The 72089-nt window shown below is 38.2% G+C and overlaps 1 pseudogene; it reads right to left on the reverse strand.

Moving 5' to 3' along the window:
• Positions 1-16477: 16477 nt before the first annotated feature.
• On the reverse strand, positions 16478-52450 carry LOC118572618 (annotated as a pseudogene).
• Between the last annotated feature and the right edge of the window lie 19639 nt (positions 52451-72089).

Raw genomic sequence — 72089 nt, forward strand, 5'->3', positions numbered from 1 at the left:
CTGACTGAGTTCAGGTATGCACTGCTCTAAGTTATTCCACAGTGTGCCTTGACCTGAGAGACTCCATTTTATAGATAGCTTTTCATTCCAGTTTGAGTGTAGAGGATGATTAGACCCAAAGGTGAAACTTCAGATAACAACCATCCATTGGGTACCACCCATGTGGCACACACCAATAAATGACTTATTCCTAGGAGTAGAAAGGGTGTCACCTATAAACTTATCATAAGGAATTGATACTACAGGGGTCCGTGGACATCTTGAAATCTAATCAGAGAAACCAAGCCCAAGAACTTGCCAGACATGCCAGACCAGGGAAAAAGTGTAACTCTTCACCTGAGCTTTTAAAGTGGTGGATGCCTATGACTGTGATAGCAATGACCCCACACTAGTCTATTACATAATACTTAGTGTATATCAAAGACCAACTAGCAGAGAAATCTCAAGGACTGACTTCATCTCCGTTCAGTGTTCTGCCATTGTTCAACTTACTCATCTGCCATCTCTTTATTCTCTTGCTTGTCTGTTTAGATGACAACTATAATATTCTTAATCCAAACCAGTTTTGATGGCTTCTAGACTTAATTCTGCAGCTTGGCTATCAATCCTGACTCTTCCATGGCTTCAATAGCAGCTCCTTCCTTGATTCTAGTTCTGGGTTTATTATCTTTTCAATACAGAATCTACATGCATTAACCTCAGACAACATCTGAAAGCCCTTGAACTCTGTCATATCTACTTTTATTCATTCTGTAAACTGCATTTAGACATACACAGAGATACATAGATTGTTGAATATATGCTGTGTCAATGAATAGACTACATTACCTTAGCTAAATTACCAAAATATATGAGATTATCTAATAAAATTCTTGCCATGAAAACCACTGCAACTAGTGAATTTATTGTTGCAGTGAAAACTGGCCTTGTAGAAAGACACAGATATGCACCTTGATAGTGGCAGTGCAGACTTCTTGAGGACACAACAGAACAAATCCTTGGAGATGAATGGACTGAGGAGAAGGTAAATCCTACAGTGGTTTATCAAGTGGTCTTGGAGAGAGAAAGAGAGAGAGAGAGAGAGAGAGAGAGAGAGAGAGAGAGAAACAGAAAGACAGAAAAAGAGAAAAAGAAGAGACATAGAGAGAGACAGAAACACGGAGACAGAGAAATGGAGACAGAGAGAAAACTCCAGAAACATAAGGTAAGGTTTATTGTTCTAAGTATTTTGACACAATGATTGGCGTAATTCAACAGAGAGCCTTACAAAATAGATCATCTTTAAAAATAATTAAAAAATAAGCTTTCAAAATTTTGTTAAACATTGGTCTAAGAAAGATTAGTTTAGCCTAGACCTTCTATATACATAGTGTCCCAAACTTGCCCTTCTTCAAAGAGACAAGGTGGTAATTCCTAGAACGCTCATTGATGAGGGTGATGATGATAAAAAGGGACATTCATTCTGTTCTCCAGGCTGCAAATGATAAAAATCTTCTGTCAATTTTGTAGCAACGGAGAGAATGTAAATTATATTATGAATGCTCACTCACCCCTGCTTCCCAGAGTCTCTTTCCAGGTCAAGCATCCACCAACATGTTTCTAGCATTTCACAGATCATCCTGAGTTATTTTTCCAGCTCTTTAAAGAGTTCCTGATGAAAACAGACTCTTTTCTACAGCAGCCTTCAATTGCAAAGGTTCTATAGGTAAAGGTGGGACTGCATGTGCACTTTTCTCATCCATGTTGTGATGTTGGCATGCGTGATCTTATGTCACAGTCCCGAAGAGCTCATATGTGTAACTGCACTATCATGTCTGTTTCTCTGAAAATGACTGCTTTCTTTGGCTCTATAATCATTCTATCTCCTGTTCCTTGATGATCTTTGAGCCTTAGGGGTTTCTGGTAATATAAAAATGTAGAGTCCTATAGTACTACCCATGTTCCAATACACGGTCTCATACCCATGGGCACACAGTCAGGTCTATATGGAATCAGTGGATATTGAACAACAACAACAAAACACATAAAATGAGGATGGAAATATTATGGAGGAGATAGTAGAAGAAATGGATGTGAGGGAATGGGGTGGGGGTTTGATCAACATAATTATATAGTATGTATGAACATTAAACAAAAACAAGTACAGGGGCTAGACAGATAGTCATTGGTTAAAAGACTGTTCTGCTCTTGCAAAGGGCACAGTGTTTGGTTCCTAAAATACACATTAGGTGGCTTATGACTACCTATAACTCCAGTTTCAGGGAAATTCATCACCTCTGGTTTCTGTGGGCACCTGCATACATGTGCATGCATATACATATAGACACATGAGCACTATTTAAAAAATAATAAAGACATCTTTTTATAAATTAAAAAGTTAAGTAAAAGTTTTCCATACTTCATGTCTGTGGGATAAGTAGATCTGGTATTATTTTTCATTCATACTTTAAAGACATGAAAACAGACACATTGGAAGAAGCTTTTGTAAATGATCAATCCATAAAGCCAAGAAATGAGGAGCTTGCTTAAAAATCTGAATTCTACCAGGAGAAAACTTGCATAATTTCAGGGGACAGAAAATAACTCTCTGAAGTGTCAGAGTTTTTGAGGACATGTTTACTTGCACTCTGCCCATGTACTCCTAAGGTCATTAAAAGTTATTACAAACAGATTGTGTTCACAGACCCAACACTTTCACCATGTAACCTTAAAAGGGTATACCTTTTAACAACAACTGTTATTATTATTCCCAATTGCCCAATCCAGGACAGACTAGGGGCTGCAAAGATGCCTCAATGGTTAAGAACACTGGCTCCTTTTCTAGAGAACCCAGGTTCTACTCCCAGGATGCATAAAGTAGCTCACCACCATCTGTAACTCCATTTCCAGGGGTTCCAATACACTTCTTGCACTACATGGGCAACAGAACTGCAAATGGTATACAGGTGTACATGCAGATAAAACACCCATTCACATAAAATCAAAGCAAATCAAATAAAAGATTAAACACACATACTTGTAAAATGGATGAAAAGGCAGGAACAAAGTTAGAGAGATGGATCCATAAAGTACTTTTCAGGTGTTCAGATGTTGAAAACCCAGAATGTTGGGTGTACTTGACAGCCCATCAAAAATTCAGCCACTTAGAAAGTGGAAACTGGGCATTTTCAGAGCAAATTAGCTAGTTAGATTTCCCTGTACAAACAAGCTCTGAGTTCAACTGATAGACTCTACCTCAATGAATGACGTGAAGAATGATACCAGGAAATTCCTGATGCCAATCTTGGGCATCCAAATGCACGCCAGCTTGTATGTACATGCACCTCTCCCCAAACACAACACAAACACAACTGTACAACACACACACACACAACACACACACACACACACACACACACACACACACACACACATGCTCACAAAACCACAACCCTTGCAAATAATGGATATAGAAACAATACTGCACCAAAGAAAATTGTCTTGTCATAAAAGACACGCCCTGCCTTAGAATGAAAGGACTGAAAAACATTTTTCTCTCTGAGGAAATAGATCTAAAAATAAGTGGGCATCACTGGTTCAATTCATAACAGTTTTGGACCTTGAGGAATGTAGACATGGCTTGGGGATAAAAGCAAGCATTTGCTGTTTGCTTACAGGGGACCTGGGTTGAGTTTTTAGAACATTTGTGCTGATAAATCTTTAGTATAAATAACATGTATACTAAGGGACTAAGAGTACTAGCTGCTCTTGCAGAAAACCTGGGTTCTATTACCAGCACCCACATGGAGGCTCACACTCATCTGTAACTCCAAGTTCTGTGGCCAATGCATGCATGTGGTACACAGACATAAATGCAGATGAAACATCCATACACATGAAATATAAATACATACATACATACATACATACATACATAAATGTAAAAAGTATGAAAACTTGTGGTATGCCGTGAAAGCAGTCTAAGAAGGATGTTTATACTTCTAAATGCCTAAATTTAGAAATCGCAGAGGCTTCAAATAAATGACTTAGTGATATACCCCAGGGCCTTGGAAAAACCATAACAAACACTAAATCAAGTAGGAAAGACAGAATTAAGAGGAAGGCAAAAATTAAGGAAATATAATTGAGGACAAACAAAACAACAAATCAATGAAGCAATCAGTTCTTTGAATGGAAAAACATTATAAATAAACCCTTAGACAAGGCCACCAAAGGAAAGTGAAAATGCCCAAGTTGATAAACTAGAGATGGCAATGACATCATGAAGATCTAGGAACATAAAATCCAGAGAATTATGAAGAAAAATCTGAAAACTATTACTTCTCTCAATTCAAAATTTAAGAAAAGTATGAATTTCTAGACACAGTTTTATACCACAATGAAACAGTAGTTAGAGCAGATCTGAAACAAGTAGAAGTAAGATTGAAAGAGTTAATTTTAAAAATCTCCTTATTTAAAAAGTGAGGGCATAAATGAACTGGTGAATTTTACAAGATCATCTTGCATATCTTGCATTTGCTTTATTATTCACAACAATAGCAAAATTATAGTTAAGAAGTAGCAAAGAAAATAATTTTATGGTTGGTGGTCCTTACAACATGAGGAACTGAATTGAAGGATGGCAGTGTTAGGAGGATTGAGAACCTTTGTCTTGGAGACAGTGTTTCAAATAGCACTTCCTGTTTCTTCCTCCAGAAACAGATGTATCAACTCATAGGAAATTGTTATACAGCATACCTTTAGTTGCAGAGGTTCAACAAAGATACTGGCTCTGTGTTTCTTGAGAATCAGGAGGACATGGTGAGGCTGATGTTTAGCTCTTTCTCCCTAGAACATGGATTATTCCAGGAAAAGAGAGGCAGCTAGAAGAGGATTCTGGCAGTGCATTTATGATGAAGGAGGAATTGAATGAACAGTAGGGCAATTCCTGAACGTTTTTGAAAATTGAGATAAAAAATCCATGTTCTTCCAGACACTGAAATGCTAGCACATTGGGGAGACTCTGGATAGACATTGCAAGAGAGCATGGTTCAAAGAGTCCTCCAAATGTCATCAACTTGACCTTGCACAATATATGGGCACACTAGATCTGGTTGTTTTCCAGTTAATGGACATTCTGTGGTCCCTTCTCTTCCTTTGTTGGTGACAGCTGCATATAAGGTAGGATTCAGAATCAAGGAAAATATGGGACATGGGAAGAAACAGGAGCCTTTCATCCAGGAATCTGCTAGAATCCAGTTATAAATCTAGTTATAAATTACAGTTTTCTAAGAATATCACTAGAAACCTCACTTACAATAAAAGACATGCTGTGAACACCTTGCTTATCCTTCTACTTTATCAATCCAACCTTATAATCTCATCCAAGGCACTTGCAGAGCTACCTTACAGTCAAACTTACAGGCAAGAGAAAGGAGGCTGAAAAGATTGCTCAGTGGGTAATAAGAAAAATAAATTAGAGATACATTTTGCAACTGCAAATTGCTGACTTTGCTTCTGTAAACTTGCTTGCGTTAGACACTGACCCATCCCCTCCCTGGAAATAAGTAAAAAGTTTCAGAGTCCAGATGCTGGCCTTGGGACAAGGTCTGTAATTATAGCTATAAATAAATAAATAAATAAACAAACATAAGTCTCTGTTTAAAAATTCCCCAAATGGGACCCAGTATAAGAACCATCTGGTAAGCCCAGCAAACTAGGTCAAATGACAACCAATCACAAGCCTGTAACTATGTGAACTCCCCTCCAGAGTAACCGCTCCCCCTAGATCTCCCCTGAGCCAACCAGTTTATGACTAGTGTTACAAAATTTCCGTGTAGCAAAATGATTGCTGAAATATATGATGATTTTTAAATTGGGCCAAACCCAGGGCACCTAGTATCTTATGCTATTTTTGTAGTTTCTGCCTTTAAAAATGCTTGTAACCGCTGCTCGGGGCTGTCTGACTGACTAGGGCAGAGAGTCCATTCATGTCAGTACTGAATAAATTCCTCTTGCTTGTTGCATCTGCTGGTTTGGAATCTTGGTTTCTGGGGTGCCCTCCCGCAGACGAAAGTATCCCAGGGGTCTGGGGTCTTTCAGATAAGGCACTTGCTATGCTTGAAGCACAATGGGGGTGATAGACATAAAACCTGGGGACTTGTTGGTCATCTAGTCCTGCTGAAATGATGAACTCCAGGTTCACTAAGAGACCTTGTCTTAAAAAACATAAGAGAAATAGTGGGAGATACTGGACACTAACAGTTTGGCTTCTATGAATGCACATGCAAGTAGGTATACCAAAAAATATGTACCTGCACCCACATCCCTCACCCTCCAGTTGAGGCAGGGAGAATAACTCCATCTCAATGGTGTTATTGAAAATTTAGTCACATGGAACCCAAGACAAGATAAATATATGTCTAAAAGCTGACTTGAAGTGTCATTGAAGTTAACAAAAGGCCTGGAATGTTAATGAAGTGCTAAGAAGAGGCAAAGCAGCTGGGCTTTTTTGTCACAGGTCAGCTGTAATCCCAGCATGTGGGATACAAGACCCACCGTCTTTATTAAATTAAAGATACTAGTAAAAGTGAAGCAAATTTTAATAGGCTGTTTGGAGAAAGGGACACCAGCATAGAGACAAAGCAAAAATGGGTGACAAAATGATGTGGTACAAGACAGTGGAGTTATTTATTTAAATATTAACTCCTTTTTTGTATTGTTTTGTTTTTGAGACAGAGCTTCTCCATGTAACAGCTCCAGCTGTCCGGAAACTTGCTTTGTAGACCTGGCCTTGAACTCACAGAGAAGTGCCTCTTTTTGGTTCCCATGTGCTGGCATTAAAGGCACAGGCCACCATCATCTGGCAAGTTAATTGACTTCAAATTCCTTAATCATGAGACATTCCTGACCTCTTTTTCCCATGGGCTGACACTTGACAGAGTCACAATGTTTATGTTTTTCTTGCATAATCCAATAATCAAATTCCCTATCTTATTGGTTCAGAATATCAATTTTATTTGATATGTATTTGGGGACTTGACAATGCCCCATTTTTGCTCCTGGATCCAGTCATATAGCAGAATGCCTGAAAATTTTCACCACTCAGAATTCTTAAACCAGCATGTGTTAAACTCCCAGGTATGAACAAAAGAGACCAACTCCCCCTTTGATCTGTGAATCTTTGCCTTAAGTGCACCGCATACTGAAAACTCACCATAACAGTTTATTTCTCTGTTGATCAAGACATAACTAATATCTGATGTGCAGGATGTCTGTTATATGACCCCGGTAGGCTAAGACACACAGGTAAAGAGCTGCTGGTTTAGATGGACACATCAAAAATACCTTTAGATTTGTATTTATCATTTCAGTCCAAATCACCAAAGCATATGACAAAATAATTTTCTCTGCAGAAACTCATTGATATCACACTTAGTTAAATTCAGATAGAGCATTTAGTATTAGCTTAAGAAAAGATATGAAGATAATAATTTCCATTGATACTAAACTAGAGAAGTTTCTTGCTTGAAGGACTTCAATTCAGAATCTAAATCATACATATTTAAGACCTGGATTAAAAAGCAACAAACAAACAAACAAACAAACAAACAAACAGGAAGAAGGCTGATGGGATGGCTCAGCAGATGAAGGCACCTGCTGCCAAGCCTGACAACCTGAGTTTGATCCTGGGATTTACATGGTGGTGTTATTCCCAGTCTAGACCCCCAAAGACAACCAAGAGGTCAGATCCAATGCAAAAACAAAGAGTCTTTTATTGAGAGTTAACTTGGGCCTCTCACTCTGTCTGCTATAGCAGTGGAGCAAGAGAGACCCCAAGTAGCAATGGGGCAGAGTATTTATAGTGAGTAAAGCAAACAGGGTTTGGGGGGTCTCTGGGCTGCATAGGAACAAACTCAAGATTGGTGTACCTCCCACCTAGACTTGCTGTCATTGGCTTAATTGGTCAGTTGCAGCTGCAGGAAAATTATTATCTCTTAAAGTGGTTGCTGTGGTTACTACATTTTATCTTTATCATGAAAACTGCTAGTTGTAACTTTCAATTGGTTTCTTTTACCATGTGGGGATTTCTGGTGAGGTTTTCTTAGTAACTAGAGTTCGGCCCAAGGTCAGTGGCTCAAGGCCACATCTTGCTCAACCAGGGGCTTACATCTTTCTGGGTCTTTTCCACAATCTGTCATGGCTGCAGAATGGCCAAAGCTGGGTCTAGGCAAGGGGCTGGTTTCCTTATTTCCCCCTCTAGATGTTACTTAAGATCACTCAAACATGGGTTCTCTCTGAGGGTCCTAAGGGATTGTACTGAGACCTAAGCACCATCACCTGTACTGGATTTATCCATTCCTTAATAAAGGAAATGAATTTGTTCAGGATACAGGGACCTAAGGTGAGTGAGAGTAACTAGATCAGAATTGGACCTAACAAGGTGAAAATCAGAGTAGTCAGTCATGGGGATGAGTTCAACAGTGCCTCAAACTAGCTCTGTGATTGCTCTTTTGCATTTTGCATTTTGCCAACCCCTCTCTGACCTTTGATTCTTTTATCATCCTGGAATAATCAACATAGAAACAACATTCTTCTCGAAGAGCTGCACATAGCTGCTCTTGCTGTAAGAATATGAGGTCCAACCCACATTTGTTTTGTTACACCACTTCAGCATTGGAACACAGCAATGTTTATAGGTGGGTAATAAAGTTTCCAAGCATTTCTATGTTTATATTGATGGCAGCTTGTAGGTCATTGTACTATTTCCCTTGTACCATTAAAGATGATGTCCCAGACCCTGCGGCTGCCAGTCCAAGGCTTAGGAGGACACCTACCATGAAGGTTGCCATGGGTTGTTCTTTAGTCAAGCCTGGTTCCCCTCTAGCCTTTGGTAGATGTCTTTTTATGGATGATAGATTGTTTTGGAACCAAACATACCAATATGCAAAAGTCTTTGGTCTGACTCAATAACTGCCCATGATCACAGAGAGCAATCTCAGAGGAGCATGCCCAACAGCATATCCTCTGGGAGAAGGAGATATATGTGGGAAGCATCAGAATTGTCTGATTATATACTGGCTAGTTAGAGGCAGGCACGGTTCCTAGGCAGAGTCCTGTTTTCACAAGAGACAGTAGAATGAGCCTATCCTCTCCTTTCTTCTATCAATAGCACTGAGACGGTTGGACAGATTCAGCATAATTTCTCACAGTAAGGAGTCTTAGTGTCAAGGAATAACTACAGGAATGGGTGAGGTTTGAGTTAGAAGCATTAAGGACGTGGTAGGGGCCTCTAGCAGTTTTAAGAAAGGGTCTGGCTCTGGTATGGTCTGAGCAGACAGCACAGTGGGGATGTGAGGTGCACTGAGGGGTGTAACAAATTGATAGAGGAGCTGGGAAGGCATAGGACTAGTCAGTGTGTTCTCTCTGGGAGAAGGACCAGTTCAGGTGGGGCCAGCACTCAGTTGGGTCCTATCTTTTGGGAATCCTGCCTTCCTGGGGTGGGGTAGGGATTAAAGCTATCAACCAAAGAGTGATGAGAGCCCCTGTATCATATTCATATACAGATTCACATAGTCCAATGCCCCATATTTTACAAATATCCCAATATTTTGCTTTTTATATTGTATTGTGAAGGTTATTTATACATTCATCTTCTTACATAATCCTCCTAATCTACCCAGTGTCTCTCTATAACAATGTTACATTTCCCCTTCCTTGGGAGATTCTTTCTTCTATACTGCATAGTATGTACCTAACCTCTGAGGCTATTCAGATTATAGCACTCATTTCAAAGGCTTAACAGCAAACATCCTCATATAAAACAAAAATATTTGTCTTTTGTGGTCTGTGTTTCTTCATTCAGGATGATCTTTTTAAGCTCCATCTATTTACCTGTAAATTTCATTTTTCTTAACTGTTTTATGATATTTCACTGTGTAAAAATACCATATTTTTGTTACCCACTCATCATTTGATGAATATCTAGGGCATTTCCAATTTCTGATATTTTGAATAGGTTAGCAAAGCACATAGATGAGCAAGTATCTCTTTAGTATAATGTAGAATCCTTTTGTTGTAAGCTCTCTGGTGGTATAGCTATATCTTAGAGTATGTCAACTGGCAGCTTCCTCAGAGACCACCACACTAATTTCCATAGTCACACAAATTAGCACTGCCATTAGCAGTGAATAAATGTTCCGCTTTCCTCACATCCTCATCAGCATGGGCTGCATATTCGTTTTATTGATCTTTGTCATTGTGACTGATGTAACGTGAAATCTCAAAATAGTTGAATTTGTGTTTTCCTGATGTTTAAAGAGGTTGTACATTTCATCATGTGTTTCTTACCTATTTGTGTTTCATCTTTTGAGAACTTTCTGCTTACTTCTATACCAAATTTTAAAATTGGGTTGTTTGTTTTCTTAATTTTCATTTTTTAAGTTCTACATATAACCTTGATACTAACCTACTACCAGATATGTATTTGATAAAGATCTTATCTGAACATGTAGAGTGCATCCTTATATGGCTACTGGTGCGCTTTGCCATATAGAGTATTTTGAGCTCCCATGAGGTCCCATTTTTAAATCCCATTTTTTATCTTTTGTGCTATTAAAGTACTGATTAGAAAATACTTTCAGTGCCAATGAGTTCAAATCAATTCCCCATTTTCTTTGTTTTTTATTTTATTTATTTATTTGTTTGTTTGTTTATGTATTATCAGCTTGATACAATATAAATTCTTATCCTAATAGTGACAATGAAATATTTCATTGAGGCTTGGCCAGTAATTGAGTAAACCCAAAACTTATTATAAGCCACAGTCATCCAGGTGTCTCCCCTGCTATATAACCTCTCTGGTTCTGTGGGTTGTAGTCTGACTATTCTTTGCTTTATATCTAGCATATACTTATGAGCGAGTACATACCATGTTTGTCTTTCTGGGTTTGGGCTACCTCACTCGGGGTGATATTTTCTAGTTCCATCCATTTGCCTGCAAATTTCATGCTGTCATTGTTTTTGTCTGCTGTGCAGTACTCCGTTGTGTATATGTACCATATTTTCTTAATCCATTATTCAGTTGATGGGTATCTATTTTGTTTCCAGGTTCTGGCTATTACAAATAGTGCTGCTATGAACATAGCTGAGCATGTATCTTTGTGATATGATTGAGCATTCTTTGGGTATATTCCCAAGAGTGGTACGGCTGGGTCTTGAAGTAGATTGATTCCCAGTTTTCTGAGAATCCACCACACTGAATTCCACAGCGGTTGTATAAGGTTGCATTTCTACTAACAGTGGAGGAGTGTTCCCTTTGCTCCACATCCTCTCCAATATAGACTTCCATTAGTGTTTTTCATCTTAGCCATTATGACATGTGTAAGGTTCTATCTCAGAGTCATTTTGTTTTGCATTTCTCTGATAATTAAGGATGTTAAGCATTTCTTTAAATGTTTTCTCAGCCATTTGTGACTCTTCTTTTAAGAATCCTGTGTTTAGCTCTTTAGCCCATTTTTTAATTGGATTTTTCAATATTTTGATTTCTAGTTTCTTGAGTTCTTTATATACTTTGGAGATCACTCCTCTGTCAGATGTGGGGTTGGTAAAAATCTTTTCCCATTCTGTAGGCTGTCTTTTTGTCTTATTGACAGTGTCTTTTGTCCTACAAAAGTCTCTCAATTTCAAGAGGTCCCATTTATTAATTGTTGTGCTCAGTGTCTGTGCTGCTGGTGTTATATTTAGAAAGTGATCTCCTGTGCCAATGTGTTCAAGAGTACTTCTTACTTTCTCTTCTATTAAGTTTAGTATAACTGGATTTATGTTTAGGTCTTTGATCCTTGGACTTGAGTTTTGTGCATGGTGACAGATATGGATCTCTTTGTAATCTTTTACATATTGAAATCTAGTTATTCCATTTTCTATTTTATTAGATTCACTGTATCTGGTCTTATGTTGGGGTCTTTGGTTCACTTTCAGTGGAGTTTTTGCAGGGTCTTAAACACAGATCTGCTTGCATTCTTCTACATGCAATCAAATAGGTTGATGAGCACCACTGATGAAAATGATGTCTTTTTAATCCAGTGTGAATTCTTTTTGTTAGAAATCAGATGTTCCTAGAAGTGTGGACTTAACACCTAAGTCTTCAGTTCAATCCCATTGGTTAATGTGTCTGTTTTTATGAAAATCATGGTGTTTTTATTACTATAGAACTTTGTACAACTTAAATTCTAGGATGGTGATAGATACCTCTAGCACTTCTTTTATTATTCATGTTTTAGTTTTTGTGTGTATGTGTATTAGTTTGGATGTAATTGGCCTCTGTAAGCTCACAGGAAGTGGCATTATTAGAAGGTGTGGTTTTTTGGAAGGCAGTGTGTCACGGTCTCCTATGTCAAAGATGTGCCCAGTGTCTCAGAACACTTCCTGTTGCCTGTAGAACAAGATGTAGGGATTCTCAGCTCTTTCTCCAGCACATGTTTGCCTGCATGGCATCCACCATGATGATAATAGTCAGAATCCCTGAACCTATAAACCATCCCAATTAAATGATTTCCTGTAATAAGATTTGCCATAGTCATGCTGTCTTTTCAACAAACCCCAAGACATTATATCTGTGTATGTGTCTGTGTCTTCCTAAGATATTGAACATTGTTTTTTTTGTTGTTTTTTAATTTTTGTGAAGGCTTGTGTTGGACATTTTTGATGGGTATTGCATGGAATTTGTAGCTTTGGTGGCAGGGAAGTTTTCACAATAATAATCCTTCTTATCAGATAACATTTCATCTTCTGGTATAATTCTCAATGCCTTTCTTCAATGTCTTAAAGTTGTATTAGTTTTCAAACTGCAAATTATTCACTTGTCTAGTTAGAATTATCACAAGATTAAAGCAGAAAAATTTATCTTTGCTGTCATTATCTAGCAGTCATTTCAGAAAGAGTATTTCGAAAAATGTGTTCAAATCCAATTTACAATGCAAAGGAATATGAAAACATTAAGAAGGACATGCCTTGTATTAGTCAAGACTTTAAAAGCAAAACAATTCTTGGTAAAACCAAAGCTTTGTCCTAATGCATCATTTTAGTGTTTTAATATATGTGCACTTCACCTTTCTAGAAGTAATTCGTTTTTAATAAGAAAAATCCCATCTGGTCTCTTAGTTTGACAATTATAAATCAGATTTTTCTTAATTATTTTACTCACAAATAAAACTATAGAGCTGCAGAGATATTTAATTGGTTAAAAGAACCTGACATCCAGTATGACCAGCTGAAATGACCTGTGGAGCCAATGTAGAAACAATAATGAAATGATTCATGAAAGTTATCTTTTTACCTCCATCTCCATGTAATGACATGAGATGGAGACCACATGAACACATAAATAATAATTTCAAATATAATAAAAAGTTTAAAAAGAAATGAATTGTATATACCATAGCAAACAAAACAACAACTTAAGAATCACTGGAAATATAAAATGTTTTTTCAAGTTCATATGGATTTATAAACTCAGTCAACATCAAGGATCAGAGAAAAAAGAAGATCCACTAGCTTCAGTCTCATAAATCTCCTCAGTTCATAAGATGTTATCTTTAGCTCTTACCTAAATTAAGGTCTTCTTTGATGAGTGCATGAAAATAATGAATTCACTACCCATAAAATAAAAGAATATACATAATTATTCAGACATTGGTAAGGGCTATCTGTGGAGACATGTCATTATGGCACCATCAACCTCAAGGATTTTCCTAGAGTTCTTACCAACTTAATTTATACAATTTCTTACTTCAAGTGCACAGTGCTCTGTTTTGAACAATCACAAGGCACATTCCTGGGCTGCGGGACCTAGTGCAGCTATCTGAATTAGGCTTTCACTATGCTATGTACTATGATGCATTGAGGGGGACAGAACAATAGGTCAAGTGTGTACAAGACTATTCCAAAAGAAACAAGACCAGGCACTCAACCGAGGTATTCTATTTCAAAATGTCTGTAGAGGCAGCACAAACTCAGTGACGGTGGATCTATGTAGCTCTAGAGTTGCATGGATTAATGGTGTGAATGAAAATGGCTCCCATAGGCTCAAATGTTAGAATATTTGTTCTCTATTTGTTTGAACTCTTTAAGAAGGATTATGAGGTGCAGCCTTGGTGAAGGAGTTATGTTACTGGGAGTAGACTTTGTAGTTTCAAAAGGTGTAGTCATTTTCAGTGTCCTTTCAGTCTCTTGCTTCTGGATCTAGATATGAACTCTCAGCTGTCCCATTTGCATCCCTTTGTTTCACAACTACAAAGTTTAATACTCAGCAAGTATAATCCCAATTAAATGCTTTCTTTTAGATATTTCCTTGGTCATGATGTTTTAACTCAGAAAAAAAAAAGTAACTAAGAAGAAAGGTGATACAAGGAGTGGGCTTTTGCTGTGTCAGGCCTGCCCATGTTGTTTTTAGAGAAATGTGAATGATTTGCAGGCTTTAAAATAGAAGATAGGTTGAATGCTAAAACCAGAACATAATGGCCTGTCCTTGTAGCTGCTAGGAAGACATTGCAGGGAGCCATATGGGGGTTGGAGGCCCAAACAAAGATATTGCTCTACCATTATGACACCAGCTCTCTAAATTCATAATTCCAATTAAACACATCCTTTGTAAATTGTCTTGAATATCATGTCATATGATAGCAGTAGGAAAGTAACTAATACACATGGGCTGGGTGCAACATTCTTGTACTACCATGGAAACAAAGTATTTTTACAAAAGCAGGTTAATGGAAATATATTACTTTTTTTGTTTTATGTTCCTGTAGTATACCTGAGACAGGATCACCCCTAAAAACCAAATTATTTGTTTTTTTCTATGTCTTCCTTCTTCCCTCCTGATTTCCTTTCTTCTTTCTTTCTTCTTCCCTTTCTGTTTCCTTCCTTTCTCCTCCTCCTCCTCCTCTTTCTTTTTTTCCCAGTGTGTTGCCCTAATATAATGCAAACAAAGCATACTCTGAGCACCTACTATGTGATGTCCCAGCTGGTGTCCTGATCCTATATGGTCCTCCTCACTCTGTGGAATGAAACGGAGCTGTCTCTCAGAGGTTCTTTCCATCATACTCTAGCCATTAAAGCCCTGCTCAGGGATTCTGCTCCCTTTGTCCCTGTAGCCTGTTGGCCAATGGGCTATGAGAAAAAAAGGAGACCCCACAGATGGAACCCACTGAAGAGGAACATTCTGGAATGCATAGAGTTTGTGAGTGCCCCCCAGGCTCCTGGCAGAGAGTAGTGATGTATTTTGCCTGACCATTCTAGTTCAAGGATCAGTCATATCTTTTCCTCTCTTGTTTTACTTTTGGTTTGTACCTTAGTGAGGTCTGGATACAGTTTGTGGACAATTGAAACAAACCAGGATAGAAAGCTACATTTTGAACATATTTACATGTATATATGAAAACATGCCCTACATTGAGGATTATGGTCCTTTCATAAGCCAAAGGTGTCTAATAAATAGTCCGTTACCAGATGTAGGATATCTACACTCAAATTGTTCACCAGAGTTGTCCTGAAGAACACCAAAAACAACAGGAGACTGCCATTGCTCTTGGTTACTAAGCAGAACATGAGGGTAAGATCCTACAGTAGAAGATAATAAATACATTGGTTATAGGCCATGTTAACATTGTACTGTCCAGGAAACTTTCACCTTGATGACAATCTTTTATAGTGCTGAAAAGGGGTTGGGAGGATTCTTTAGGGGGAAAGAAATCAACAGTCTTTCTTATTAAGAAGTGAATCCCATGAACTCCTATAATGACCATCATGGCAAGATAGGGATGTATATATGTGATAATGACATGAATATTGTGGAGGTAGCCAACCACTTTCTGTTTGGATTTAACTCTATTCCATGGGAGGATTCACATGCTTAGTTGTCTAGCCAAGGATCCATGGTTGAGGAGCTCACAAACCCAAGAATGGACCTATTATTCTGATAAATAGTCTTAATATCCAATTGCCTTCTAAATATGCATCATTTACCAATATGTTAATGTAGCCCTCAGCTCTAATAAAATAAATTACTTTTTGAAGTGGATAGTGATTAAGAAAGAAACTGACAATCTATCAAAGTACAAAGAATAATTGTCAGTGGAATGCTCACCCATAAATTAAACATTAATTTTTTAATTAAAGAAATTAAAGATTCTATAATGGAAACAATATTGACAAAATTAATGAGAAAACTTTTATCAGCATCGAAATGTAACATATTGTGCTATCTTTGGGAAAATGGGCAAATTTTGACATGAGAGAACATAAAGATTGCTAAATAATCACTAAATAATCACTTTCCTTCCATACACAAAATCGAGACAATGAAAAATAATTGAGAACTGTGTCATGAAGTGTCGTAGATTAAAGTCATATTCATGTAGGCTTCCTTCAGGGTTGAATTAAAATCCAGGTATTTAGAATGATGGACTTTTTGAAAAACATATCAGAACTTGAGATAAAATCAACTGTCATTTATGGCTCCATTTCTTGATACAACCTTCTGGACAATAGGCTTTTCTGGAGCATGAGTTATTTCCTTACCTAATTTCAAGGGAACATGAAATAGTTTGATAAATACACAAATGAGTTAAATAAATCATCAAGTACACAGAAGGTTGGTAGAACCAATATCTTAAGAACAATAGTGGTTTCTTCCTCTGTTGTCAGTGACCCTGGCATTCAGAAGTAAGAGGGAGGAGAAATACAAGGTAAAGGCTTGCTTGGTTACATAGCATGTTCTGTACCATCTTGAATGATATGGATTGCTTTCTAGAAATAAATAAGTGAATAAAACACTTTTTAAGACTGTGGTGGTTTGAAAGAAAATGGATCCCTAACAAAGTGGCACTATTAGGATGTATGGTCCTGTTGGAGTAGATGTGGTCTTACAGAAATGTGTCACTGTGGAGGTAGGCCTTGAGTTCTCATATGCTCAATCCATGCCCAGTGTCTCAGGCCACTTCCTATTGCCTTTGTATTCAGATAAAAAATTCCCCAGTAACATATCTATCTGCCTGCAGGCCACTGTGCTCCTTATCATGATGGTACTGGACTAAACCTCTGACACTGTAAGCTGTCACCTCAATAAAAATGTTTTCCCTTTGTAGGAGTTGCCATAGTCATGGTATCTCTTCATTACAATAGAAACCCCAACTAAGACAAATATCAAACATCTTGAATTACTTATACAGAATATGAAAACATGCTTCAATCTATTCATACTTCAACATACATATGAATCACCTAATCTGTTAAAGGCCCTAGACAAAATTGTGATGGTATGTCTTCTTTATTCCAACTGAAAATTAAAAGTTTCAAATTTGTAAAGCATATTTGTGAACACATAGCAAGCACATTTTAAAAGGTGATATAAAGTTAATTTTCATTTTGTAAAACTGGAAAGAAAACCATGAGTAGGTTTGGTACATGGTAACACTATTGCAATGCATTTACTTTCTAATCTGATACACAGGGGTTCATGATAGAGGGAGGGACTTTGGATACCACTATGGCGTTAATCCTCTCTCTTCTAAAATTCTAAGATGGTGCTAAAGGGGGAATTTTTAGTCATTTTGACTAATTTTTTAAATGACATTCTTGTCAGTTGGTGAAAGAGAGGGCACTCTATCAGAGCAATAATACTGTATCAGCAGAAGAAGGTGCAAACAGGTTGTCTCATAGTTTGAGAAAGGCCATCTTGTAGGTAGTTAGAGTTTGGCAAAGACTTCCAGATGCCTACAGATTGCCTATCAAAATAAAGCCACTCAACTTCATTAAAGTATTGAGCAGGAGGACAACTGACCAAAAGTCAGCAAAGGGAAAATGACTACATAATATTCTTCCATGATGAAAATTTACTGAGTCATATTTAATACAAAAGTAATGAAATTAAACTTGTTGGGTATTGCTACATTTAAGGTAACAACATATTATTTTTTTATTTTTGTTTTTTTAAGACAGGGTTTCTCTGTGTAGCTTTATGCCTTTCCTGGAACTTGCTCTGGAGACCAGGCCAGCCTCGAACTCACAGAGTTCCACCTGCCTCTACCTCCCAAGTGCTGTGATTAAAGGAGTGTGCCACCACCACCTGGCACACAACAACATATTCTTAAGTTCTTTAGAGATCTTTCCAAATATGTTTCTAAGTGTGACACCTTATATTAACAGTGTACACAGAAGGGGGCTGAGGACTTGTAAGGCTAGACATGGTCACAGACTTCAAGGAAAGAGTATTTTCTAAAGAGACCAGAGCAGATGCACATATAAACTTACAATGGTGTGACAGCATGAACAAAACATGTGACATGTGCAAATTCAAGCCGAAATGGTGTGTGTGTGTGTGTGTGTGTGTGTGTGTGTGTGTGTGTGTGTATAGACACATAGTCCCACCTGTGGCTGAGGAGCTTTAATGTTTGATAGTTGCTATGAAAGGTAGTTTTCTTTATTGATGCTGTGAACTCTCTTAAATAAACCATATTCCAGACCTGGCCACACACATAAGAGCAGTCATCTAACAGAAACTGTACTTGATTGACTTAAACAATTAGAGAGAAAAATGGAAAAAGAATACACTGAGTGTGAAGTGAGGTGAGGATGAATCTGGGATAAACTGTAATGATGAGGTAAATGTGATCGAAATGCATTGCATGAATTCCCAAATAATTAATAACAATGTTTAAAAATACACATAATGACATGCATCTATAAAAATAATTTTGCCAGTTCTTACTATTTAGAATAATTTAAAATGTTTAATGTATTAATTGAAAGATTTTTAATATACGAATGCCCTCCAAGGCAACAGTTTAATTTTTGGAGAGAATAAAATTAGGTAATTTAGAAAGTAGGGGATGAACAAAGATAAAATAGCAAAGGGAAGTGCATGTGGTAGTTCATAGGTTTGGGGGCTGGGGTACAGTGGCAGCCTGAAGACACTGTATCTAGAAGAAAGGAGTAAATTGCACCAAGAAAATCTAGTGAAAGTTCTTGGGGACCTGATTGATATGAACTTGTAGGATAAGAAATAATGATGAATAAAGAAGGGAAGAAACAGACAGATTTATAAGAATGTGTGTAGATGCCTGCTAGTCTAGACTCAAGTTCCTAAAATGTGAGGACAAGTACATAAAATTGCCAAAAAAGGAGTCCTTTATATCCATGAAAAATTATTTAATGCAGTGATTTTTTTTTGAATGTGGAATGCCGTTTATCAAAGGAGGGAGGAGGTCTTAAATACAGGCTTACAGCACAATGGGAGAACCCTGGAAGGCAGGAGTTCGGTTCCAATGTTTTACAATCTTGCATCTAAGCTGTTAACAACCAATATGCAGGATACACAGACAAGGAACTTCCCTTAAGCATTCAGGAGGGTGGAATCTCACAGGGAATTAGCATAGGGAGGATATCAAGGTCAGCAAGCAAGGCAACAGTTACCCCAAACAGAGGCCAGGGCCCTACAGGTCCCTGCCGCTCCCCCTGCCTCCCCCAATTTTACTAAAAAATTAGCTTCTGACTTAGGTTGTGTGGGACGTCAGCAGGTCACCTTACCTGTCATGGAGACACCTGTCCAGGCCACACAGGCACTCTGTCTTAGGTTGTTGAGCACCCCCCAGTTATTACACATCCCTTAATTCTCATTATCATACAGGCTCAATCGTGTGAGAGCTGCAGAGTTAACTGTTGCCAGAGATCTCTAAGTGGCACTGGACTGTGTGTTTTACACAGAAAAGACCAACAGAAGTCTTAGCCCACCCGTAGCTGGTAGGCTAAATGCTGTGGGATGTTCTGTATGTCAAATGTGTTGCTCTGATTGGTTAAGATAAATAAAGTGCTGATTGGCTAGTAGCCAGGCAGGAAGGATAGGGTAGGCGGGACAAGGAGGAGGAGAATTGTGGGAAGCAGAAGGCTGGGTGGATACACTGCCAGCTGCCGCCATGACAAGAATGATATAAGGTACTGGTAAGCCATAAGCCACGTGGCAAAGTATAGATTAATAGAAATGGGTTAATTTAAGATAGAAGAAGAGGATAACAAGAAGCCTGCCATGGCAATACAGTTTGTAAACAATGTAAGTTTCTGTGTGTTTACTTGGTTGGTTCTGAGCGTCTATAGGCCTGGCAAATGAGAGAGATTTGTCTTGACTGTTGGCCAGGCAGGAAAACTCAAACTACAAATGGTGCCCAATGTGTTGGCAAGAGTTTCCACCTAAAACCTGAGAAAAAAGATTCTAAAACAGAGCTAAAAACAGCTCTCTCTCAAGTTAGCAGCAGCCTGCTGGTTTGAACTACTATGGCAGGTTCCTGGCATGTGTGTCTGATCAGCAGTGTGGTGGGAATGAGGAATCTACAAGCAGTAATTTACTCTGCTGCATGGTTGATTTAGCCTTTGGTAGTTAAAAAAAAAGTTTCTGGGCTATGCACTGCTTTGATAAAACTGCTTCTGATAGTGGATGGTACACATAGCTCCAGACCCAGAGCTGGTGGTAAACTGTACCACCACCTTGTTGGGAAGCTGAGGTGGGCAGAGCCAGCAGCCACAGCAGTGTTTCAGTCTTATAAAGATGGATGTTACACAGAGAATCTGGTTTGTGTTGTCTTTGGGATTTTTAACAGCAGAAAAAGATTTGATCATAAAACCTGTTGAGTTAAACAAATATGTACATTTTAAAGGTACTTTGACTTCAAAATTTGGATATAAGGATATGTTGCTTTGGAAAAGAGTCTCTGCTTTTGTTTCCACAGAAAGCCAGAGGCTGTGGATTTGTTCCAGGTTAAGATACATCAGGTTTGATCAGCCAAGACCACCTGGAAGGTCTCCAATGACACCATGGCCCAGATGATCCAACATCCAGAATGGTTTCAAGGCAACTGGCTCAGAGGTTCACCTTCATGGACTACTCCATAATCCTAAAATTTTCTTTGTGTCCCCATAAGATACAGTGCCCCCCTCTAGCAGGAAGTAGTAGGAGAAACTATGCCCAAATTCCCAAAAAATATCAAGCTGGCCTTGGAGATGGAATTGGCTCACTCCTTCTCTAAACCCAGACATATTGCTAAAAGAATAGGTTAAGAGATTCTTGTGTCCCAAATCAGAAGAGCCCTCTGGTGTGGGACAGAGAAAAACCAATATTTTTATTTAAAGCAGATTGATTATTAATGTGATCTCTTTCTAAAGAATAAAAGGGGATATGGTATAGATATAATAGGATGAAAGGGTAGATTAAGGAACTTACTTCTAAAGAGCAACAACTTGTTTAAAATGTTTTACATTGGTATAGATTTTAGTCTATTGATACAAACATAAAGTTAATTTGTTATACTGTGTGTATATTTCTACTCTTGTTTAAGGTATTATGTTTGTATAGCTCAATTAAAATTGTAATGAATAATTAAAAATAGATTAATAATTAGTCATCTATGATAATCAAACTCATAGCCATGTTAGTTAAGTCTTCTAGGTATACACAGAGATATTTCAGATAGATAGGTAATCTTCAAACACTTCAAAGACCTACAGAATATGGTATTTAAAATATTTTTAAAATTTAGACTTTCTGGATAGTGAGACATGTCTGCTTCTGGCAACACCGATTTACTTCAGAAAGGAGGATGGGCACTGAAGACACTTCATATGGAGTTTATCTTCACCTTGGCAAAAATAGCCATTTGGGCAAGAAAGTGTTCTTGCCTGGACTGCTTGATCTACTGGACATGCAGGACCCATTGAAAGGTGACCACTGAACTTTGACAAAATGTTCCTTCAGGTTCCTGCTTCACAGAGGAAACTGCCAGGCATTCTACAGGGCACTGAAAAAAGTGACCAAGAGACTCTAGCCCTGTGGGTTGAAGACAAATGCCCCAACTTTACAAATGAACATTAGGTGACTGTCCAGGTTGCTAGCTGTCTCTGTCTACCCTGCAAGACTCCCAAAAGTTGCTTGCATCCTTCTCTCAGTTCTCAGGTAATATTATATCCTTCTAAGGTCTTTGATGTGGTTGAAGACTAGATAGTTATAATTTCCTCAGTTATAATAAAAGATAAGTTAGATATAAAACCTTAGACTCACAAATATAATATAGATAGGATATCTTCTTTAATATTGTAACTGTAATTCTTGCTTTATAATTGTTTTGTTATCTAAAAATTTAAATGTTAAAACCTTGCTTTTTGAAAAAAAGAAAAGGGGAAGTGCTGTGGGATGTTCTATATGTCAAATGTGTTGCTCTGATTGGTTAAGATAAATAAAGTGCTGATTGGCCAATAGCCAGGCAGGAAGGATAGGGTAGGTGGGACAAAGAGGAGGAGAATTGTGGGAAGCAGCAGGCTGGGTGGATACACTGCCAGCTGCCACCATGACAAGAATGATATAAGATACTGGTAAGCCATGAGCCATGTGGCAAAGTATAGATGAATAGAAATGGGTTAATTTAAGATAGAAGAAGTAGATAACAAGAAGCCTGCCATGGCCATACAGTTTTTAAACAATGTGTAAGTTTCTGTGTGTTTACTTGGTTGGTTTTGAGCGTCTATAGGCCTGGCGGAAGAGAGAGATTTGTTTTGACTGTTGGCCAGGCAAGAAAACTCAAACTACAGATAAAGGCAACTGAGCCATTCCCTTCCTTAACAAGCCTTACTGCAGTGATTTTTGTGTCTGTCTATAAATGGGAATCACTGTGAAATGTGTAAAGCCACTTTGGTGGATGAAACATTCAGACATTCTGAGATCACACAGGGATCATAAAGTGATCATTACACCTCTTGGAGACAAAACATGTACATATATGTAGGTAAACTGAAATACAATTTAAAAATCTGTTCCATGGGTTTAAGAGCCAGGAAGGTTCAGGCTACCAGGAGAACATGGTCAACAGAATCAACTAAGCAGGGCTCATAGAAGCTCAGAGACTGAAACAGCAATCATGGGGCCTACATGGGTCTATGCAAGGACTGCTGCACACATTCTGTGGCTGTTTAGCTTGGGGCTTTTGTAGGAATCTTAACAGTGGGAGTAGTGGTGTATCTGACTCTTTTGCCTGCTTGTGGAACAGTTTTCCTCCTGCTGGGTTGTCTCATACAGCCTTGATATGAGCATTTATGCCCAGTCTCATTGCATCTTGGTATGCCATGTTTGGTTGATATCCCAGGGAGGCCTGATCTTTTCTCATGGGGAACAAAAGAGCAGTGGAACTGGGACATAGGGGAGGTGGAGGGGGCATTGGGATAAGGGGAGGAAGGAGAGAGGAGGCTGTGGTCAGGATGTATTTTAGGAGAGAAGAATAAATAGAAAGAAAATAATCTATTCCATGTGTGATATATACAAGTATGAAAATGCTATAAAAAGTCTGCTATTTTAAAATGGCATATATACTTGTAACAAAAAATACTCAAATTCAATGATACTGTATGTAAACATAAAAATAATATCTTCATTGACTATACATCATCTTAACATTTACAGTTAGACACAGATTAACTGTTCCAGAATTCAAGAGCTCTATAGATCATGCATGGCTTTGTATAGATCTTTTGACAGAGAGAATATCAATTCATGATAAAACAGTATATTCTCTATATATTTCATATATATATATATATATATATACCAGTTTATGAAAATGCCTATGAATAAAAAACAAAACATGCCAAAAAGCATATGTTCTGCCTTACCTCTGTTTCTTCACAAGGATGCAGGGAAAAGTTCTGGAGGATTCTGACAATTGCAAGCTTCATGTTAATGAGAGCAAACCTCATGACAATGCAGTTTCTAGGACCATATCCAAAAGGCAAGTATGTATAAGGATTGATTCTTTCTTTATTCTCCTTGCTAAACCTGATGTCACTATTGAATAAGAACATAAATAATGGAACATGAAGTACACAAGAGTGACATGTTTATAGTTTTCATATACAGCCCTCAGCCAGAACCATACAGATGACTCCAGTATGTTTATTATTCCTATCAGCATGAGTTAATTCATTATGAGATTTAAAAGTTAAAGTTCTTTTTACAACTTTACAGTAAAGGAGTTCTCAATGTTAATAAGATGATGTGTGGTGAATGCTCATTGAAATCAAACATGTCTTTAAAGTTGAAAATACTAAGGATGTCTTGTGTTCCCAGTGTGTGAACATCAGAAAGTAAAATTGAAGAAGGAAGGAATTTCCCTGACCATGACACTTGAGTTGGGGATTTATTCATTGGAGAATGAGGACATGTATGTTACAAATGAACTGTTAATATTCCATTATCTCTTCACCATCCTCTCCTTCCTTCCTGTCTTTGTTTTATTCTACTTATCCCAATTGTCTTTCTCTTTTTCCTACTCTTCTTCTCCTGCTCCTCTTCCTCATTAAGTCTCTTTCATAAGATTTTTGGCCGTCTCTCCCTCCTTCAAGAATTATCAGCTGAAGTGGTTTGCAAGGACATATGCTGCTTCTCTAATCTGTTATCACTGAATTTTATCTCCATCTCCTTCCTCCATTAGGGGAAAAACTACTAAAAGTACAGACCTATGTCCAATGAAATTTTGATCTCTCACAATATTATTTAAATAAAAATGCTAATTCCATAAGTGTTCTAGAGGACTAATAACCATCCATTCTCTGAGAGTAATTGAGTATCAGGGAAGATGAAGAAATAATTTCTAAGCTATTTTATAGAATTACATTGGAGTCTAGTGAAAGTTGTACTGGTATATGTGTGCAAGGTAACGTGGTGGAATCCTGTTTGGAAAGATTTTACACACACACACACACACACACACACAGAGAGAGAGAGAGAGAGAGAGAGAGAGAGAGAGAGAGAGAGAGAAATTGGCATTCTTCTGTTGACATCTTATGTACTGCATTTGATTAAAACATCAGTATTTTATACCTTTTGCATTCCTCTTCCCAGGTCTAGTCACTGATGACACTGAGTTTATATTATATTATTGAAAGCAGAAGCAACAATAGAGATGCAAAATGAATGATATGTAAGATTGTAGCCATTGAACTAAAGGAAGTGGAAATGGTGGCTATATAGAGGGACACAGAATTCACCTAACCAGAAAACAGGAGTTAGTTGACTACATTCTCCTCCTCTAATAAGTGCTATACATAGACCATCTATCAACACCAGGGATACATGGCTAAGAATACAAGGCCTTTGGCATCAAGAACTTCATAAAAAAGGTTACTATATATCTAAATTCTTGGCCTTCTGATTCAACTGCATCTATATTTAAACATCATTTTTACATACATTGCATGATATGGATTGGACAGGTTATTTATAGGAATGTATATGTATATCCACACATCTGTATACGAGCACCAAAATAACATTTTGTGAAAAATGAAGCCATGTACTTGAAGAAATATTGGGAGGGATCTATAGGAATATTTGGAGGGAGGAAATGAATATTCCAAATTATAATTTCAAAACTAAAAAAAATAGATAAAATATGATCCTGTATTTTTATTAGTGGGGTAACAATGGGAACCTAGCAACTGTTTCTATGCTGCATACAATTCACACAGTCTGTTTATTACTTTCTGCTCACAGACTACCCTGATTCAGATTCAAGAAGAATGAAAATAACAACTTTCTAATGAGTAGATTAGTTGACTTTGGAGGAGTCACCCACTGGATAAATGTGAGGGAGTTTCCTTCACAAAATAGGCAGAAAGAAGACTAATAGGACTTATATTCACAATCATCCTCAGTGATGCACCTTAAACCAACTAAGAGGAGGCTTTCTGCACCTCTACCTGTATCAATGTCTAATACAATGGATTCCTATATTTAGGAAATTATTCCTATATTTTGGAATGGGTCCAGAGATTTCTTGTTATAATATTGGAACCATTGAAGAAATATAAACTTCACAACTTAAATAAGATAATTGATTTCCTAATCATGGTAATTATATTTGCTCCCTTTGAAACACACACACACACACACACACACACACACACTCAAGCACCTGTCATACAATAGCAATTATAGATTATAGAAAGTAATCAGTAATTATAAAAACAGGAGAAAACTGATGCTTTTTCTAATATCTAAATATCTACAAACACTTTGAAATTTGTACAATGATGTCATTATATTAATGAAATTTACATTAAGGTTTTGTGGCAGTTTGAATGAAGATGGCCCCATAGACTCATAGTGACTTTGGAAATAGTGACTTATAGCACTATTGGAAAGTGTGGCCTATTGTGGTAAATTGTCACTGCTGGTGGGCTTTGATGTCTCAGAAGCTCAAGCCAAGACTATTGTCTTTCTTCTCTGCCTGCTGCCTGCTGATCTGGATGTAGAACTCTCAGCTACTTCCCCAGCCCCATGTCTGTCTGCATGCTGCCATGCTTCCTGACAGGATGATAATGGACTAAAACTCTGAAACCATAATGCAGTCCCAAAGAAATATCTTCCTTTATAAGAGTTACCACGCTCATATTATCTCTTCACAAAATTAAAAAAAAAAAAAACCTAGCCAAGACAAGATTAAGACTATAAAACCAAATTATAAAATACAGAAATGTTATTTTTGGTCCACTAAAATGTCTATAGCTTTTACAATAATTATCAATTTGTACTACTTGTATTCTAAAATCAAACTTACACACAGCAAGGTAATAAAAATTTATATTAAAGTGGTTAAAGTAAGAGACATCTTAACATACTCTAAGAAGTCTGGTTCTGTGTATGTTCCCTTTTTCAGGGTCCTCATACCTTTCAGGATGGAATTTCTCAGGCTCTGGTCAGTATTTTGGCTCTTGATGAAGAACATAGATAGGTATGATCACCCATGTCCCTTTGGGAATAAACACACCATTGATTTCAGCATCTTTCTTACTAAGCCTGTTAACCCTGTTAGCAACTGGTTGTAATCTCATAGTTTCATTCAACACCATGCCCAGATATTCCATCTCTACCAGGGCTTCATAAGTGGAAGGTGCCTGGGAAGATTAAAAAAAGATTTCTGCTGGTTTTAGATTTGAAACTAACTTTCATGTTAACCTACTTAGTACTATTAAGTTTTTAGAAACTCCTCGTTCAACCCAGATTAATGATTGGATTTACCATTGATAAGTCCTATTCACCAAATTCATGTGTATCAACATACTAAAAGTCCACTGAAATTTATGATGAAATGAATATGGAAGAACATTCACATAAGCTTACACTTAGTTCCCAAGTCTTCAGTTTTCTAATTTGTATTGTTTTCCTTCAGTAATGATGAATGGCATAGCATGTCAATCTCACTAAACATAAATCAGCTGTAGAGGATGTCAAAACTTAGTGTAAGGAGGCCACAATTCCAGACTGAGAAAATACAATATGGAGAACGTTAATTTTTTTAAAATTCTGTATCAATCCTTTCAGAGGACAACTCACAATTTTAAAATCCTGTGACTGAATTAATATTACTATAGCTGTTCAATTTGAAGATCAATGCCACATTAAACAGGAATAGTATAAGAAATTATAGTGGATAACTTCAATAGGATCTTTTCCCTTTGAAATACATTATGGTTAAATAGCCTAAAAATGAAGATGAATTGAGCAAAAATATTATATTCTAGTGAGGGACTTTTTCAGCTCCGTGTTCGGTTCCTGAAAGAAACTTTTCCTTCTTACTTTATATGTTGTTCTATTAAATCTGTAACTTTCAACATCACACAGGCTAAAGTCACCTGAAAAGGAGGTCTAAAATGAAAGATTAGGGGTTTGTGGATTAAATTGGATCATGTATATATCTGGGAAAGTTGTTGCCCTATCTGTTCATTGATGTAGGAAGGTCAGCAAACTGTTTCCTGAGTGGATGACCCTGGGCTGCAAGAGAACAACTAGATAATGACAAGTCAGTGAGTTAGTTGGTCAGAGAGCAGCCAGCATCCTCCATAGTCCCTGCTGTGCTTCTTTGGCTGTGTGTGAATACCTTGGTCAGAAGCAGTGCAGTGTGGAGTGGCCGGCAGTCCTGCCTATAAGTTCCTATCTTGAGTTCCTGCATTGACTGTCCTCAGTGATGGTCTCTGATGTAAAAATGTCAGCTGAAGTAAATGTTTTCCTCCCCATAGTTGTTTTGGATCATGGCATTTGTCACAGTGACAGAATATAACAAGAACAGCGAGGTGAGTATGAGGTCTGAAGATGTTTTGTGTGCATGCCATTGGCAACACAGCCAGTCCCAGAGTTCAGGTACCTCATACCCTATTGCATCCAGTTTTGGGCATAAATGAAAAGACAGTTTATATGATGTGTGGTTCTCACAATGTGGGATTCTGAAGCTGCCATAAATTAGAGGTTAACAGTTTAATTTGAAAGCTGCCTATGTGATTTGTTTTAGTCTAAATATGTGATTAGAGAGAGGAGTAATGAAGAGCACAGCTGAATCAGCCTGCCCAGAAAGGACCACACAAGGCACCATTGATATCAGTCATGCCAAAGCATTTACAGTAATAATAATATAGCTATCAGGTCTATTGTTTAAGTTCTAGGGTTGTGCCTCAGTGGTTAAGGGCACCATTTTCTCTTGCTCTCTTGGGTCCAGATTCAGTTCCTGGTACCCATGTGGTGAGCACATTTCCTAGAAGTCTAATTACAGGGAATCTGAGGCAAACTTCTGTCTTCCTCTGGTTTCAGATATGCACATGGTACAGAGATATACATGCAGGCAAACCATCAATTAAAGTTTAAAAGAGACATTTGACTGACACGTATCCTTAAAATTTAAAGAGATTTTATGCATGTGTTTGGACTGTGTCATTGTAGTTAGAGATAGTGTTCATTAAAGGATCAGTACAGAATTAAGAGATTAGTTTTTCTCTACAAATAATTTTTTCTTTGTTTTATATTTTCACAGATTACTGTTGGAAGAATCAATTCTGACTGTATTTACTATAATTCTAAATGCAAGTAGCAAAGTAGTGTTTCAGGTTGGGGTTTGACATTTTCTCTGTGGCTCCCAGCACCATCTACTCACCTTATTGGGCAGAACTGCATCAGTCTCATGCTGGAGTTTCTTCTGAATATTGGGGTGAATTGTAAGTAAATACATAATAAAGGAAAGAACAGTGCTTATTGTGTCTTAGCCAGCAAAAATAAAAGTGATTGACTGGGCAAGGATCTCCAAATCAGAAAGAGCTAACATGAAATTAGACATTTTATATCTATGATAAAAGCAGGTGCCTACACAGAGCCTTCACCTGCTTTGATTTACAGTCTCGGACACAGGAAGGTACACTGCATTTTATCTACATTGGTGTACCATCTGCAAGATATGAAAGGACAATGGTGGCACAATACATGTGGGAGTAACTAACAAATAACTGATTTGACTTAAGATCTACAGTATGAAAAGGAACCAAGACTTGGCACTGCTTAGATGACCAAGAACCTGCAACTAGATATCCCAGGGTCCAAAGGAAAAACCAAACAACACTGGTGTAAAAACTGTAGAGATAAAAATGACTCCTAATGATAATCTGCTATACTTATAGATAAGTGCCTTGCTCAGCCATCAGCAGAAAAGCTTCGTCCTGCAGCATATGGGAACAAATTCTAGAACCACAAGGATATATTAGGCAGAGAGAGAGAGCCTTTGAAATATTCAATCCTAAATGAGATGTCTCCACCAAATCCCTCTCCTTAGAGCCCAGGGTAATCCACAGAAGAGGAGTCAGGAAGAATGCAATAGCCAGTTGGGTTGAGAATACCAAGAATACCAAGAATGCAGGGCACCCCAATTCAACATGATGAAATGTCACATGAACTCACAGAGACAGAGGAAGCATGCATAAGGCCTGAACAGGTCTCTAGAAGGTCCTCTGTGTTTGTATTATGACTCCCAGTTTAGTGTTTTTAGGGGATTATTGTGTGTACAAATCAGTGGGTCTCTGATTCTTGTATCTTCCCTTGGACTCTTTTTCTTTTTCCCTAACATTGATATGTTAGATTTTTATTTAAATCTTTTTACATTTTATTTTGTTACATTAAAAAATGAATGAACAAATGAAGACCTCTCTACCAGGAAAAATGTTAACAACTTAAAAGTCCTTTATATGTGTTGGGAGAGGGAAAATCAGTTGTTTCTAAGTGGAGTGGCACAGGGAATATCAACCACTCCAGGACAAGCCTCATGTTCAGGACTAGTCATCCATTATATTAATGAACTCCACAGTGTGTGTGTGTGTGTGTGTGTGTGTGTGTGTGTGTGTGTGTGTACTTTAATTTGGTTACAATTTGGTGTTTTTTTTTTTTTTTTATATTTGTTGTGACTGCCTAGACCAGCAAGGATGACGCAACACCGGAGCTCTTCTTTAAGCAGTTTATTCAGGACCTTGTTAGTAGTGATGTCTCCCCCCGCGGCAAGCGTTTCCCAGCCCTTAAGTAGGTCTGGGCTACCAACCCCAGACAGCCACGTGGGCACTATCCATAGGTCCACGCATATGCAAGCGGCACACAAATCCGGCCATAGCCAAATAAGGAGCTGTTTACCACAAAGAGTACTTGCTGTTGGGAAGGCAGAGGGTGGAAGCCAACGCCATCTTTAAGGTGCGGCTACATGCAGCTCTCTACATATATTGATTTATTTTTTCCTTGATTTTGGGTAATTCTTCTGTTTTATTGCGATTTTGTTTCCTGTTGAGAAAGAACTTAAAGTCCAGTGTTTGGTGTATTCAGAAGGCCTTTGTGGAGGGGAAGAACATGATCAAAATATATTCAAATTAAAAAATTGTTTAATAATATAAAATGAAATATCAGGCATTTAACAATGGAATTAATTAATTAAAATTCCAAAACACATTCTAATATGAATATATGAAAAGAAGGATTACTCTGAAATGTTAAACCCAGTCACAGTGAGTAAAAGAATGGAGAAGAAATATATTATAAACATTGTAATTTTTCTACTTTAATGTACTACGTTATTGTGAAAGGAAAAATAAATTTCACAGTCCCTTAAGCTAGTGAACACACTTCCAATTATGAACCACAGTGAAAGTTGGTATTTCAACACTGTACTTCATGACTGAATGCTCTAGAAGCAGATCTGCAAGTAGAGGTTCTGATTCAGTGGTCCTGCCTGAGGCTGAGAATCAGCATTCAATTGCTGTAGGTGCCCCACACATCACTGAAGACTCTTGGAGTGAAAAATCATTGCTCATAACAGACCTTCAGATTTTTAAAAGTTTAATCAAAATATAATTATTTAGTTTTCCTCTTTCTCTCCTCCCTCCTAAACTCCCATGCCACATCTCCACTCACTGTCAAATTTAGCATCTCTTCTTTAATCAATTCATTGCATGTACAAATAAATAATCATAAATACAACCTGCTAAGCCTGCTTATTTTTCCAACTTGTATTTGTTTCTGGGTTGGCCATTTAGTATTGGATAAACAATCATGGACTCATCCCTTGGGAAGACTAATTATGTCTCTCTCAGATGACCTGAACTACCTGGAGCTCTTCATCTAAGGATGGGTTCTCATGAGATTTTCCCCATCTATGTTGGAAAGTCAACTGGTGTTGGGGCAATTCAGGTCTTGGTTAGGCAGCCATGTTGATGAAATTTCATGCTTATAGTTTCTCTGCCATAGATGGAAGGTACAATAACCTTGACATTTTCTGTATGCATATAATCCTCAGGGTGCTACATATAACATAGGCTGTCTGTGTCTTTTTATATTCAGCTTTCTTTGTTTGAATGACCCCTTTACAATTCAAGAATCAGCCCCTCCCTCTGCACATGCCCTTTAGACCCTAAATTACCCTTAGTTACATTTATGGGATTCTGTGTCTTTGGAATTCTGGGAGTTCATCATCAGCTGAAAGAAATCCACTCGGTGCTGAAAAGAGACAGAAATTTCAAAAACAGAAAGTGGATTGGCATGAAAAAATATGTATGAAACAAAGAATTTAAACTTTCTGGGGTGGAAATGGCTTATTTAAGAATTCAGCTAATATTGCCTGAATCACTAGTGGCACAAAACACTGACCCAAAGATTTTGGGGAACAAAAAGATTACCATGAGCCCAGTGGTGATGGCACACACCTTTAATCCCAGCACTTGGGAAGAAGGTGAATCTTTGAAATTGAGTACAGCCTGGTCTACAAAATGATTTCCAGGACAGCCAGAGCTAGTTAGAGAAACCCTGCCTTGAAAAAATATCTTTTAAAAATAAATCTATCATGGTCTAGTATCATGCTGCCATGTTCTACACCATTTCTCAAGGTGTTTCCTCATTCTAAGCATCAATAGTTGGTGACAACAGACTCCTGTCTGGAGAGTTGTTAGTTTCTTCTCTTTTCTTAGGCACTTGTTTAGAAATAAGTCCTATACATCAATATCTCATTTCCTTGAAGTATTCTTAACCAATATCTCATACTCATCACCTACTGTTCTGGAACTCACTAGTTAGGGTTGCTATTGCTGTGAGGAGACACCCTGACCATGACAACTCTTATAAAAGAAAACATTTACTATGGAGGCTTGCTTACAGTTCAGAGACCTGATTCATTATCATCATGGCAGGAAGCAAAGTAGCATACAGGCAGACATGATGCTAGAGAGAGAGCTGAAAGTTCTTACACCTTGACAGGCACCTGGAAATTTTTTGAGACACTGGGTATGCATTGAGCATATGTGAAACCTCAGAGCCTGCCTCCACAGTGACATACTTCCTCCAACATGGTCATACCTACTCCAATAAAGCCAAAACTGCTAATAGTGATACTCTTTTAGGGAGCCATTTTCTTTCAGGCAACCACAGCTACAAATGTTCCAAACCTCAGAATACTAGCAAATAAACAATGACATCTCTTCAGACATGATACTGACTCCCTGACAGCCTTCTGTCAGCATTTTTTCCTGCCAACATCCTTATTCTTATTCCAGCATGTAAGCTGTATTAGGAAAAACTGGATTATATAAGTGACAATCTCAATGCTCAAAGATACTGCCAAAGTTCTAGGCAAGATACAACTCAAATTGAAAATACCAAATTCATTAAATATCTTAATAGCCATTCTGATAGGTGTAACATGGTATCTCAGAGTTGTTTTAATTTGCATCTCTCTGATAATTAAGGATGCTGAGCAATTCTTTAAATGCCTCCCAGCCATTTGAAATTCTTCTTTGAGAATTCTCTGTTTAGCTCTATAGCCCATTTTTTAAATTGGTTTGTTTGTTATATTCTTGTCCAGTTTCTTGAGTTCTTTACCTAATTTGGAAATCAGCCCTCTGTCATATGTGGGGTTGGTTAAATTTTTTTTACCATTATGTAGGCTGTCATTTTGTCTTACTTACTGTGTCCTTTACCTTCAGAAACTTCTCAGTTTCAGGAGGTCCCATTTATTAAGTGTTCTCAGTGTCTGTGCTACTGGTGTTATGCATAGGAAGTGGTCTCCTGTGCCAATGCGTTCAAGAGTACTTCCTACTTTCTCTTCTATCAGGTTCAGAGTAACTGTATTTATGTTGAGGTCTTTGATCCACTTGGACTTAAATTTTGTGCACGGTGACAGATATGGATCTATTTGCAATCTTCTGCATGTTGACCTCCAGTTATGCCAGCACCATTTGTTGAAGATACTTTCTTTTTTCCATTGTACAGTTTTGGCTTCTTTGTAAAAATTCCCATGTTAATTGGTATGTGGGTTAATGTCAGGGTCTTCAATTTGATTCCATTGGTTAACATGTCAGTTTTTATACCAATATCAAGCTGTTTTTATTACAAAAGCTCTATAGTAGAGCTTGATGTCAGGGATGATGATGCCTCCAGAGGTGGTTTTGTTGTACTGGATTCTTCTAGTTATCCTGGGTTTTCCTTTTTTTTTTTTTTTTTTTTTTTTTTCCTAAATGAAGTTGAGTGTTGTTCTTTCAAAATCTGTGAAGAAGAATTGTGTTGGGATTTTGATGGGGATTGCATGGAAGTTGCAAGGAATCATCAAGGATGAAACAATCCTGGACAACTAGCAATAGTGGAGATGGTGCCAGAATTGAACTGACTTGCCCCAGAGACAGGTGAATACCCTAACTGTCATCACAGTGCTTTTCTCCAATGACTGATGGAAGCAGATGCAGAGATCCTTGCCTACTTGTGGATGGGAATTGGGGTGGGTTGGGAAGGGGAGGCTGGGGGGCTGGAGGAGGTAAGAGGGGTATCTTTGATTGGTGTGTAAAATGAATGAAAAAATTTCTTAATTAAAAAAAGAGAAAAGAAGATCCTTTACCTGCCTGTACTGAATCTACAAGGTTGAGCTGAATTCCCAGGGGAGTCTTGGCCTTGGAGGAGATGGGAATGGAGGGGAGGGTCTAGGGAGAAGGTGGGGGTGGGGGCAGGAGGAAGAAGTACAGGGGAACCCATGGCTGATATGTAAAATTAAAACACAAATGTAATAAAAAATAATTAAAAAATTATATTAATCTAAAAAAACACCCAAAAACCAAAAAATAAATACCTTAATAGGGCTTTCTATAAGGAATGTTTATCTTTTGACATCATTGCCTTAGAATTAAAATAAATTGTGTCACACTTTACCTCTTTGGTATTTTCAAGCCGATCTTTTTTAATCTTTCTATAAATTTCCTTAAAATGATGTAGCATCACTTGGCAACACACAGATGTTTAGTTTATTATATACTTTGAAAAGGAATGGAAACAGTGCTGTAGGGAAAAACAAAAAAAAATTGATGAAAATGCAAATTGAAGCTATTGACAGTTATTTTATTCACTAATGACAAAATTTAAATGATTTAAGCAAAATATCAAAACAGGAATAATTATAGTAGAAATGAGAATAACAATAAAATATAGAAAGTATATCATACCTAAAAGTAAATGAATTTTACACAGAAATGCAAAAAGAAGAGTTCAGCCCCAGGAAGATTCAGTGTGGAATTTTATGAAATATTTAATAGATAATTCTGACCACTTTTTCATGGGAATTTCCAAAACTTAAATAACTAAGTGAATTGAATCTGGAAGCATCTACTGCCCTGTTATTTAAAATCAGAATTAATTTTGGAACTAAATTCTGTGTTCAAATCTGACATAAAGTTACCAGAGGGATTTTATTAGCAAAACACAACTGGATACAGAATCACGAAAGGAATTCTGGTTTTTGTTACACAATGAGGCACGACACAAAATAAATCCAAATAACACAAGGAGTAAGAGGTGGTGTATTTTGGAAAAATTGAGGGATAAACACAACATCCTTTCCTAATTAATGTCTCAGAAAATTGGGAACAGCAGTGATTTACCGTAACTTTATGAGAATTGTCAATGGAAACTAAGAGCTGACATAGACATTGAAGGAGTATGTCCTTTCCATCACTCTTGGAAAAAGGCAATGATAGGATGCTCATGCTATCATTACTTCTGATCAGTGACTAGAACCAATAAGCAGGACTTTCATGGCACAGTATTAATACAAAAAACATAAATGACAATCAATACCAATCATGTGCTCTGGAAGCTGAGTCAGAGAAACACCGTTTGAATAGAGATTTGATTATTAGACAGATTCTTCTTAAAAATTAAGGAAATTTGTTCTAGAGTTTTTAGGTGTGCTGTTAAGTCACTAGTGTAAGATTTCTCCAACTTCTTTATGTGGACATTTAGTGCTATGAATTTCCCTCTAAGTACTGCTTTCATAGTATCCCATATGTTGGGGTATGTGGTATATTCATTGTCATTGATCTCTAAGAAGTCTTTAATTCCTTTCTTTATTTCTTCCTTAACCCATTAGTGATTCAGTTGAGCATTATTCAGTTTCCATGAGATTGTAGGGATGCTGTAGTTTTTTTTTTTGTTTTTTGTTTGTTTTTGTTGTTGTTGTTGTTGAAATAGAACTTTAAACCATGGTGGTCTGATACAACACAGGTTATTCCAATTGTTTTGAATCTGTTGAGATTTGCTTTGTGGCCAAGTATGTTGTCAATTTTAGAGAAGGTTCCATGGGGTGCTGAGAAGAAGGTATATTCTTTTTTGTTCAGGTGGAATTTTCTGTAGATATCAATTAAGTCCATTTGAGTCATGACATCATTTAAGTCCATTATTTCGCTGTTAAGTTTCACATTGGCCAATCTGTCCAGAGGTGAAAATGGGGTGTTGAAGTCTCCCACTATTATTGTGTGGAGGTTTATATGTGATTTAAGCTTTAGTAATGTTTTTTTTACATATGTGGGTGCCCTTGTGTTTGGGGCGTAAATGTTCAAAATTGAGACTTCATCTTGGTGGATCTTTCCTGCAATGAGTATATAATGTCCTTCATCATCTCTTTTGATTGATTTTAGTTTGAAGTTTGTTTTGCTGGATATTAGGATGGCTACACCAACTTGCTTCTTAAGACCATTTGATTGGAAAGTCTTTTCCCAATCTTTTATTCTTAGGTAGTGTCTATCTTTGAATTTTGGGTGTGTTACTTGAATGAAACAGAAAGATTCCTCCTGTTTTCATATCCATTCTGTTAGTCTGTGTCTTTTCATAGGTGAATTAAGTCCATTGATATTAAGGGATAGTAATGACCAGTGATTGCTCATTCCTGTTATTATTATTTTTTTTGTTTGAACTGTGTGTGTTCGTCTCTTCTTTGGGGTATACTGCTGTGGTGTTATCTATTGCCTGTGTTTTTGAGGCTGTATATGACTTCCTAAGGTTGGAATTTTCCTTCTAGTGCTTTCTGTAGGGCTGGGTTTGTGGATAAGTATTGTTGAAATCTGATTAAGATATCAGAAACTGGAAAGATCAACCATGCTCACGGATAGGCAGGATTAACATAGTAAAAATGGCGATCTTACCAATAGCACTGTACAGATTCACTGCAATCCCCATCAAATTACCAACACAGTTCTTCACAGACCTGTCAAGAATAATATTCAACCTCATATGGAAAAACAAAAAACCCAGCATAGCCAAAAGAATCCCGTACAATAAAACAACCTCTGGAGGCATCATGATCCCCAACCTCAAACTCTACTATAGAGCTACCATAATAAAAGCAGCTTGGTACTGGCATAAAAACTGGCATGTGGACCAATGTAATTGAATTGAAGTCCCTGACATTAACCCGTACTCCTATGAACATATAATTTTTGACAAAGAAGCCAAAAATGTACCATGGAAAAAAGAAAGCATCTTCAACAAATGGTCCTGGCATAACTGGATGTCAACGTATAGGAGGCTGCCACTAGATCCATATGTGTAAGAATGCACAAAACGTAAGTACAAGTTAATCAAAGACCTCAACATAAATCCAGTTACTTTGAACCTGATAGAAGAGAAAGTAGGAAGTAGTCTTGAACACATTGGCACCAGAGATTGCTTTCTAAATATAACACCAGTAGCATAGACACTGAGAGTAACAATCAATCAATGGGACCTATTGAAACTGAGAAGCTTTTGTAGAGCAAAGGACACGGTCAACAAGACAAAGTGACAATCTACAGAATGGGAAAAGGTCTTCACCAACCCCACATCTGACAGAGGACTGATATCCAGAATATATAAAGAGCTCAAGAAATTAGACATCAAAATGCCCAAAGGTCCAATTAAGAAATGGGCTATAGAACTAAACAGAATTCTCCACAGAGGAAGTTCAAATGGCTGAAAGACATTTCAGGAATTGCTCAACATCCCTAATTATCAGGGAAATGCAAATCAAAATGACTCTGAGATACCACCTTATACCTGTCAGAGTGGCTAACATCAAAAACACTGAAGACACCATATGCTGGAGAGGATGTGGAGCAAGGGGAACTCTCCTCCATTGCTGGTGGGAATGTAAGCTTGTACAGCCACTTTGGAAATCAATATGGTTCTTCTTTAGAATATTGGGAATCCATGTCCCCCAAGACCCAGCTGTAGCACTCTTCACATATACCCAAGGAATGCTCAATTATACCACAAGGGCATTTGCTCAGCTATGTTCATATCAGCATTATTTGTAATAGCCAGAACCTGTAAACAACCTAGATGCCCTTCAACTGAAGAATGTATGAAGAAAATATGGTACATATATACAATGGAGTACTACTCAGCACAGAAAAACAATGACATCATGAGGTTTGCAGGCAAATGGATGGATCTAGGAAAAAATCATTCTTAGTGAGGTAACCCAGACTCAGAAAGACAACATAGTATGTACTCACTCATAGTACAATACTAGATGTAAAACAAAGATGACAAGACTGCTACACAACTCCTGGGTGTCTACCCAAAAAACCAGACCCTAAGAAAGACACAGGGATTGCCCAATGACAGAGAAATATATGAAGTCTACATGAACAACCTGGACAACAGTGGTAGTAATGAAGGGCAAGGTTTGATGGAAAGAGAGCTTAGGGGAGCAGGAGATCACAGCTGGATCAAGGACAGAAAGGAAGAACAAGGAATAACAGACCATGATGAATGATGACCACATGAGAACAGGAAGAAGCAAAGTTTTAGAGAGGTCCCCAGAAATCCACAATGATGCATCCACTGTACACTACTGGCAATGGTTGAGAGAAAGCCTGATCTGACCTAGTCTGGTGATCAGATGGCCAAACACCCTAATGGTGGTGCTGGAACTCTCATCCAATAACTGATGGAAGTGGATGCAGAGATCCTTAGCCAGGCCCCAGGTGGAGCTCCAGGAGTCCAATTGTTGAGAAAGAGGAGGGACTGTAAGAGTGTGAATTGTTGAGACCAAGATTGGAAAAGCACAGTGACAAATAGCCAAACTAATGGAAACACATGAATTATGAACCAAAAGCTATGGAGCCCCCAACTAGATCAGGCCTTCTGGATAAGTGAACCAATTGAATAGCTTGAACTGTTTGGGAGGCACCCAGGCAGTGGGACTGGGACCTGTCCTTAGTGCATGAGCTGGCTGTTTTGAACCTTGGTCTTACACAAGTACACTTTCCTCAGATTGGAAGGAGGGGACTGGACCTGCCTGTACTGAATCCACCAGGTGGAATTGAATCCCCAGGGGAGTCTTGGCCCTGGAGGAGATGGGAATGGAGGGGAAAGGCTGGGGGAAGATGAGCGGGTGGGAGGGGTAGGACAGGGTAACCCATGGCTGATATATAAAATTAAAACACAAATATAATAAATATAAAAGGAGAAAAAAAGAAAGAAAAAGAAAATTTGATGTGTTGGTGACTAAAGGCATAGGCTAGCCAGGCACCATGCTAGCCAGGCACCATGCCATGAATCTCCATCTTTAGCTTCTGGACTTGAGGTTTACTCTTGATTGATTGCCAGGTAGGGATCTACTGCATGGATTAAAAATATTCCTCAACACTCTTGACAAAGTCATGTCTCTTTTCTTTAGAGTTCTCATAACTAATGCAACAAACAAGGCCAGTGGTTAGCAAGAAAACATTTTTTTTAACAAAATCATCAAAACATGAGTAATCATTGTCCAACCACTGCACACTTGTCCATCTGCCCCATCACAATCATGGGAGATGGTCCAGGAAGAAATTGATGCTGAAACTTCACATGAAGAATATTCTGGAGGAGGGCTTTTGGGGAGAACAATACAGAAGGTTTCCTTGTAATGAGATAACCCAATATTCTGGACATTTAGTTTTATTAGCCAATAGCTCCACTCCATTGTCCTTCCCCACTTAACTATTCCTTACTTATATAATACCACAGGCAGTGTAGGTAGGCAGCCCAGTTTCTCAATATTCAATCTTACTTCATTTCATAATTTTTGGGAACGTTTTCATATATCCTTACTTCCATCTTAGTAACATAGACTTTTCTGGTTTAAAGGACATCTGTGGCTCTGTATCCTGAAGGATGGGACTGTACTACATGACATGATGGCACAATCTTACCTCTCTTTTTTTTCCAGTATATCTTTAACCCAAACTCTGAAATCCTGCTGCATCCCTATTTTACTCTACCGTGATGTTTTTGCTGTTCCTCTATGTGCCACTTTACAATACTCTATTTATGTATAGTGCCATCACGACTTATTTTTCCTCTTTATTTATACTTATACCAACAATAACTAACATGTCAGTATATAAAGAATGGACTCTGCCTTCTTTCCCTAAAATAACTATCACTTAAAAAGAGTGACTAAGGAATGCTTTGAAGTCAACTGATTCTCTAGTTTCACAGAGGGATTGTTGATTGTTGATAACTATTGTTGCAAACACTGATCACCTACCATAGGATCATGGCAGGCAAGGGTGTGAAAAAGTTCAGAGCCCTGAAAATAAGCCTAAAAGAAGAAAACATCACCTCAATCTTACTGCAATCCAGGCTTTCCTGAAAACTTAAAAAAAAAAACCCTCTTAACTATAGGGAGAAAGATGGCCTGAAATAAAAAAATAATAACAAATTGTCACCATGGATGAAACCACAGGTGGATATTTCTTACTTGTAAGGCATAAGTAACATGAAAATCTACATCTATTATTCTTTAATCACAGAACAACCACAAATAAAAGGAATGTACAAAACACAGGATAAGAAATCAAAGTGTTTATATTATGTTTATGTTTAAAGAATTTATTAAGCACATGCCTTTCTCCTGAATTAATCCCAAGGAAAGACCAAAAGCAGAAAGAAATAAGAAACTGAATAAGGATATTCAGATGGATTTGATAAAGAGATAGATATACAGAAGAAAAACAAAATGAAATGATGACAGAAATGAACATTTCATCAAGTGGTGGGGGGCTACTCCCATTTTTTCCAGGGAAATCTTGAAAAGAGAGGGATAAGAAATATTTCATAGAAAGAGAGACCTAGCTGATGAAAGGAAAGGCAGAAACACAGGATAGTTTTGAGAGTACCTGGGTCAATACCTATAGTAATATTTTATTTATATTGAAATGTGATGTTATTTGTATGTTAATAAAGTTGCCTTGAGGTCAGAGCAAGCCAGAGCAGAAGCTGGGTGGTAGTGGTGGTGGTGGTGGTGGTGGTGGTGGTGGTGGTGGTGCATGCCTTTAATCCCAGCACTTGGGAGGCAGAGCTAGGTAGATCTCTGTGTGTTCAAGGACACAGCCAGCATGGCAGACACACACCTTTAATCTCAATACCAACCAAAAAAGACCTGTCTGTACAGACAGGCAGTGATGAGGAGGTCATGTGGCTGGGTTTACAACCAATGAAAAAGCAGAATAGAAAGTCTATAAAAAAAGACAAGACATATAGAAGTAGGTCTCTTGTGGAGAGGAAAGACAGCAGAAGCAGTGAAGGGTAAGGTTTTCTGCTCTTGCCCTGACCTCATGGATTTTAACTCTGCAATTGTTCTGTGTTCCTTATTTAACAAGACGGTTACATCTACATTTGGCACCCAACATGGCAAGAATTCATTAAAAAACTGCTTGCCTTGGCAGTGGGTCTGGCTTCCTGCCTGGGCAGGCCCGGCTCCCTAGCTAGGGCCTATCTAGGGCCTAGCTTGGGCCTAACCCGGGCCTAGCTCAGTTTAGGACTCAGGCCCACCTATCTTAGCTATAAGTGGTTACCACGGCAGCTGGAGTTACTTGCTTAAAAAGCTGGTGCTACAAACAACTCAGGCCTGCAAGAGCTACCTCTAATTGCAGTAGCTACACACAACTGCAGATAGGCTGCTTTTGGCTGAAATGCCAGCGCACGTGGTCAGTCGGAGCTTAAGGAAGCCAGAGTCCAGGCTCGACTCAGCTCAAGCAGGAACATTGAAGTGGTTGGCCACCCTGGATTCCCACCTCGGACACTAGGTAGCTGTTCTGACCTCGTGGCTTTTAACTCTGCAATTATTCTGTGTTTCTTATTAAACAAGATGGTTACATCTACAAATACCCAATGATCTCTTCTATCTCTTTAAATGGTCTTTTTAAATCAATTCCAAGGGGCAATGGAATAGACCAAAGCACACCTCACAGTCAAGTGCAGACTCTTACAAACACTTGGTAACCATGCATGTGGTGAAGCCATCAGCTTATGCAGCCCTGCCTGGTAAAGCTAGCTCAGATTTCACTAGGAACCTCTGTGGGGCCCACAATTAAGTAAAATACAAATTTCTGTGGAAAGCATAAGATATAGAGTGGATCATATAGAAGACACAAGTTGAAGGCATGAGGACAAGGCAGAATATTATGATCATTCAGTCATGATTAGTGATCAATTTGTTCAACAGTTGAATGGAACATGGAAGTTTTGGGGAGATGAGAAAAAAGTATATGAATTTCAGCATAGAAGAATGACAAGAATTCCATGTCAAAGGCATAGAAAATATTCTCAAAAAAATGATAGAACTGAAGTTCCCAGACTAAAGGAAAGAAATGTCCATCAAGGTCCAAAATGGATAAAGAGTATAACATAGGTAAGAAGATATGTTAATAGAGATCTCTGCCTTTCTCACTTTTTACATGTTACGGGATTTCTTTGTTTTACAAAGCATTCATCATAACCTTTCTTTGTTAGAAAAATAGATTGGCCTGGTTTCCAGTAACTCTGTTACTCAGTTTTATGAGAGATAAGACTATTTTCTATGATATGACTACACAACATTGCCTTTATCATTTCAGTCTACTTGTAGCCAAGACTTCCCCATCTTTCCCCATCTTTTTGTTGTCTCTACCTTTCCTTTCTATGTATATACTCCTACTCTATTTCCTACCAAGTTACTTTCTTTTAATTACTAGTCCCTCCATGGTTGACCTCTGATTTTTCTTTCCCCACTTTCTTCCTTATACTGCAAACACCTGACATTTCATTAGAGAGATAATTGAGAGTGACTTTTTCTCTAAAACAATGGGCAGTTAAAGAATGTCTGATAACAGTTTCATGATCAATCACTACTATAGTTTCATGGCAGTCTTACTGATGGATAATAACTCATATTGAATACTTTGATCAACTGTTGGAGGATGACTGCTGGGAGAGCTAGGAACCCTGAATACAAGGCTAACAGAAGGTACATCACTTCAAACCTACTAAAACAGATTATCTTTAATACTGAAAACACTCCCACGTAAGGTAGGAAGAAGATTTGAATTAAATCAACAACAAAACTATACCACTGACACAAAAACTGATGGAAAAATTCTAGGACTATTGTACAAGTGACATGAAGAACCAAATCACTTTTCCTTCAATAATTTATTAAGCTCATAGTAGCACTTAAAAGGGAAACAGACACAACTCAATATAAGAAATCAAAATGTTTATAAATATGTTCAAAGAATTCAAATAACATAAGTCTATTTTCTGAATTAATCACAAGAAACCAATAAATGTTGAAAGAAATCAAGTAATTGATTCATCCAATCAGATTTTGTTGTATATGCCAAATAATCACCTGAGTGTGCAGTAGGAAGAGACTTGTAATCTGATCTATGGCCAATTCCTAGCCAGATGAATTTTGTTTACTTTGTTAAGTTTACTTTGTTCTGATGATATTGTTCCTGAGTATGTATGGGGACAAATGTTTCAAGAATATCTCATAGCTTCTTAAAGTAATCTCTGATGCCTTTATGTGCTTCACAACCTCCCAGGCATAAGAAAGACCTTCAAGTAGATAAAGATATCTCTTTGAAAGTGGGAGGAAGAGTATGCTCAGGATTTACCCAGGGAAGCTTAGAAGCAGTACTCCTGGGAGAATAAGTAAATGATACATAAGAAAGTGTCCATCAATCCAATATCCATAAGTTGTACAAATATTAAAATCCCCAACATGTGGAGATAAAAACCAAAAGTGGAATGGTGGCCATTATGTGGCTCAGCTTTGCTGGATATTTGTCAAGCAGCTTTGCTGGCTTTATGATTTTTGCCATTCCCATCAGAAATGGCTCTGCCAACTAAGAATATTTGATATATACATTAGGTGAACTTAAAACTTTTGTGGTGATAATACTCCTCCCAAAAGCAAGAGACTCGTACCGACTATGAGAATTCCCCTTTTGAGCTTTAGTCAGGGAATCCACAAACATATATAGCCTTTTGCTATTCCCTTGGTTGCCTCCCAGAGGTTGAATAGGGAAAGTTCACAATCTTGAAGGTACCATGTGACTTAGATAAAAGACTCAGAGGATTTGGGCTGGAACTGATCCCAAAACAGTAAGGACTAGCCTACATAGTACCAGATGGTGATGTACACACTGCTAATGGAGGAAAGCAATCAATAGTTCTACCTAATTATGATTCCTATGAATCAAAACAAGAACTATCATGGCAAGTTACCCCTAAATGTGCAATAGTCGCACTTACATCTTGATAAGAAACAATGGCTATCTAATTGGATGCAAGCCCTTCTCAATAGAGGGAAATGATGCTCAGTACTAGAAACCTAGCTCAATACAAATGACCAGTGAGGTTATGCATCACAGAAGTGAGCCTTCTTTGGCTACTCTCCTAAACAATACAATTACTTTAGCTACCTTGCAAAACCTATCCTTATATCCATCTGTAAATGTAGACCTCTCTCCTCATCAAGAAGATTTCTTTGAAGCAAAAGGAGACCATTATATAAAACTAGAACTCATCAAAAATAAGAAAACAACTAGCCATGGATTTCTTCTCAACTAATTTTATATCTATATTAATATCTATCTAAATCTATATATCATACAACTTTTGCTCACAAAGCTAAGGAAATTTTGAAAAAGTGGGGACAGAAATATTGTAAGAGCCTAAGAACTAGGAAGTCTTCTGTGAGATTGTGCCTTCTAGCTATACTAGGGAAGTTGAACTAATGAATTATCAACAGTATGACTGTCTAAACAGTACCTGGACAGTTCCAACAAAAGCTGACATGTGTAAAAATCCAAAAGAACTGGCCCATAGATGAAAAGCTAAGGTAATTAACATTGTCCAGGGACGAACACTTTGATTGTGTGACACTAAGTGATCATCCTTAGAAACATATACATGCAGGCAACATGGAATGAACTCAACATGTTCTTATGTATCTTCATCTAAATTTATATGTAATAAGTTAAAGAAGAGGATGCCATGACTGGGCTTGGAGGTACACACCTTCAGTTGAAACACTTGGGAGACTGAGACAGGTAGAACCATGTGAGTGTGAGGTCATCATGATCTACATAGTGAGTTACATAATAGCCAGGGCATATAGTGAGACCCTGTCTCAAAAGAAAGGAAGAAGGGGAGGGTTCTGTGAGCTCAGGAGAGGGTGGGGTCTATGGAAGGAGGAGAAGGAAAACAGAAATTCTATTTTAGCTGTAATCTTATAAAAGTATCATATTAAGCTGACTGTATGAGAAGACTTGTATTTAAATATTGTTACCATCTTCTTTTGAATAAATTACCTTAGCTCTGTCATCAGACAAAACTGGTTTGGAATACAACCATTGACACTTGGTAATAAAGCCTAAATACACTGCCCAATAAAACAAATAAACAAGTGCATAAATAGCCTAGAAAACCCTGAAGGAGAAAGAAAAGCACCAATTTTAGCACTAATGAAGAATAATTACAAAGACTCTTCATAAAATATGAGGTGACACAGGAATAAGGAAACAGAGTAGGAATCTGTCTCTGGACAGAGACAACAGAACCAACAGGAACTACTGACTTCTGCTCTGTGAACCTGCTTGCCATTCCTCTTTCCTGAATGGGGTCATATTTGCTCTTCTCTGTTGAGAAGTGACCACCACCAACAAGCACTAAGACTGCATCTTACTTAGGGTTTCTACTGCTATGAAGAGACAGTATGACCACAGAATCTTTAATTAAGGAGAACAATTAATTTGGACGGTTACAGTTTCAGATGTTTAGTCCATTTATCATGATGGCATTAGCATGCAGGCAGACATGATGCTAGAGAAAGTGCTGAGAGTTCTACATCTTGTTCCACAGGCAATAGGAAGTGTACTGTCTCAGCACAAGACATATATTCAGAATAGGAGATCACAAAGCCTGCCACTACAATGACACACTTTCTCCAATAAAGCCAAACCTACTTCAACAAAGACAAAACTCATTATAGTCCTACTCTTATGAGCTTATTGGGGCCAATTACATGCAAGCTACCACAGACAGCAAGCTCAGGTTGCTAAAAGTAACCCTGTCTTAGCCTGAAATTTGTACATTTCAGCTTCTATAGAACTTGTCCACTTCTGGAGAAAATATCCTTCAAGTTTGGGATAACAAAAATCACTCTATGATTGTCAGAAAAATATGATACTGCCCCAAAACCTGATCAAGTCTTGGTCTCTTTTAGCAATAGTTACAGATTATACCTCACAATTGATTAGAGAAGGTATTCCTTTATTGCTGAGTGATTAGAAGGTTGAAGAACCCTCATTCAAAAATACAGTATGAAGAGTACATAGAACTTCCTTGTACATTGTAGAGCAATGCCATAATTACTTCACAATAATAGGTTTTTGTTTTGTGGTATGGAGTCTGAACCCAAAGTCTTATACATGCCAGTAAGCTCTGTACCACCGAGCTATGTCACCAGCTACTCAAAATAGACATTTTAACTGAATGCGCACAGTTTTTATTTTTTAATTATGGTATAATTAAGTTTTTCTTTCCCTAATTCTTCCTCAAAACCATCTCATTTATCCTAAATTACTCTTTTTCATCTAATGACCAATTTTTCTTATTAATTGTCATATGAATATATAAATAAATTTCTAAATATAGTCTGTTCAGGGTGTACATTGCTCAGATTTTAGAAAAAGAAATACACACATGCTGATTTGTGAAGGCAGAATGAAATTCCTTTACAAGCACTTTTCTGGTCATGTCTGGTTCTTCAATGACCAGGAGAGGATGCACCCACCATGCTGCACCACCCATGCTGCACCACCCATGCTGCACCCACCCATGCTGCCTGTACAGGGAAAACAGAGATGTTTAACCTTTAATCTTCTGGGTTTACAAGACACGGCAACAACAACCTACTTCAACTTAGGCTTTCCAACCACAAAAGCTACTAGTTAGTTCAGTAAATGAAGAGTAACATAACCCAGGCAAGGATGAAATGTATGACAACAAAACAGCTCTCCAAATTCATTCCAGTTAGGGCTAACATGGAGCATCTGATACACCTGAAAGTGAACACATGGGAATGAACCATACATTTCTTCATAATTCAAATTTGTGCACAATTTTGTTAGACTTTGAGAGGAAAACTGTAACAAAAGCAAGCTAAAAATCTGGGCAGTGGTCAGGATGAAAGGGAATAGAATGAAAATCATATTTTTTTTAAGTAATCCAGGAAGGTGGAAGAAAGTGAGAAAACCCCAAAATGTCACAGAAGGAAGGAATGCTTAGAATACCAACATGCAAATCAGAGTTCAGGTGACACTGAATCTTAGGCTTTTATGTTCCAGGGTCAAGGGTAGTGAGCAAAGTAGACTCATGATTAGACAAAGCAATAGATACAGGATCTAGGATAGGAGCACACTGACTCAATGGAGTATCTGGTAACCTGAGAAGAGAGACACAAAAGTATTTGACCATGCAGTGTGCTGCTCTTTGTTGGCACTTTCTTGACTGGCTTCTCAAATTTGAGTTTTCTAGTTTTATCTTATCCATATATGCTTTGCTTCTCAAATGGAGCCCAAGTAAGGAAGGGCTTCCAGTCTGCCACTGCTTCCTGTGTTCTTTAACACATTCATCTTGATGGTTCATTCACTTGACGGTTTTTACACTGCCAGGATTTATCCATAAGTGATATGGATTGAAAATATTTTGGGGGAACAGAGAGTTAATAACATACAAATCTTCTGTAGCAATTGCCATGACATTGAGGGACATAACCTTTGCCTATCAGAGGACCATGATTCTATTACACTAAAAACAAAAATCAATTGGTTGGAGAGGATACCTTGGATTCTCAGGAGTAGAAGTTGGCAGGAATCCTTGTACCATAGTGAATTTAGTTTTTCAATGATAACACTATTTCACTGTGCTTATAATGTATGCTGGTAATAGAAACTTTCCTCAGTTGTATACTAACATGGCCTGGTGGACTTCACTATAAATACAAAAAAGTAAACATATATTTATATGCCAAAAGATATTTATTTTATTTGAATTTTAAGATAAACTCTATTTGTTTTACACCTTCATTTTATAGATTTACACATATGCCTGAGTGTATGTATGCACACAACTTACATACAGAAGCCCTCAAAGTTTAAGATTAGGATCCCCTGGGTTTTGACCACAATGTGCTTCCAAGGAAATAAATTGTGGTTCTTCTGCCTGAATAGCAAATGTGGTATACTCTCCAGGCCCTAAAGACAAAATGTTACCAATTCAAGGGTAATGCTATTGCAAGGAGCAGTTCCTATACAACCATTAGAAATGCAGTGCAGTGTGCCCCTGGCATTGGCTCACATGGTTCTATTGGCCATGTGAGCTTCAGACCCTTTGATTAGTATTGTGGTTTCTGATGATGGATGAGAATAGATGAAGAGGCAGAATATCCTCCACCTTGCTGGTGGCACACAGCATAGTAATGTCACTTCTTCCCAGGTTCTCACTAAATCTCTAGCAGCTATAAAAGAAAACATTTTCTACTGTTGGCTCAACCATCACCAAAAGTAATTAATCAAAAAATCCAGAAAATAATGAGATGTTGTAACATACTCTACTCCTGTTCTTTAAATTCAATAGTATGTGGTTAAAGGAATTATTCATATACATTTTTTATGTACCCTTTGCCTAGTATTAGATATAAATAGAAAATGAAGAGAAATAGAGACTTCAGCAAAGTGTGATGTCACAGACCTCTAAGACAACAGACAGATATGGAAGACAGTGAGTTCTAGGCAAACCTTGCCTTCATAGTAACTTCCAGTCCAACCTTGGATATTCTGACACCTGGTCTCAAAAAACAAACAATGAGAAAACCTTAGGAAGTGTCAAGTCTACTAAAAAAATGACAAGGAACAAAGGAATCCTGGCAATGTGAGAACAGTTCTTCCATAGAGAAGAGCATACCTATTGTTTATCAATTACCACAGGATCAGCACTGAATTAATATGTAGGCAGAGAAGAGGTTCTATGAATTGGAAAGAGAACAAGGATGCATTTATTGGAGATTTTGAGAGAAAGGGAAGAGAAAAATGTTGCACTTATATAATAATCTCAAACAATAAAGAAGCACTAAAAATAAAATCCACAACTAATTTGAGAGAAAACAACCATAAATCCACATATTTGTTTTTCTTCCCACCTGTATTTAAAAAGAACACATTTGCTGCAAATATTTTATATAAAATAATTTCTCTTTTACCCAGGGTGAATCACTACGAGACAGATAACACTGTACTGGATTATGAGCAATATATTATATGTTTCTGAATTAATGCATTTCACACAATTTAAAGGGACCTAAGAAAGAATAAATGGAGTCAGGATATCTTATGAGATACTGAATAAAGTAAGTCTAGTTGCCCCTGGATCATCAAAGATACAGACCAATCAAGACCCTTATTACTGTGGGATTAGATTCTGCCTAACAAAAGCAAAGCCCTGGGTTTGATACACAACTCCCTTAATTAACTCCATACTTAATATATTGTGGTACACACAAGAACTGAATAAGGAGAAACAGAAATCCATGGCCATCATCTACACAGCAAGCTTTGAATCAGTCTTGACAATAGGCAGTACTGCTTGAAATATAAGCCAAATTAAACAATACATAGTGCAAAAAGCATATTTCAAAGGATATCAATTAAAAAGATTCACCTGAAAATGAAGGAAATGTATTCCTTTCTTAAACTTGGGGCACTATGAGATTTTTAGAAAATTAAGCAAAGAAGCCCTGGATTTGGAAAATTATGATATTATGAATAGGACTCGAGTGTTTGGAAAGGAAATCTTCTAAGAGTACAGTATGTACACAGTCATTGTGGTTGTTCTCCTCTGTGTGAGCTTAGGAATGACAGTCCAGAAGTCCTTCCTTTTAGATAACATTCCCACAAAAGCTTTGTATAAATCCATAGGCATAATTATATATGCATATGTATATGTATGTGTATGTGTATATATGTATGCATTTATATATAAAATATATGAATATATTATATATATTTCACTCACTATAGCTAATTATAATTTTTTTACAAAATCGTCAAGTAATGACTTCATTGATATATTGATTCTGCTTCTTTTTCAAGATGTATAATTCACATTTTGGGTAAATATTAGATGTTCATAGGCAACATCATCTCAACTACCATATTCCTACCCCTCACAGTCATGCATGGGTTTCTTCTTCAATAGAAAAGGAGTAAAGACAAATGTTCTTGTTTGATCTCTCAGTGTACACACCATTTACAGACACAAGAAATTATAGGTGGCAAAACCTTGGCTAGAGCCTTGGAAATAATAACAGGGGATGCAATGGTTATATTGGGATTCAAGTACATGTTTATTCCTCAGATGTGACTGTGTGCCCCTAGACACATGTGCCAGAGCTCCTCTACAGGAAGGATTAATGTCAGTATTCAACTCTGGTGTGATTATGGCACTAAAGTAGTAGAGGTGCCACCCAGGAGCCCTGATATGTGTGTTTCCTCCAGGACTGAATCAGTAAAACCATAATTTTCTGGAATAAGGAAATACTTAATTCTGATGCTCCCAAATTCTATATGTAAGATTTTTAGCATCATGTACTACTGTGTAAGCATCCAGGATTCACACCTGATATAAACTTCAGATCTCCCTAAAATATGTATCAAAATCCCCCAGAAATACCTGGGCAATGACTGGTATGGTACAAATAATTCTAATAGATGTAAACCTTAGCATTTTATCCCAATTATCATTTGCGCTGATGAAATGAAACAGTTTCATGACACTCAGGAAACTGACACAGTCACAAGTAGCAAATTCAGGAACCCAAACATCACTCACCCTCCTATAGTTAAGCATCATCCCAACAAAAAGCAGAGGTTTTGTGGCAGAGGTTTTGTGCCAGGAACCCTTAGCTTCCAAAAAGTCCATGAAAAGAGGTCCTATAATTAAAACATGGAGGAGAATACCAGGACATAATATTCTTAAACACATACATATATATTTACACATGTACATATATAAAACACACTTGTATATATGCACATATATAAATACAAACACTTTCACATTATCACACATACAGTTACACATGCACATATATAAATATCAATATACACTCATGCACAAACCTCAGTATACATATTCACATATGTCTTTACTATGTATATTAGTCAGTGTATCAGTACATATTGATTTCTCTCCCCTTGAGTACAAATATTGAAAACTACAAGATTTTATCCAATGAAGTAATAGGTAGGCAGAATTTAACATAAAAATGTGGAACAATAATCCACTTTGAATACTATTTTATTATAAAATTTTAGAATAATATTTCATGATCTCAGTTAATGTATAATAAAGCTTTCTAACCTTGAGTTTAAATGTTACTGAAGGGCTCACCAGAGTTAGCAAATAAGCAAACATCAGTAACATGGATTACCTGCAAAGCAAGGTCTACATGATCCCTCTTGAATCATAAACAGTTGTTGGGCCCTGACCCCTGTTCCTTTAGTAGCTGTTGCCTTGCTTGTTGACCTTGATCAGATGTCCTCCCTATGCTAACTCCTTGCCAGTTCCCTTCCTCCTGAACAGTTTACTGCAGGTTTCTTGTTTGTGTATCCTGCACATTTGTTGTCATCAGCTTGGATGCAAGAATGCAAAACATCTTTAGTGAACTTCTGCCCTCAGGAGTTCTCCCACTGTGCTATCAGCCTGTATTTAAGGCCCCTTCCCTCCTTCAATAAAGGGAATTCTACTGAGACGAATGACCCACTGTCTTGTCTCTGTTTTTAACCCTTAGCCCCTTACTTGGACATTGTGAACGGGTGGTAGCATGGGCGCTACAAGTGGAGGTTCCACTGAGATCCAAGAAAGAAGGGACACGCTAAAGGACATCCAAAGTCAGGCTGGCCAGCATTTTAAAAGAAGGTAAGAGCGGGTGAATTGTTATGGGTGCAGCTAGTTCCCAGTCACTCCTCGAGGAACAGTTCACTGGACTGCTGAAGCAACGGGGCACCACCATTAAGAGTAGGACAGCAAAAGATTTCATTCAGATCTTCCATAATGTTATTCCCTGGTTTCTGGTCTCTAGGGGATTTAATATACCAGATTGGGAACAGGTTAAGATTGACTTACAAAAATGCTTGAATAAAGAAGGGCCTGATTTCATACCCTTGGCTACTTCCTCTTTGTGGCGCTTGGTTAAAGATATGTTGTTTAGTGATAATTTCAAAGTTCAAGAACAATTAACTAAAACTAAAACTGTGTTAAAAGTGGTTCAGGCAGAGGAGGTGGGCAGGAATGTGTGCCAAAAGTGCGCGTGCTTGGGCACATGCCTGACATGGTGTACAAAGGTGCGTGCAGTCGCGGTGGTGCACAAGATGGCCCAGAGTGGCTGCAGGTATGTGCCTGCAGGGGGCAGAGCTGCAAGGCCATGATGGCGCACACCCTGGGTGGGCACCTGAGCCCTCCAGCTCCACACACGGTTACCAGGACCTAGCGTGGCGACTGCTCCATGATGTCATGTCTTCTTTGTGTTGAATTTTTACCTGTTCCTCATTTGGGTGTTAATCCCTGAGGACTTTCACCTAATCATGTGTGGCAAATGGACATCAAACATGTGCCTTCCTTTGGAAAACTACAATATGTTCATGTATCTATAGATAACTTATTCCTCTCTAATTTTTGCCTCTGCTCATTTAGGTAAAAGGGTTAAGGATATAAAAAATAATTGTCTTTATGTTTTTATTTATATGGGAGTGCCAAAATACATAAAGACTACTAATGGTCCTGTCTACAACAGTACAGGGTTTTCAAAATTCTGCCAAGATTTTTCTATTGTTAATAAGACTGGTATTCCCTATAATCCTCAAGGACAGACTATAGGAAAATGCTACCATTTTACCTTAGAAACATATTTTGCTAAAGTAAAAAGGGGGGAGCTAGGAGCTCATCTTCCCTCTCCATTTATATATTTAAAAATTTTATTGGTGGATTCTGCTAAAATATCCACTACTGATAAGCACTGGAGGACTCCTGTTGCAAATCATCCTCTAGTACGATGGAAGGATCTTTCTACTGGCACTTGGAGGGACCTAATCCGGTGCTGGTGTGGGCCCCAGGGTCTATTTGTGTCTTTCTGCAGGACAATCAGGTTCATCTTTGAGTTCTTGAGTGCTGTGTGTGCCCTCTAGCTGCTGCCAACTCCCAACATGGCAGAGAACTATTGGGCCTACATGAAAAACTCTCCCCTTCTGATGCCAGTGGGGATTGAGAGCAATCCAACTAGCCTTAATAAGCATTAATGTACGCCTAGGAACTGTAGCCATGTGGTTGGATTCTTTACAAGGTAATGAATTGAAACTGCTTTTTCAAGTATGTTTGAGATTGTGTCATTCAAGCACCTTGGAGATTGAAGTGTAACTCTGACATTTGGTAGTAGGGTTACTGACCTCCATTTGTTAACAGTACCATGCCAGCTAAGCCTTTTCATTTTCACAATCTTCTTCAAGCTGGTGTAGTACCTACATTTTCAGGAATGGCTCTGTGCAACATTTATGGCCTCCTGAAATTCATCTAGTTCCCTTTTGAAGATACCTTAAAATTTGTGAGCCTGAAATGTAACCATTATGAGACCATTAGTTCTGCTCCTTGTGCCCTGTCTCTGCTTTTCTTTGTGGTTCTTAATTGTTCTTTTTCAGAGCTGCCAGCTTAAGTCATGCTGGGATTAAAAAATGGCCTTGGTGGTTCTTGTTCCTGGAGTTGTGTCTATGCCAGTGGACCATTACAGTAAGACACAGATGGTGCTCACACACTCCAGAAGAGAATTTGACTTCACTGCAGATATTGTTGATACTACAGTGGTAGCAGCCACCACTGCTACTGTTTCTGGGATTACTATTTCATAGTTGGTTACTACAACTAGTACAGTGAAGACCCTGGCAGCAAAAGTAGATAACACAGTTAATTACTCCTTTATTCTATTGGTTATGATAAATTTAATTCAACAGTAATATGCAATTTGATTGCCTTTGGAAGTTATAAAACTTATAAAACTTGAGTTCCACTTACTTTTGGGATACCATCTTATGAGAACTCCAATTTACAGTAGGACTTCTTAAGGAAGGGAATGGCTAAATTGCCCTTAGCCTACTGGCTATGGGTGGGTTAGGACTCTGTTGGTCTTGTCTGTGTTGAACACACAGATTGTAAGCCTAGTGCCACTTTGAGATCTTTGGCAACAGATAACCCTACAGCTCACACATGGTTGAACCTTTATGATAATGAGTATTCAGTGATGTGTAATACCTGGGGGGACACTCACTGACCTAAGACAGAGAGCCTGCATGGCCTGGGGAGATTGTCTTCATGATGAATAAGGTGATGTGCTGATGTCCCACGTGACCTAAGACAAAAATCTCATTTTTCTTTTTAGTAAGGGGGGGGGGGGATCTGTTGGGTCCTGACCTCCATTTCTTGAATAGCTGTTATCTTGCTTGTTGACCTTGAACAGATGTCCTCCCTATGCTAATTCCCTGCCAGTTTCCTTCCTCGTGAACAGCTTACTAGAGGTTCCTTGTTTGTGTATCCTGCATATTTGGTGTTAACAGCTAGGATTCAAGAATGTAAAATATCCGTAGCAAACTTCTGCCCTCCGTGGTTCTCCAACTGTGGTATAAGTCTATATTTAAGGCCTCTTTTCTCCTTCAATAAAGGACATTCTACTGAGATTAATGACCCACTGTTTGTCTCTGTTTTTAATCCTCAGCCACTTGCTTGGACATGGAAAATGGGTGGTATCATGGATGGTACAAACAGTGAACAGTGGGGTTGTTCAGAGGGGAAAGATAGCCCACCAGCAGAGTCTCCTGACAAGAGTCTCTGACCTGTCCTGTCCCTCAGCCTGAAAATTGTGCAGAGCTTTCCATGTGCAGCTTTTGTGCTGGAGAGATGGCTCAGAAGATAAGAGCATTTGCTAGTCTTGCAAGACACTCAGGATCAGTTCCCAGCACTCACAGGACATCTCATAACTGTCTATAACCCCAATGACTAGAAATTAAATATATTATTTTAACCTCCATGGATATCTAAAATGCATGTGATACATATACACATATGCGTACTAAACAGTCATCTGCAGAGAATAAAAATACTTTTTATAAAGATACAGAGTTTGAGACATCATCTGTTCTAGTGTGAGTTTTGTTACTACTGTTGCTTTTGTGCCAATCAAGCTCATGCAAGCAACATTTCACATTCCTGTAATAACCCCATAAACTCATGTCTCTCCAAAGCAGACTGTGGAGGAATGGCTACATTGATCTGTTATTGGCACACTACTGAGGTAAAAGGTTTTCTCCTGTCTTTCCAGGAAAGGATGAACAGCACTATGTTCTACCCAAATGAAGTGACTGACTATCGTGTGTCTTCCTCGATAGCTTAGTGCCAGCTTTCTGTCCTAAGGTGGTCACTCACAAGTCATTCAGTTATTAACTGTGTCTGTAATCCAACAAACACTGTGACAATACTCTCAGAACAGGCAGGCCTGTGTCTAAGTAATCATATCTCACATATAGAGTCCCATATTGTGGGTTCTAGATCCTGCATACCTTCCAAACCCAATGTGACAAACTACTGATAGACAAATAATGGGAAACAACCCAAGAGGAAGAGCTCAGTTCAACCATCCTAAGCCTGCTCCAGATTGTCTTACAATGTTGAAACTTTAAGTGTAGTTGAGAACATTAGTCTGAAAAGCACAGTGGTTAAATGGTTTAGGTTACAGCAGAAACATGTTCAGCTGTGGGAGTCCAGATTTCTATTGGATTATATCTTTTACTTTTCTGAAAGAAAAAGGGTAGCCTGAGAATCAACCCAATGTTAAATACCACAAAGGACAGAGTCCACATCATTACTCACAGGTAGAGGAGCACCAGGATGTTTGCCAACAGTGCTAATGTTTCCAGGGAAAACTTTGGAATCTGGTCTATTGCTCTTTTCCTTTAAGAATTCTGCTCTCTAACTTTTCTTGTTGGTGAGGACTTGATTTTTTCTTCTAGGTCTGGGTATGAATCCATGAAGCCAATCTGTAGTATTTATGTGATCAGAAAGGTGGTAGAACACTCACTTCTGCCAGTAAAATGACCAGCTCTGTATCTGTCATGGGTCTGGATAATATAAGTGTCTTCTTCAGTTTGAAGTTCATAATAGTTCATGCTAACCCACATTTTGACTTCTTTCTAGTTATTTTATGCAGTAAATTAATAAGTAACTAAGCCAATGTTATTGTCAAGACCAGAGGTCATGAATATTAACAAAAAATGCAATAGTATATTGACAAGCTGCAGGGATGTCCAAATCAAGCTATTGGGAACTCATGAAACTTGGATTATTGGCTGTGGAGACTGCATGGGACTGGACTAGCCCTCTGTTTGGTGAGACAGTTGTGTAGCTTGATCTGCTGGTGGGGTGGAGCTGGCTGTAGCGTCAGAATCCATCCCTGGTGCAAGAGCCGTTTTTTTGGAGCCCAGTACCTATGATGGGACACCTCATGCAGCCTTGAGGCAGGGCTTGGAATTGCTTCTACTGGATGTGCCCCACATGTGAGGCCATGACAGCATGTGGGGGTTAGTGGGGGTGGGTTAGTAGAAGGATGCTTGCAGGGGGGACAGGAGGAGGGAAGAGGTGGATCTTTGGTATGTAAAATGAATGAAAACATTTTCTTTTATTATTATTATTATTATTATTATTACTATTATTACTATGTTTTAATTATATACATCAGCCATGGGTTCCCCTGTCCTTCCCCCTACCGAACCCATCCCTACCTTCCCCCAACCCCTCCCCTCAAATCCCATGTCCTCCAAGACCAAGACACAACTAGGGATTCATTTAAACCTGGTGGATTCAGTAAAGGCAGGTCCTGCCCCTCCTTCCAGGCTGAGCATGTGTCCCTTTGTAAGCCCAAGGTTCCAAACAGCCAGCTCATGCACTAAGGGACATGTCCTGGTCCCACAGCCTGGGAGCCTCCCAAACATATGAAGCTATTCAATTGACTCACTTATCCAGAGGGCCTGATCTAGCTGGGGGCTCCACAGCTGTTCGTTCATAATTCATGTGCTTCCATTTGATTGACTATTTGTCCCCGTGATTTTAGCAATCTTGGATTCAACAATTCATGCTCTTACATTCCCTCCTCTTTCTAGACAGTAGGATACTTGGAGCTACACCTGGGGCCTAGCTGAGGATCTCTGCATCCACTTCCATCAGTTATTGGATGAGAGTTCGAGCTCGACTGTTAGGGTTTTTGGCCATCTGATCACCAGACAAGGTCAGATCAGGCTTTCTCTCGACAATTGCCAGCAGTCTACAGAGGATATCTCATTGTGGATTTCTGGGGACCTCTCCAGCACTCTGCCTATTCCTGTTCTCATGTGGTCTTCATTTATCATGGTCTGTTATTCCTCATTCTTCCTTTCTGTTCTTGAACCAGCTAGGATCTCCTGCTCCCCTAAGCTTTCTTTCCCTCAAATCTTGCCCTTCATTACTCCCACTGTCGTCCAGGTTGTTGATGTAGATCTCATCCATTTGCAGAGCAATTGACACAGTCAACAAGACAAAGTCACAGCCTACAAAGGTCTTCACCAACCCCACATCTGACAGAGGGATGATATCCAGAATATATAAAAAACACAAGAAATTAGACATCAAAATGCCCAACAGTCCAATTAAGAAATGGGCTATAGAAGTAAACAGAGAATTCTCCACAGAGGAAGCTCAAATGGCTGAAACACATTTAAGGAATTGCTCAACAGCCCTAATTATCAGGGAAATGCAAATCAAAATGACTCTGAGATACCAACTTACATCTGTCAGAGTGGCTATGATCAAAAACACAGAAGACAGCTTATGCTGGAGAGGATGTGGAGCAAGAGGAACTCTCCTCCACTGCTGGTGGGAATGCAAGCTTGTCAGCCACTTTGGAAATCAATATGGCACTTTCCTTAGAAAACTGGGAATCCATGCCCCCCAAGACCCAGCTATAGCACTCTTGGGCATATATCCAAGGAATGTTCAATCATACCACAAGGGCACTTGCTTAGCTATGTTCATATCAGCATTGTTTGTAATAGGCAGAACCTGGAAACAACCTAGATGCCCTTCAACTGAAGAACTGATAAAGAAAATATGGTACATATACACGATGGAGTACTACTCAGCAGAGAAAAACAATGACATCATGAGGTTTGCAGACAAAATAATAGATCTAGAAAAAAATCATCCTGAGTGAGGTAACCCAGACTCAGAGTGGTATGTACTCACTTGTAGGAGGATACTAGATGTAAAACAAAGATGACTAGACTTCCACACAACTCCAGGGAGGCTACCTAGAAAACGGGACCCTAGGAAAGATGCAGGGATGACCCAATGACAGAAAACAGTTTCTTAATAAAAATAGCCTAGAAATAGATTATATAATGATGTGTTAACATGAATCTTCTAAATGCTAATGAGAAAGGAACAATAGCTGCTCTATACCAGAGCAGTGGACTTCTGCCAGATTTAGGAGCAGGGTCCAGCTGTCTTGCCTTATGTGTGGTGGTGGTAGTGGTGCAACCTGTTGGCAGACCTCTCACCTGATTGCCCTGGCCAGCAGGGTTTCAACAGGGGCGACCTACCTGTGGGAGTGAATGAGAGACAGAGGACACAAGAGACAACAGCAAGATAGAATTCTGATCAAGCCGCCAATATTTATTTTTCTCTGCATGGCTTATATAGCATAAGAGGGGATGGGGCAGCAAGGAGGGAAGGGGAAGGGACATGGAAGGCGTGCAGAACATGGGAGACATTCAGGTCATCCAACTGCAAGAAGTCGGCTAAGGTCACTGGTCAGGGGCCATTTGTTCTGTTGTTAGGCTACCAGACCATGGAATGATCTTTACATTCGGTAGCCATGGCACCTGACTGTGGAATTCCTTATCTTTGGGAGCCTCCAGGTAGCAAACAGGTGTTACTGCTCTGGGGAAGGGCAGTGGGCTTATGACTTGTTCTCTGGCTTAGCTAGTACTTTCTATGGTTCATGTTTCGTTCCTGAAAACTTGTTCCCTTACACGTGATTGCTGGGTGCTGGTTCAGAATGGTATCAACCTTCATTCAGGAACACATTAAAAATCTTTGCAAACAGGCTCCATCTATACATTATTATTATTATTATTATTGTTATTATTATTATTATTATGTTATTTAATTTTTTACATCAGCCATGGGTCCCCCTGTCCTCCTCCGTCCCACCCTCACCCTCACCTTCCCCCCAGGCCCTCCCCTCCATTCCCATATCCACCAGGACCAAGTTACCACTGAAGATTCATTGAAACCTGGTAGATTCAGTACAGGCAGGTCCTGTCCCCTCCTTCCAGGCTGAGCATGTGTCCCTGTGTAAGCCTAAGATTCCAAACAGCCAGTTCATGCACTAAGGACAGGCCCGGGTCCCACAGACTGGGTGCCTCCCAAAAAGATCAAGCTATTCAATTGACTCACTTATCCAGAGGGCCTGATACAGCTAGGGGCTCCATAGCCTTTGTTTCATAATTCATGTGCTTCCATTTGATTGACTATTTGTCCCTGTGATTTTTGCAATCTTGGATTCAACAATTCATGCTCTTACAGTCCCTCCTCTTTCTAGACAGTTGGAAACCTGGAACTCCACCTGGGGTCTGGCTGAGGATCTCTGCATCCACTTCCATCAGTTATTAGATGAGAGTTCCTAGACAACTGTTAGGGTGTTTAGTCATCTGATCACCAGACTAGGTCAGATCAGGCTTTCTCTCAACCATTGCCAGCAATCTACAGAGGATATATCATTGTGGATTTCTGGGGACCTCTCCAGCACTCTGCCCATTCCTGTTCTCATGTGGTATTCATTTATCATGGTCTGTTATTCCTCATTCTCCCATTGTGTTCTTGATCAAGCTAGAATCTCCTGCTCCACTAAGATTTTGTTCCCTCAAACTGTGTCCTTCATTACTCCCACTTTCATTCAGGTTGTGCATGTAGATCGCATCCATTTCTCTGTTATTGGGTGATCCCTGGGTATGATTAAGCATTCCTTGTGTATATGCCCAAGAATGCTATAGCTGGGTCTTGGGCGAGATGGATTCCCAATTTTCTAAGGAAGCGCCATATTGATTTCCAAAGTGGCTGTACAAGCTTGCATTCCCACCAGCAGTGGAGGAGAGTTCCTCTTGCTTCACATCCTCTCCAGCATAAACTGTCTTGTATGTTTTTGATCTTAGCCTTATATAGAGGAAATAAAAATAAAATAGAGGAACAGACAAAGAAAAAATGGGAAGAACGCTATAAGAAACTAGAGGAAAGGACAATTAAACAAGAAGCAGAAGAAAACCAAAAGTCCTGAAAGAAAATCATGAAAAAGCAAGGGAAACAGTCCAAGACCTGAAGAGGGAAATAGAAAAAATGAAGAAGACACTAGCAGAAGAAATGTTGGAAATAGAGAATCTGAGTAAACAAACAGGAACTTCAGAGGCAAGTATAACCAATAGAATGCAAGAGATGGAAAAGAGCATCTCTGGTGTTGAAGATACAGTAGAAGAAATAGATTCATCAGTCAAAGAAAACACTAAAACCAACAAAGTCATGACGCAAAATGAACAATTTGGGACACCATGAAAAGACAAAACCTACAAATAATAGGGAGAGTGGAGGAGAAGAATACCAACTCAAAGACACAGAAAATATATTTAACAAGATCATAGAAGAAAACTTTCCCACCTTAAAGAAGGAAATGCCTATGAAGGTACAAGACGCCTATAGAACACCAAACAGACTAGACCCCCCACAAAGTCCCCTCATCACATAATAATTAAACAACTATACGTACAGAATAAAGAAAGAATATTAAGGGCAGCAAAGGAAAATGGCCAAGTGACTTATAAATGCAAACCCATCAGAATAAGACCCGATTTCTCAATGGAGACTTTGAAAGCCAGAAGGACCTGAACAGATATAATGCAGACACTAAGAGACCATGGATGCCAGCCAAGACCAATATACCCAGCAAAACTTTCAATCACAATAGATGGAGTGAACACGACCTTCCAAGACAAAACCAGATTTAAACAATACTTATCCAAAACCCCAGCCCTACAGAAAGCACTAGAAGGAAAATTCAAACCTAACGAAGGCAGATACACCTTGGAAAACACGGGCAATAGATAACACCACAGCAGTAAGCCCCAAAGAAGAGAAGTACACACACACTACCACCATAAAATAAAAATAATAACAGGAATTAACAATCACTAGTCATTAATATCCCTTAATATCAATGGACTTAATTCACCTATAAAAAGACAACGACTAACAGGATGGATAGGAAAACAAGACCCAACTATCTGCTTCATGCAAGAAACACACCTCAAATTCAAAGCAGACACATCCTAAGAATAAAAGTCTGGGAAAAGACTTTCCAATCAAATGGTCTTAAGAAGCAAGCTGGTATAGCCATCCTAATATCCAGCAAAATAGACTTCAAACTAAAATCAATCAAAAGAGATGATGAAGGACATTAAATACTCATCACAGGAAAGATCCACCAAGATGAAGTTTCAATTCTGAAAATTTATGTCCCAAACACAAGGGCACACACATATGTAAAAGAAACATTACTAAAGCTTAAATCACATATAAATCCCCACACATTAATACTGGGAAACTTCAACACCCCATTTTCACCTCTGGACAGATTGGCTAAAATGAAACTTAACAGAGACATAATGGTCTTAACTGATGTTATGGCTCAAATGGTCTTAACTGATATCTAAAGAACATTCCATCCAAACAAAAAATACACCTTCTTCTCTGCACCTCATGGAACCTTCTCTAAAATTGACCACACACTTGGTCACAAAGCAAATCTCAACAGATACAAAACAATTGGAATAACCTCCTGTGTCTATTTGACCACCATGATTTAAAGTAGATTTCAACAACATAAAAAATTAGGGACACCCTATAATGTCATAGAAACTGTATAATGCCCAACAGAATCACCAATGGGTTAAGGAAGAAATAAAGAAAGAAATTAAAGATTTCCTAGAGATCGATGAAAATGAATGCACCACATACCCAAACTTATGGGACACTATGAAAGCAGTGATAAGAGGGAAATTTATAGCACTAAATAAAGAAGCTTGAGAAATCTCATGCTAGTGACTTGACAGCACACCTGAAAGGCCTTGAACAGGAAGAAGCAAAGTCTCCCAGGAGGAACAGATGCCAGGAAATTATCAAATTGAGAGCTGAAATCAATAAAATAAAAATAATGAGAACAATACAAAGGATTAATGAAACAAAGAATTGGTTCTTTGGGAATATCAACAAGATAGACAAGCCCTTATCCAAACGAACCAAAAGAAAGAGAGAGTATCCAAATTAACAAAATCAGAAATGAAAAAGGGGACATAACAACAGACAATGAAGAGATCCAGAGACTCATCAGGTCATACTTCAAAAACCTCTAATCCACAAAACTGGAAAATCTAAAAGAAATGGATAATTTTCTGGATAGGTACCACATACCTAAGTTAAATCAAGACCAGATAAACATTTAAATAATCCAATAACCCCTAAGGTAATAGAATCAGTCATTAAAAGTCTCCCAAACCCAAATAGCCCACGATCAGATGGTTTCACTGCACAATTCTACCAGATCTTCAAAGAAGACTTAATACCAATACTCTTTAAATTGTTCCACACAATAGAAAAAGAAGTAATATTACCAAACTCCTTCAATGTGGCTGTAATTACCCTGATTCTTAAACCAAGCAAAGATGCAACAAACCAAAAGAACTACAGACCGATCTCCCTCATGAACATTGATGAAAAATACTCAGTAAAATAGTGGCAAACATACTTCAAGAACACATCAAAACAATTATCCACCATGTTCATGTAGGCTTCATCCCAGGGATGCAAGGGTGGCTCAACATACAAAAGACCGTCAACATAATACACCATATAAACAAACTTAAAGAAAAAAAAACCCACATGATCACCTCACTAGATGCAGAAAAAGCGTTTGACAAAATCCAATATCCCTTCATGATAAAGGTCTTGGAGCCATCAGGAATACAGGAACATACCTAAACATAATAAAGGCAATCTACAGCAAGCCAACAGCCAACATCAAATTAAATGGAGAGAAACTCAAAGCAATACCACTAAAATCAGGAACAAGGCAAGGCTGTCCCCTCTCCCCACATTAATTCAACATAGTACTTGAAGTTCTAGCCAGAGCTATAAGACAACATAAAAAGATTAACGGGATACAAATTGGAAGGAAGAAGTCAAGTTCTCCCTATTTGCAGATAACATGATAGCATACATGAGTGACCCCAAAAATTCAACCAATGAACTGATACAGCTTATAAACACCTTCAGCAACATAGCAGGATACAAGATCAACTCAAAAAAATCAGTAGCCCTCCTATATACAATAGACAAACAGGCTGAGAAGGAAATCAGAGATATATCGCCCTTTACAGTAGCCACAAATGATATAAAGTACCTTGGGGTTACTCTAACTAAGCATGTGAAGGACCTATATGACAAGAACTTTAAGTCCCTGAAAGAAGAAATTGAAGAAGATGTCAGAAAATGGAAAGACCTCCCATGCTCATGGATAGGCAGGATTTACATAGTAAAAATGGCGATCTTACCAAAAGCACTCTACAGATTCAATGCAATCCTCATCAAATAACCAACACAATTCTTCACAGATCTGGAAATAATAATACTCAACTTCATATGGAAAAAAAAAACCAGGATAGACAAAAGAATCCTGTACAATAAAAGAACCTCTGGAGGCATCACGATCCCCGAAGCTTAAGTTCCACTCTAGAGCTACCATAATAAAAACAGCTTGGTACTGGCATAAAACCAATATGTGGACCGACAGAATTGATTTGAACACCCTGACATTAACCTGCAAACCTATGAACATATAATTTTTGACAAAGAAGCCAAAAATGTACAATGGAAAAAAGAAAGCATCTTCAACAAATGGTGCTGGCATACCTGGATGTCAATGTGTAGAAGGCTGCAAATAGATCCATATCTGTCAACATGCACAATACTTAAGTCCATGTGGGTCAAAGACCTCAACATAAATCTAGTTGCTCTGAACCTGATAGAAGAGTAAGTAGGAAGTACTCTTCTATGCATTGGCACCAGAGATCAATTTCTAAATATAACACCAGTAGCACAGACACTGAGAGAATCAATTAATTAATAGGACCTGTTGAAACTGAGAAGCTTTTGTAGAGCAAAGGACATGGTCAACAAGTCAAAGCAACAATCTACAGAATGGGAAAAGGTCTTCACCAACCCCACATCTGACAGAGGGATGATACCCAGAATATCTAAAGAGCTCAAGAAATTAGACATCAAAATGCCCAACATTCCAATTAAGAAATGGGCTATAGAAGTAAACAGAGAATTCTCCACAGAGGAAGTTCAAATGGCTGAAAGACATTTAAGGAATTGCTCAACATCCCTAATTATCCAGGAAATGCAAATCAAAATGACTCTGAGATACCACTTTATACCTGTCAGAGTAGCTAAGATAAAAAACACTGAAGACAGCATATGGTGGAGAGGATGTTTAGCAAGGGGAACTCTCCTCCATTGCTGGTGGGAATGTAAGCTTGTACAGCCACTTTGGAAATCAATATGGTGCTTCGTTAGAATATTGGGAATCCATGCCCCCCAAGACCCAGCTATAGCACTCTTGGGCATATATCCAAGGAATGTTCAATCATACCACAAGGGCATTTGCTCAGCTATGTTCATCTCAGCATTGTTTGTAATAGGCAGAACCTGGAAACAACCTAGATGACCTTCAACTGAAGAATGGATAAAGAAAATATGGTACATATACACAATGTAGTCCTACTCAGCACAGAAAAACAATGACATCATGAGGTTTTCAGGCAAATGGATGGATGTAGAAAAAAATCATCCTGAGTGAGGTAATCCAGACTCAGAAGGACAAACTTGGTATGTATCACTCATAGGAGGATACTAGATGTAAAACAAAGATGATTAGACTGTTGCACAACTCCAGGGATGCTACTTAGAAAACAGGACCCTAGGAAATACCCAGGGATCACCCAATGACAGAGAAATGGATGAGATCTACATGCACAACCTGGATGAAAGTGGGAGTAATGAAGGGCACAGTTTGAGGGAACAAAATCTTAGGGGAGCAGGAGATTCTAGCTTGATCAAGAACAGAAAGGGAGAATGAGGAATAACAGACCATGATAAATGAAGACCACATGAGAACAGGAATAGGCCAAGTGCTGGAGAGGTCCCCAGAAATCCACAATGATACATCCTCTGTAGACTGCTGGCAATGATTGAGAGAAAGCCTGATCTGACATAGACTGGTGATCAGATGGCCAAATACCCTAATAGTCGAGCTGGAACTCTCATCCAATAACTGATGGAAGTGGATGCGGAGATCCTCAGCCAGGCCCCAGGTTTAGCTCTAGGTGTCCAATTGTTGAGAAAAAGGAGTGACATTGTTGAGACCAAGATTGGAAAAAGCACAGGGACAAATAGCCAAAGGAATGGAAGCACATGAATTATGAACCAAACGCTGTGGAGCCCCCAGCCAGAGCAGGCCCTCTGGATAAGTGAGACAACTGAACAGTTTGAACTGTTTGGTAGGCATTCCAGGTTGTGGGACGGGGACCTGTCCTTAGTGCATGAGCTGCGTGTTTGGAACCTTGGTCTTATACCGGGACTCTTTTCTCAGCCTGGAAGGAGGGGACTGGACCTGCCTGTACTTAATCCAGGTTTAAATGAATCCCCAGGCGAGTCTTTGCCCTGGAGCAGATGGCAATGGAGGGAAGGGGATGGCAGAATGTGAGGGTGGGGCGGGAGGGGGAAGGACAGGGGAACCCATGGTTGATGTGTAAAATTAAAACACAAATATAATTATAATAATAAAATACAATAATTAAAAAAAACTACATGGTATTTGCATAAAAATCAGACAGGTTGATCAAAGGAATGGAGTTAAATACCCAGACACAAATCTGCTCATCTAAAGACAGTAGTTCTTTTTTTAAATAGAGAAGCCAGAAATAAACAACAAAAAAGAAAGCATCTTTAACCAATTATGCTGGTCTAATTGGATGTCTGAATGTAGGATACAAAATGATCCATCTTTATCACCCTCCACAAAACTCACTTCCATGTAGATCAAAGACCTTAATATCTAACTAGATAGACAGAAGAGAAAATGGGGAGCAACATGAATACATTGGCACAGAAGACAACTTCCTGAATAGTACACCAATATAAATGGTACTAAAATCAACAATCAATAATTAGGATCTCATGAAACTGAAAAGCTCTACGGCAAAGGACACAGTAAAAAAAGACAAAATGACAGCCTACAGAATGGGAAAAGTTTTTCACCAACTCCATATCAGCCAGAAGGATAATATCCAAAATATATAAATAATTCAAGAAAGCAAACATCAACATATGAAATATTCCATTTAAAAATGGGGTACTGATCTAAAATGAATTTTCAACAGCAGAATCTCATTCGTCCAGAAAACATTTAAAGAAATCTTTAAAATCATGAGCCATCAGGGAAATGCAAATCAAAATGACTCTGAGATTCTATTTCATACCTTTCAAAATGGCTATGATCAAAACACAAGTGACACCTTTCTGGGGATGATGTGGAACATGGGAAGACTCCTGCATTGTTGATGGGAGTGCAAACATGTACAGTCACTTTGGAAATCAATATTGAGAATTGTTCTTCCTCTAGCTATACCACTCATGGGAATATACTAAAGGACACTCCATCCTACCACAAGGATACTTGCTCAGCTATGTTCAACGCAGTGTTAACCATAATATCCAGAAACTGAAACCCACCTAGATGTTCCTCAACTGAAGAACTGATAAAAATGATAAAATATTTATACAAAGGAGTATTAATCAGCTGTTGAAAAATGACATGAAACTTTCTGGCAAATGGATGGTATCATCCTGAGTGAGGTAACCCAGCCACAGAAAATAAACATTGTATGCTCTCACTTATTCATTGATTTTGACTCTAAAGGATAACCATTCCAAAATCTGCAGACTCAGAGATCGTAAGTAACAAGGTGAGCTCAAGGAAGATGCATGAATCTCTCTAGAAAGGGAATATAGAATAAAATGTATGGGTGAACAGGTAGGCTGGGGAACAGGGGTAGTCAGGTGGTGATAGGGATGGAGTGAGAGTATTGTGAGAGATGACTAGAATTGGGGAGGCATATGGAAATCTATTGAAATAAAAATTCCTTGGAATCTATGTGGTTGACTCTATTGAAGACACCTAGTAATGTGGATTGTAGCATGGACCATCCATCTTTGGTAACCAGACAAGTTTTCCAATAGTGGCACTGGAATAATCAACCCAATCAAAAAAACTATGACCTACAATTTGTCATGACTGCAAGATGTGCTGGGCTAATGGTAGTGCAGAGATTGTGGAAGTGGTAATGACTAGTTTAACTTGAGGCCCAAGCCAAGAGACTGAGCTCAGTTAGTTTAAGTTGGATGGTCATGCCGGCCAATGAACTATCACCTCTTCTAACTAAGAGGTCTCTCTTGTTCAAATCAAAACTTTATTAATTTTGATGGTATCGCCAGTTTATCTTCCCCTGTATAAACAAAAGCAAAACCTCATCAACATTGTAACACATATCCTGGTTTCCATTCTGAGGTCAGTACATTCTTAAAATTATATGGTTTGATTTAATTCTGTAGTTTTTTTTTTATTATTATCCAATGACATCTGCAGCTGTTGTTCCTTTCTCATTAGCATTTAGAAAATTCAGGTTATTAGAGCAGTATGTAATCTATTTCTAGTATTTTTTATTAAAAAAATATTTTTGTTCATTTTACACACCAAAGATCCCTTTCTTCCCTCCTTTTTCTCCCCTAGTATGCTCCTCTCAACCCAACCCCCATTACTCCCACAAGAACTCAAGGCCTTCCATGGGAGCACATCATGTAGAGGCAATTCCAAGCACTTTCCCCTGCCTCAAGGCTGCATGAAGTGTCCCACCATAGGTAGTGGGCTCCAAAAATGCCACTCAAACAACAGGGATGGATTCTGATCCTATTGCCAGCCTCACCCCCCGTTCCCCCCCCCCCCCCCGCACAAGCAGATCAAGCTACACAACTGTCTCACCAAGAAGTGGGCCTAGTCCAGTCCCATTAAGGGTCCACAACCTTTAATCCAACTTTCATGAGTTCCCACTAGGTTGGTTTTGTCATCCCTGTGGGTTTCCCCATCATGACCCTGATGCGCTCGCTCATAGAACCACTCTTCTTTGTCTTTGACAGGACTCTGCCTGGTGTTTGGCTGTGGATCTCTGCATCTTCTTCCATCAGTCACTGGAGAAACGCTCTGGTGGTTTTTGGTACCACTTTCTGTTTATTAAGCATATCCTTAGAGTTTGATTTGACCTTTGTATGACTCATTGGCCTGCGAATTATGCAGTATATCTGTAATATGCTTAATATTGTAATAAGAAAAAAAAACTTTTTCATTTTACCAGAGACATATGCTGGAGCACTGTCAGTTTTAACTTGTGCAGGTATGCCCATGATGGCCATAACTTCCAGAAAATAATAGATAACCAAATTAGCTTTTTCAAAACTAGAGCTGTTGCCCATTGAAATCCTGAATAAGTATCAATGGTGTGGTGTACATATTTCACTTTTACAAATTCTACAAAATGAAACACACCCATCTGCCAGATTTCATTCTTCTGTGTACCCTTTGGGTTACATCCTGCTTGTAGTGAGTCTGATTGTAAAAAGAACAAGGAGGATATTTCCTTGCAATTTCCTAGGCTTGTTTCCAGAAAAAGGAAAAACCCCTTTTTAATACTTTTATTATTGACATGATTCTTCTTATGAAATTCTGAGGCCTGCAGCGCATTCCCTATGTATAGTCTTTCAGTCTTATCATTACTTTGTGCTAGAGACTCTGACAGTCCCATATGTGATCATATGTGAGTTATATATAAAGGATGCTTCCTATTCCTAAATATATCTTGTAACTGAATAAATAGCAAAGTTAATTCTGACTCATTAGGTATAAATTCTGTAGTCTCAATATGTAAGATCACCCTTTCAGAATAGTGAGTCATTAATTATGCTGAGATGTTCAGAAAAATCCATTAACACCAACAGAATAGCATACAATTCTGATTTTTAACCTATTTATAAGTATTTAAACAGTTTTACTTAAATTTTCTGACTTATAACCTACCATTCCCTGTTTGTTTGCATCTGTATAAAATGTATAGGCTCCAGATATTGGTGTTATCTGAACAGTTCCAGGCAGAATCCAATCAGCTCACTTCATATGTTGAATTCTAGCACTTTGGGATATTTGTTGTTAATCTCTCCCCAAAATTACTACAAGCTCTTTGTCAGGCTTCACTCTCTGCCCATAATTTGTTATTTTCATCCTTCGTTAAAGGTAATACAATTTCTGCTAGGTCTATTCCTTCTAATTGACGGAGTCTCAAATTTTCTTTTAAAATCAACTAAGAGATTTTTCCACATAATTTTTTCATTTTTCATTCTTTTTATTTGGTATAAATATCCATTCCAATGTAATATGTTTCCTCTTCATTAAAATTCTTGTAGGAGAATGCTTAGAGGGTAAAATAACTAAAATGCAATCAAGCTTGGGATCCGTATGATCCACAGGTCTCTACTATACTTACTTTTCCATCAAGGCCAATTCTCTTTCAGCTTCAGCTGATAATTCTCTTGGACTATTTAAGTCCTTGTCACCTTCTAAGGTTTTGAACAAATTACTCACTTCATTTTTTTATACCAACAACATTTCATAGATATGTCATGTCTCTGAATATTCTTTGAAAGTCATTAAGTGTCCATAATTGATCTCTCCTAATTTGTGCCATTTGAGGTCTAAGTTTTTTTTAGACCTATTTTATATCCTAAATAATAAAAAGAATCTCCTCCTTGTATCTTTTCAGGAGCAATTTGTAATCCCCAACAAGGTAAAAATTTCTTTCCTTCTTCAAACATTCTTTCTAAGATATCTGCATTTGAATCAGCTGATAAAAACCATCCATATAATGATAAATTATAGATTTATGAAATTATTTACATATTACTTCCAATGGCTGCTGTACAAAATATTGGCAAAGGGTTGGGCTATTTAACATTCCCAGTGGGAGAACTCTCCATTGATATCTCTTAACTGGCTGAAAATTATTTTAAGTAGGCACTATGATGGCAAATATTTCTCTGTCTTTTTCTTTTAAGGGTATGGAGAAGAAACGGTCTCTTAAATAAATAAGTATAAGAGGTGATCCTTTAGGTAACAAATTAGGCAATGGAATTCCAGATTGTAGACAGCTCATTGGCTGAGTTACCTTGTTAATTGCTCTTACATCTGGTACCATTCTCCATTTACCAGACTTTAAAAATAACAAATACAGAATAATTCCAAGGGCTAGTTGATTCTTCAATATTTTGAACATTTAACTGCTCTTGCACCAGCTCTTCTAAAGCCTGCAGTTTAGCTGTTGTTAAAAATCATTGCTGAACCCATACAGGCTTGTCTGTTAACAATTTTATCATTAGATCTGTTGGTGTCTTTAAAAGATCAGCAGTTATTGTTCCCTGTTCTTGTACAGTCTGGATAGCTGGTGACTGTGCTTTATAATAATGCCTCCTAATATTTCTCTCAGAAACATGTGTTCGTTTATGGTCTGTTTCTGAGTTGGGAGGAATGTTAATTTGGATATTCCATTGTTGTATTAAATCACAGCCCCATAAATTCATAGCTATATTGCCTTATATGGTTTTAATTTTCTTTTCTGTCCTTCTGGCACTATACATTCGAGCCATGTTGTGCTCTGTTTCACTAGAGATAATGTTTCAATCCCTAATATCTGGACATTTCCCTCCTGAAGAGGTCAATTTGGATGCCAAAATTACGGTGCAGTTAATGTAACATCCACACCTGAGTCTATCAAACCTTCCAAGAGAATGTCATTTATTTGCATTTAAAATTTTGGTCTTTGTTAATTTATAGAAGTTTGCCTAAAATTGGCTTTTTGATTTCTCCTGAATTTCCTGTTCTCTGTTCTACAGCTGTTCTATCACCCCAAGTAGTCTGATTTATTCCAATAGTCTTTGGTTATTTAATTGCTCTGAGAAGGGGTTTCTTTTATGAAGGCAGGAAAAGTCTAATCTGAATTTTCCGTGATGGCCTGCATGAAGCCCCTCAGTGAAATTCTTGATGGTAGAGGCAAACAAATACCTTGTCTGTCACTTGTTGATCTACATTCATTGTCCAATGTTTAACCATAGCACACCTTCTGTATAATCCAAAAGAGAAGGGCATTCTGATGCCATTGTTCCTGGAAAAAACATTGTTTTTAAGAACTTCTTGTTTACACTCCCTTTTTAAATGACCTTGTTTACCCCAATTAAAATATCTGACATCATTATTTTTCATCAAATCTTTTGATATTACCTCTCCTATCAATGTATCAGCATGGTCATGAGACTCAGTATTAATTGTGGCCCTGATCCAATCCTCAATGGGTGTTGATCTTACCTTTAATAGGCTCATTATTCTTTTGCATGCTTCATTCACATTCTCAAAAGCCAAAGATTCAATTATTATCTATCTAGCTTCTGAATTTGGTATCATTCTATTTACTGATAAAGACAGCCTTTGTAAGAAATCTGTGGAGGATTCTCTGGCGCCTTGTATAACTTTCATAAATGACTCAATTTTCTTCCCTGCTTCCTGAATTCTGTCACATGCATTCATGGCTGCCACATGGCATAGAATTAAGGTTTGGTTATCATATAAATATTGTCTTTGTTTATCAGCATAATCACCTTCTCCAAGAAGCTGATCCTGAGAAAATTTCACACTTCTAGTCCTACATTGTTGTTCTATTGTTTTAACCTCTTC

This window comes from Onychomys torridus, chromosome 22, assembly GCF_903995425.1.
Source record: "Onychomys torridus chromosome 22, mOncTor1.1, whole genome shotgun sequence".
In the NCBI taxonomy this organism is placed as follows: domain Eukaryota; kingdom Metazoa; phylum Chordata; class Mammalia; order Rodentia; family Cricetidae; genus Onychomys; species Onychomys torridus.